Genomic DNA, 72,089 nt, shown 5'->3' with positions numbered 1-72,089 from the left:
TTGAGGCTCAAGACACAAGTTTTGGATTCATGATCATGTCATATAAATGATTACATTTTTAGATGCGCTTTGCTATTAACAATGAACCATCTGATGCAATGACTGTCTGGCCTATATGCTCTCTATTCACAATATATAGGCTCCGCTCACTGACATAAAGGCACAGCTGGTCTTTCGAATCTGCTAGTTTGCCCTAGTCACCTCATTTTTCCTTATCATGGAAATGCTATTTCAATCTTCTGCACAGAAATCATAGTTTAAAATGCTAAGCAATTAAACCCCTTCACACCTTTTCACTGCCTCTAGCTGATCTGGCGTGTAACTTTTGCCCGTTTCTCCACCAGCCTCTCCGTTTGCAGATGGGGTGGAATCGGCTGCGTTCTTCCTTAGGCGAGGGTTAGTGGTCTCTGTGCTGTCAGACTGGCTGTTCTCAGGCTGGCTTTTCTGCGATAGGGATTCGTAGAGCGCTAATGAAAAAAACAGAAATAAAGGGGAAAAAATAAGTCTTAATAATACAACATCTTAATGTTTTATACAACATCTCTATCTTCATCGTCACCATGCTTTTATAGTCAGCACCTAGGTTACACCAATTTGACAGACCACTACAGAAATTCTAATTAGTTAATAGGATTAGTAAACAATATATTCCCAACAATCCTTTTTCTCTTGTCCAGAGTGCCAGGCAGGCCCGGACTGGCAATCTGTAGATTCTGGCAAATGCCAGAGATAGGCTTGCCACCTGGCCGATAATAATGGTCTCCTCTGCCGGTGAGGGTCTGTTTAAACCTTTGTGTACTTGGAATGCCAGAGCCGATGGTGTAGAAAGGAAGTTCTGACCTGTGAACATTTGTTACATTTGTTATATTACCAGCCCTAAACCCATTGTAGAACCACCCTTTCAGCTGGCAGACATCTGGTCCCTCTTTACTAGCCTCATGAGCTTTTAGGGGGCACTAAGAACCTGCAGCAGAGCTTCACTATCAGACATAACGCAATGTCCGCAAGCAACATCCAGAAAGGAAAACATTTATTATTGCAGCCTTATGCCTTGCTATAGACAACATAAGCTAGGGGTTTCTTGATCTTGCCATTTTATCTTGGAAACATTAAGGCTAGTTTACAATTTAAAGTGACAATTTATTGCTGCGCTTTCTTTAATTACTATTCTGTAAATGTCCACTACAATTCATCTTCCCTTATCAAAAGCTGTGACCAGGTAGTCAAGGTCAGCAACCCTAGCAACAAGAAAGCTATATCAGACTGCTGGCCACACACATACCGACGCATCTGCTCAATCCAACAGCTGAACAAGCAGATCACTGGTTAATTTAGCACCAGACCTGATATAGTCTCTGCATGGGAGCCATGTGACTCATTCAGCCAATGACCATAATCAACAAGGGAACAATGCTTAGATACATTCAACTACAATAAGTCTATATCTGCAATAAATTTGCTTGTTTGGTCATATACCAGGGTAGACTTCAAAATGGTTTAGAATGTCATTATCTCTATAGCCATTCAGTATGGTATAAAAAAGTCGTGCTGGCCATATCGTTGTTGACGCCCAAAACAAACAAAGGTTTAAGAAGAAGACATGATATTGCCAGATGCAATTTTGTTCAGACAGACTCAGTACAAATAGGAACTCAGGATAGTCTCTCCCTTTTTGAAGTGCTCTACATATATACTGATGGTCAGGCAGAAAGATCAAAATCATCTTTAACTAAATCTGAACATGTTTGGCTACATGCAAAGTGAAGTTCCCAGCTGAGTGTAAATATATATATATTTAGTATGACTAAAGGTGGCCATACACGGGAAGATTTCAGCAGCAAATTCATGACCATTAGTCTGATTCTGCAGCTTATCTGCCCGTGTATGGGCACCCCCAACAGGCCTACCCGACCAATATCTGGCCTTAAATTGGGCAGATCTTGATCGGACGGGTTCGATTTTTCCCATCGAATCGGGGGCCGCATTGGTTCATTGATGCAGTTCCTGGTCCAACGGCCCTAGAGCCAAAGAATCTTATTAGCTTGATATCGCCATACCTTAGGTTAGTGCTGGGCGGTATACCGGTATATACCGAACACCGGTTTTTTTAAAAAAGATGATAAAAAATTTTAACTTACCGGCATACCGGTGTGGGCGCCTCCTGGTAATTTTTCTTACTATTTCCGGGTTGTGCGCGCTGACGTTACGTGCGCGCTGACGTCACGCGCACGCTGACGTCACGCGCGCAACCCGGAAATAGTAAGAAAAATTGCCAGGAGGCTCTGTGAGCTGTCGGGGGTGCCTGCGGCTGCCTGGTCCGTAAGGTTTATTTATGTGAAGGGGATGGGGGGGTGTTTGGGGTTGGATGGGGGGGTGTTTGGGGTTGGATGGGGGGGTGTTTGGGGTTGGATGGGGGGGTGTTTGGGGTTGGGGGGGGGGTGTTTGGGGTGGTCACGTAATCATGCATGGGGAAAAAAAAATACCGTCAAATACCGTGATACCGATATAATAAAAAAAATACCGTGATATAAATTTTTGGTCATACCGCCCAGCACTACCTTAGGTGAGCATATAAGGAGACAATCTGCTAAACAAGCGCATTGTACCGTGCATGGACACCTTAAGAGCAGTGGGCTAAATGGAGTATATTCTATTTGCAGACACATTTCAGACCTGATTTACCAAGAGAAGAATTGCTGTTACAGATCTTTCTCTGAGAATGTGATTCATGAGTTTAAAGTGACTTACAGAAGTTTTGCTCTAAACTGAATCTGACACTAATGAGCTCCTATTTTTCTGCTTGAGAAAAGATTTTCTTCCAATTACACATTTTCAGGGAGAAAATAATTGCCGTGTTCAATCTGATTTGAGAAAGCTAGTCAGCTGTCAACTTGCAAACCCTGTGTTTTACCCTAATTCAATCATATTGGCTAAAAATGTTCATCTATTGCCTGTTCAGCACTTTGATAATAAACTTTCATAAAGTAGAAAACTGCAATGAAAGTACAACCAGAAAGAAAAATGGTATTTCCACTAGGTACAAGCAAAGTTTTACAGCAGAACCCATACATGGCAAACATAATGGACTTTGCACCCATTTCCTGTAGATCACACAGGCAGGATCTTTATGACGACAAAGTTGCACTGATTAGAAATTTGCTCATGTAAAACAACTAAAGCACTTAGGTCATTAACCTCAAAAAAGTAGGCTCTTAAGGGCAACAGAACATAGGGTAATTAATTCCAAAATGGTCCCCAGTGCCAGCTATTGCAATTGCCTAAAAGTTCTTGTGCAAGCTTTTCTTGCCATGTTCCCAAGCTACACTTGTATCAAGGAGACAAGAGCCTTTAGGTGAGTGCCATAGATGTCAGTGGAGATGCTCCCAATACTGTATCCTATGCCATTATCACTTAGGGAAGATGCTCTTGTCCCTACAGATAACATTGGTGCTTTGCTTCATTTCAACCCAGGCAGCAATTACCTTTGGCTGTTGCTTCTGTGATTCTCATGATGGAACGTCAAACAGCTGCTAATGGGGACAATACGAGTCAGGTTTCTGATATTTGTACTGGCAATCAAAATGCCTTTAACTAAGTGCTGTCCAGCTTCTCTCCACAATAACAAATAAGTGGCAGGAGTGGAGTAATAAACATGAAAGTATAGCATAAGGGTGACTTGAGAATCTGCTCCGGGAACAACAGAAAACACCAGAAAATCCTTGGAGAAATGCATCACAGATCACAGAGAAAAGAAACATTCGCTGAGGCTCATTAGTTGGCTGCCTGTATCTAGCACTTGAGACGCCTGCGCAGGATGCACTGATGCCGAATTCCCAGGCCAAACACTAACACTGCAACAGCTGCACCCAGGAACTAGGGACACTCACAATGCAGTATTTGCATCAGGACTTTTTGCAGGATTCAGCTGAGCAGCAATTTTTTTTACCCCAGTAGCTAGTCTGGTTTCCGTGCCCATAGCTCACTAGTAGTGCAATGCCACCGTGGTACTGGGCTAAATCACAAAATTGTACTCCAATTTACTTGGATCATCTTTCTATCTTGAACTGTTCCCTTAGATTAACACAACACGGGCCGTTTGCTCCAATCTGCTGTCTTCTGTGTCTGTACCTGGAGCCACTGCTTCGGCCAGGGCACAGACAGATGGAGTGGATTTCAAATGAATGGGTGCCGGTGAATTGGCCAATTCTAGGCCTGGGTCTATACGCAGGCTGAGAAAGCGTAAAGGCCATATACGCATAGATTATTAAAATATCTTTTCCTTATTGTACAGCCAAGCTTATCCTGAAACAATCATTTAAAAGTATGATTTACCCATCAATGAAAACAATAATTTCAAGCAATATAATATAGTTGAAGCCAGGAAAACTATGGGTAGGCGCCTGCTTGGCCCTACAAACAATCGGACAATGGATAAATGTAATTGATAACGTCTAAAATTTTTAAACCTGCTTGACTAATTTTCTGACCGATGTCGAATGAGAAATCGCTAGATGTATGATCGTTTGGTGCCCACTAACCTTATAATAGTTTTACGAATTTGTCAGATCGCAGTGACTGACGCATTGATCGTTACTTGTATGGTCAGCTTTAGCTCTGTCTACAAAAAGATGACATCCATACAAATTTATTTCTAGCTAAAGGGGACGCTAGAAGAAATAAGAAAACTGCTGGTCTTTATGTCTTCAACAAAAAAATAACTTTGGTAGTGCAGGAGGCTTGTTTTGTACCCACAACAGACCCAAGATTGGGCAAAAAAAAAAACCACTTTAGTGCGGTCTTACAACAGTGTGATCCACCAAATTTGGCAGAGATCCACTCACTTGAAAAACACAGTCAAATGAGCAGATCTATGGGCAGTTTTATAGGTATATTACACTGGCCATAGTTGCCTCGGCTGGGGGGTACTGTAGTAAAGTCCCTGTGGCAGGGGGGGAGCAAATGGGAAATCACAAAGGGGCAGGGTTTGGGTGGCATTGAAATGAGTTTTGGCATTACTGGGCAGCGGCAAAGGTAGATCAGGAGTCAGGCCGTGGGTGGCGGGGGCCAGGTGACCAGTGGGCTAATGACAGGGAGCCCCTGTTATGGGGCTCTGTGATTATTGATGACAGCCCTGACCAAGGGCATTAACTAACACGTTGATATATTTGCTTGTGGCAAAACCACTTTATAGGCATACTTTTTAAGGTTCCCACAAACACACCATTTGAAAATCGATCATAGCATGTGGGCAGCATACAATAGCAAAGAAAAAAAAGTTGATTCTGATGTATGGAAATTAAACCAAATACTATTAATGCACTCTGTGTGTCCCTAATAAAAAAGATTTCCTGACAACCCCTATTGACATCATTGGTGCCATCTATAATCCTGAAAACGTTGGCCCCACACATCCATGCAACAATCTTGTCAACTGATGAGCATGCACCAAATCCTGCGTACTGACAGATACAAAAATAAAGATGAGCAGCATCTCCATTTCAATCCCTGCAGTCCTGATTATTTGAGCTGTAGGCCCAAACAAATAATAGCAAGATGAAAAGGAAAAGAAGGAAATCAAATCTGCTTGATCTACATCTGGGTGATTTTCTTCCAAGTATCGGGGCCCCCAAATAAGCTGCTGAATTGGTTTTTATCAGCAGCTTAAATATGCCCATGTAGGCCCACCTTTAGTGTAAAGCGACATGTTCAACTTGGCAGTGTATTTGTCCAATCTGAAGGCAGTGGTGGACTAAATGTCTCATGTGCCAGGGACCTGATATTAGATATTTTTTTACTGAGCTTTATTGTGCAGATGGCTTGTTCACCAACCAGATAATAAAACAATCAAAGCAGATTTACGTCTCATTTAGCTTTTTACTTATTAACTTTGTATAGCGAAAAACTGAAGACCTAAAACAAACTGTAAATTACATGTAGTCACATTATATAATAATCTTGTCTTATAGCTCCCACTGGAGTTTCTTTTGCAGCTTGCTTTAGGTTTCATCATAAACAAAAAATAATTGTATGTTTAAAACACACAAGTGTATATTGTCTCCTGGACTATTTAGATTGTCAAAAAGGTGATTTCTGAAATTTGTTCAATTGGTTCTACTCCCAATTGATTTAATAAGGACATTGATGTAGAGGTTCTTATACCAGGTCCCAATTGTTGTGACTAACTGAACAAGGTATGTTTTATCCTGGCTGCTATTAGGAGTCTAGTCTACACAGAGTAATAAACAGACATATACCCCCAGTTCTGTTATTATAGGTAACCAACATGCCAATATCCTATTTCACCCTGCTAGTAAGCTACAAGTTCTGATCTGCTTCTACAGTGTTTCTGTTCCAACTCAAGCTGAGTTAACACAGAATGAGCCCACAGAAGGGAACAGACTATAAATATGATCTGAGCCGGTTCAATTAGCTCTACTCATGCAGCTGCAAACAAGCAGGGACGAAGCAGCAGGGAATGAGAAGGCACCAATTCTATGAGACATCCATCATTGATATATAGGTCAAACTCCATTAATATGGCAAGCATTAGGTGTGTCTGTCCTCTTGCTAATTTAGGCAATATGTAAGAGCAGCAGTATAGCTTTCCTGGGCATTTCAAACACTCTACCAGGCCAGAGGTGTCAAGACAGATGTGGACTCATGGTCTATCACCTCAAGTATAATTATACTGCCTTAGAATCTGTAGCATCATTTGAAACTTATAGGGCATTTATATGTGTAACACTGATTTCTACTACTTACCCTGAGGGTGACCTTATGGAACAGTCTGACGTCAATGTTGAACTGCTGTATCTACAGTAAGTAGCGCCGAATCCACTGGCCACCTGTCTTAGCACAGAATCTACTGCCCACCTGTCTTAAGCTGGCCATACATTATAAGATCCAAGGTATGTTTACCATACATTATAAGATCCACTCATTTACAAGTGGATCTTTCCCAGCTATGCTAGGGCAAAATGATTGGATCAAGATGACGGGAATATAGGATGCTGCAGCAAGTTGATGTGGTCATCGATCCAAAGGGAAAACCAAAAACTGACTGATCAACATCTGGACGATTTTTAGACAGATATCAGTTGGGCATGCAAGTCACCATAGACAAGCCAATAAGCTGCGAAACTGGTTTGAAGGGACCAAACTGGCAGCTTAAATCTGCCCTAGTATGGCCACCTTTAGACATTTTCTCCACAATGTCTCCGAGTTCCTACAGAGTCAGTCCTCTTTACAGGGAAACTCAGCAATGTAAAATCTGAAAGTGCGTTACTTCAAATATTCAAATAGTGAGCAGCCTTTAAATGGGGCTCATTGACACCAGAAACCAAAAAACTATTGCTCTGTGAGGCTATATTTTATTACTTATATTTCTATTCACACTTTGCTGTTCATAATCTAGTCTCTCACTCACACCAATGCTAGGTTGCTAGCGTAGTTTGGACCCTAGCAACCAGATAGCTACTTAAACCAGATATAATAACAAATGAAGGAGGATTGTAAATTGTCTCAGAATATCACTCTCTACATCCGGGATTCCCAACCTTTTATACCTGCGAGTCACATTTAAATGAAAAAAGTGTTGGGGAGCAACACAGGCATAAATAAGGTTCCTGCGGGTGCCAATAAGAGCTTTAGTTGGCCACTTAATAGCCCCAATGTGGATTGGCAGCCTACATGAGGCCCTGTTTAGCATTATAATTGGTTTTATGCAACCAAAATTTGCCTCCTTACTAGAAATTAAAAAATGAGCACCTGCTTTGAGGCCACAGGGAGAAACATCCAAGGGGTTGGTGAGCAACATGTTGCTGATGAGCCACTGGTTGGGGATCACTGCTCTACATCATACTAAAAGTTAATTTAAAGGTGAACAATCCCTTTAACGGACAGATTGCTTGTTCAGATATCAATCAGGCCAGAGGGCACATGGCAGCACTGCAGAAGCACCAACGCAATCAGATTGTTGGCTTGAGGGCTAAGGGTGATGGTCCACAGGAAGATTTGTCCCCCGCAGTTAAATCTGCACTACGACGGGCATCAAACCTCCCCAGAATGGGGAAAATGAAGTGCTGCTTATGTTTGCCCACCAGCAATTCACTTTAGCAAGTGAATTTCACTTTCACTTGCTGGTGGAAAAGCATTATGGGAAGAATTGTCACCCATGGTAGCCCAGACTTAATCATGGGTGACAAATTTCCCTGTGTACCATCACCCTAAATGCCCATATCAGAGCTATTTAGCACACCACTAGATCCACTAGTTAGGGCAATGGCCCAGAGGCAGATTAGTTGCCCGCAGGTAATCTTAGTTACTGCAGACGTCTAATCTCAGCACAGACAGATTTTGCTGCGGGATGATGTAACATTTAGAAATATATATCTCACAACTATTTTAATAAAGCACCCTGCTCTAACCTAAAGAAACTGCCAATATTTCGCACTGCAATAGCATACATGCAGGTTAATTGGCTCCTGATAAATTAACTTCACAGTGTGTGGATGTGATAGGGACCTTAGATCGTAAACTCCACTGCAACAGGGACTGCATGACATATAATCTCTGTAAATTGCTGTGGAAATGTGTTAGCGCTAAATAAATACTAGAAAATTAAATAAGTAAATCTATATCTAGCTCAAATTATTAATAATATTAATAAAATATTTGGTGGTGCCTTGCAGGGCTTGTTCATCATTTACATCAGTTCCTGCACCAAAGGAAATGACAGTATAAGGTAACTATCATATTTACCAGGAGCCAATTATCCCTACCTGTGTGTTTTTATAGTGTGGGAGGAAACAGGAATAATGCTAACTACTGCATCAAGTTGTAAGATCCAAATAGCAGTCCTTTTGGACACAAACAGGGCCAATTAGCCAGCAACTTCGTTAAGAGGAGCTGAAAGAACAGACAATATTTCCCAACACTGGCTCATTTGATAAAAATGGATGTCAGCGGTTTGATTTGGTCAGATTTAAATAGTGTGCAATTCAATACAGGCTGACTACAAATGCAGCATATTGGTATAGAATCTGGTCACCACCATGATGCTTCATGTTGGAAATGCTACTATGCAGGGAAGTGCCAGTCTGTGAAAAATATGACCAGAGATTGTCAATTTTATTATTATAATTTTGCAACTAAAACACAGATTTTGTAAATATATGTACTTTAACACTAAATTAGTAGTAAAACAGGGGACCAGGGAGTGTGTATTGTCCAATCCCTCCTCCCAGGATGGACCCCCTGTTCTAAGCTAACCAATAAAACATTCGTTACCATCACACGAAATGACTATGTTACTAATTCAGCTATAATTACCCATGATACCCAGTACAGGCTTGGGCACTTAAACACTGCACTAAGATTTAGCAGGGCCAAAGTTCACTTTCAGTATATGTAAAGCCCTATACTGGGATAAGTAATTCTCTTTCTAACAGGCATGCACCATAGGTGTTCTGTTTCCAGGAGTAGATGTGGCTGTAGCTACGAAAGCACAAACGACATATTAAACCACCAACACTAAGAACCGCAATTTTGCTACCAGCAGCCCTGATCGACTATCACTGTATTTATTACCCCAGTAGCCGCGGTGCATTGTGGGGCACGTAGTTCACCCTACTAGAAACCATCCTAAATTCGCCTAACTACCTAATAAAATTCTGCGACTAGTGAAGCCTAAAGTGTAGTGTTGGCATCGACACCACTGGACTTCAATTATTTAACATTTATTAGCAGTGTACAGGCCAAACCCCACATATTCCGGACAAAGTTGGACACCGCTCCCATCAGGCACTCGGCGGCAGCCATTTTTACTGTGCAGGAAGACATGGTAGTTCTTAAGATTTCTTTCAAGCATTATTTCATTTAGCTGGTCACCTAAATACCTCAGTACTATTGCACACTGTCACACACAGTGCCTAACACGTATAGGAACGTTGCACAAGAGTAATCCATTACTTTACGACTAAAATAGCGCCACTATACTGTGTGCAGAAAACTACATATCCCGGTAGGCCAAGCACCAGCACTGCGAGTAACGCATGCGCGTAACACATTCGTGACGCACCTACTCCCCCACCAGCGCCAGTCTTCACCGACCGCTCCCCTATTAGGCACTTATTTCCGTGTCTTACCCTGGGCCCGCTCGGTGGGAAATAGTCTCTGGGCTTTCTCTAGGAATCGTAAGGCTTTTTCCGTGTTCTGGCTCTTAATGGCGCCCAAAGCGATGGCAATACAGCGCTCTGCCTCGTCCCGGTTGGATTCCATTGCGGAATCACTGCTAGCAGGGGCTTGTGGGCGGCGCTTTCCAAGCGCGTCAATTGGAAACCTGTCGCTGTTTGATGGCGTCACGGATTGTTGCATTTAGGCTTGTGTCTCTGTCCTGGTTGATTTGAAAACAGCGCACGTAAAAAGTTTTGAATATAGACATTTATAAGAATCTAGGTCTCTGTCAATAAATCTAATGTTCCAAAATAAAGTACATAAAACTTAAACTGTGCAACACTGTTCCAAATGTTTCTTTTTCCATATGACTTATAACCTTCCATGAAAAATTGAGGCAGGGAAATTTACTAAAGGTCAGCACTTCGGAAGCTGGAACTTCGTATACTGACTCTAGCAGCTACTTCTGGTTGCAGTCTCATATCTGGGCATGTGGGCTGAATAATAAAAGGAGGACACACTCCCAAATTGGTGTGCTTGCATAGTCTGAATTGGGTAAAACACTGGTCAGTTTTTTGGGGTTAGGGGTTTTAGCAGTTATTCTGATCTTTATAAGTGTATACAGATTGCACTACATGGTGGGTTTGCCTGGATCTGGCTCTTTCTGAGAGGGATGATTGCACATGCAAATGCCTTTTTAGGGCTATACAGATCTACTTTATGGTAAATGCTTATCTTATGACAGGTGTCATAGTGATGGACCACCATTGCACACCCCAGAAGCTTTCCTGCAGTAATAACTTTGCTGCTTCCATTAGCCTGTTTCTCCCTGGAGACTAGCATAAGGGTGATGGCACACAGGGAGATTCTTCCTCTGAATAATTTTGTTGCGTCACTCCTCAGCCACAGGGGGCCTTGTGTTGGTGCCATTGCGCCTCAATCCCTTTTGAACTCCAAGGGATTACTCACTTCTGCCCAAATATTTATTTGCCCTCCACTGCACCATCAAAGAAAACTTGTGGTAAATATCACGGCACAAACATTACAGGAATAATTAAACTGTAAATTATATATATATATATATATATATAAACTTCCAAGTAAATGCCAAAACTCACGTATAGATAAGTTGCTGTTGCCTGGGAGCAGGTCCAAATAATGTTTAAGGTGCTTGAGAGAGGGTCAGCACTCACAGAACTGATATAAACAAATTATTTTTATTAAAGAGGAGACGAATGTTTCGGCAATCAAAGTGGTGAATACAACAAACACAGTGTCTAAAAAAGCACAAAGTGGCGGGAAAAAGTGGAGATGACGTCATCATACATCGCCAGAGACGAGATAAACCAATACAAAAACTGAAAACATGCATTAAAAACAAAAAACACAAGAGAAATAATAGAAAGCACAAGCAAGTAATCAAAAGGTCTAAGCAGCAGCTTAAACAGAAACAAAAGTATCAAAATTAACAAGCTACTGTAGCTAGCTGTCAGGGGTGAGCAGAGAAAGTAACAAGTTTGTATCAACACAGTTCTGCTTCACATAAGCCCCGTGAGTTGAAATAGACCAGGGGTCTCAAACTCGTGGCCCGCGGGCCATTTGCGGCCCTCGGTACAATATTTGTGGCCCGCACCAACAAATGAACTTGGGACAGTAGGGGTAAAATATTAGTAATTAGAGGTTATTCACAATAAGTTCATTTGATTACAAATCCATGTATGTGGGGTGTGAATGTACATACAAGGGGCAGGTTGCTAGCTTGCCGGCATCATAGTAACAAATTACAAATTACTGGTTACCTGGCTCATATAATGTGTTACTATGATGCCGGAAACCTGCAAGAATGTTCTCCCAATGTCAACGTATCTTCCTTTAGGTACTCCAACACTCCAAGAGCATACAGGCAGGTGAATTGGCTTCTGGCTAAATTGACCATAGAGTGTGTGAATGTGAACCTTAGATTGTAAGCTCTTCTGGGGCAGGGACTGATGTAAATGATGAATAATCTTTGTAAAGTGCTGAGGAAATGTGTTGGTGCTATATAACAGGAAATAAATAATAGGAGACTAAAATATAAATAGAAGAGGGCATGAATCAAAAGTAATACAAAGCAACAAATGGTAAGTAATAAAAAGTAACAATAAAACTGTAGCCTTAGGGCTTTGGCACACGGGGAGATTAGTCGCCCGCGGCAAAACTCCCTGTTCGCGGGCGACTAATCTCCCTGAGTTGCCTACCCCTGCCATCCCACCGGCGAACATGTAAGTCACCGGCGGGATGGCAGACGCGGCGGGGCGATTTCAGGAAATCGCCGAAAAAGCCTCGCAAGTCTTTTTCGTCGATTTGCGCGAAATCGCGGGCGACTAATCTCCCCCGTGTGCCAGAGCCCTTATGAGCAATAGTTTTTTGGATGCCGGGTCAGTGACCCCCATTTGAAAGCTGGAAAGAGGCAGAAGAAGCAAACAATTACAGAACTAAAAAAAAAGGAAAAAGACCAATTGAAAAGTGGCTTAGAATTAGTTGTTCTATAACATACTAAAAGTTAACTTGTGGCTGAGCTATACAGTCAATATTTGTACTTAGTGATTCATGTACAGTATATCTGACGGGTATGTTTAGAAACAGGAAGGTGCCTGTCTTCCTATAAACAATTAAACTCATGAGGTAAGTGCGCTACCTGGCTGATTGAGCATACTAATTAAGGGGGTGGAGTAAATCTGGTAAATTCTCAGCAGACATTTGGCTGTTTGGTTTGAACCTCAATAAGTTTCTGACTGCACAGCGAGTGTGGGAGCTGCTAAGCGAGTGTTGCATGTAAATTAAGTGTTTAGTAAGCGTTAAAAACAAAAAGGCGTTTGAAACTAAAAAGGCACTATACAAGGGATTGCACTCAGGAGACTGTAAGTACCCAGTGGCAATATAAGTTGCAGTATGATTGCTGGTGTTACTCAGTGTGCATCTTGTCGCATGTATGTGGTCCTGGAGCAGCAGTTCCATGCAGCATTTACTTGTGAGAGATGCAGGTGGGTTTTCCTCTTGGAATCTGAGGTGCAGAATCTAAGGGGGGAACTGGCAGCACTGAGGGCAGCTGCAAACATGGGGGAGAACAGGAGGCTCACTGAGCAACCACTGGCAGGGGCCGGTGTAGTGGGGGGTGGAGAAGGGACAGTGGAGGTTATTCAGGGAGACAAATTTGTAACAGTTAAGAGGGGCAGTAGGGGACGCAGGGGTAGGGGGGCTGGTTCACAGCTTGTACAAACCAATAGATTTGCCGCTTTAGGTGAAGAGGCTGGGGAAGACGGCTCTGAGCTAGCATGTATGGAGCGGGCTGAATCTCAGAGCACCCTGGGAGCCGGCACCTCTAATACAGGTGGGGGGAATAGTGCTAGGAAGGGAAGGCAGGCTATAGTTGTAGGGGATTCAATTATTAGAAAGGTGGATAGGGTAATTTGTCGCAAAGACCCTACATGCCGAACTGTGTGTTGCTTGCCTGGTGCTAGGGTTCGGCATGTGGTGGAACGAGTGGACAGATTGTTGGGAGGGGCTGGGGAAGACCCGGCGGTCTTGGTACACATAGGTACCAATGACAAAGTTAGAGGAGGGGGGGAAGTCCTCAAAAATGATTTTAAAAAGCTAGGTGCAAAGTTGAGGGCGAGGACTTCCAAGGTAATTTTCTCAGAGATATTACCTGTGCCACGAGCAACATTAAGAAGGCAGCGGGAGCTTAGGGAGATTAATGCGTGGCTGAGAGATTGGTGCAGGGAGGAGGGCTTGGGGTTTCTCCAGAACTGGGCTGATTTCTCAATCGGCTACAAGCTCTTTGCCAGGGATGGGCTGCACCTCAATGATGATGGGGCAGCTGCTTTGGGGGAAAAGATGGCTAGAGGGCTGGAGGAGATTTTAAACTAGGAGTGGGGGGGGAGGGTGCAGCGGGAAATTCTGTGGTAGACAGGATAGATGAGGTAGCGGGCATAGTAAGGGAAAATGGGGGAGGAGACTTGCTTCGGGATACTGATAATGGCAGGGAGGCCCTTAAGTTGTTTACACGTCATTCTCACGCTGGTACCAGTATTAAATGTATGTTTACCAATGCAAGGAGTCTGACTGGTAAAATGGGAGAGCTGGAGGTACTGGCACTGGAGCGGAGATATGATGTGATTGGAGTTGCTGAAACTTGGTTGAATGAGTCTCATGACTGGGCTGTTAATATTGGGGGTTATACATTGTTTCGGAGGGACAGGGGCAATAGAAAAGGAGGAGGGGTGTGTTTGTTCGTTAAGCAGGAACTAAAAGGAAATATTAAAGAGGAAGTGATGGGGGTAACAGAGGGAGCTGAATCCTTATGGGTTGAGCTTCTCACAGATAGTAAAGAATCTACCAAACTAATTGTAGGCGTATGCTATAGACCCCCTAATGTAAGTGAGGAGGAGGAGGCCCAGCTCCTGTTGCAAATAGAAAAGGCTGCTAGTTTGGGGCAAGTGATAATAATGGGGGATTTTAATTACCCTGATATTGACTGGAGCCATAGTACTGCCAGGACAGTAACTGGGAACAAGTTTATAAACTTGCTGCATGACAACTTTATGTCACAGGTTGTTGAGGAGCCAACCAGGAACCATGCTATACTAGATCTAGTGATCTCTAATGACCCAGAACGTATAGCAAATGTGCAAGTGGTTGAACCCCTGGGTAATAGTGACCATAATGTTATTTCATTTGATATTTGGTGCAGGAAACAAATTTACACGGGGGCAACAAATGAATTTTAGGAAGGCAAATTTTAGCTCCTTAAGGGCAGCGCTTCAGGGCATAGATTGGGGCATTATGTTTTCTGATAAAAACACAGAGCAGAAATGGTTGTCATTTAAAATGATATTAAATCATTACTGTTCTCAATTTATTCCATTAATAAGAAAAAGTAGAAGTGTTAAGAATCACCCTATGTGGCTTAACTCTGAGGTAAAGAAGTTAATAGGGAGAAAAAGGAAAGCTTTTAAGAAATATAAGTCAGAGGGGACAGTAGCTGCGTTTAATGATTATAAACACTATAACAAGTGTTGTAAAACAGCAATCCGGAAGGCAAAGATAGAAAATGAGGAGCGCATCGCGGCCGAGGCCAAGACTAACCCCAAAAAGTTTTTTAAGTATATTAATAGTAAAAAGATGCAGGTTGAGGGTGTGGCCCCATTGAGTTATAGTAACAATATCGTTACAGCGGATACAGAAAAGGCAGATGTGCTTAACCAGTTCTTTTCTTCTGTGTATACAGTAGAGGAGCCAGAGGGCCAAGTCCCACCCAATAGGTTCACTGTTGCCTCAGCTCCAACTTCACAGTGGTTGGCACAGGATATGGTGCTTAAAGGGTTACACACGATAAATGTAAACAAGGCACCTGGGCCAGATGGAATACACCCTCGGGTACTGAGAGAGCTAGGGGCAGAATTGCAGTGGCCCTTGTTTCTGATATTCTCAGACTCTCTTTCATCAGGTATGGTACCTAGGGATTGGAAGAAGGCGAATGTCATTCCCATATTTAAAAAGGGAGTAAGATCTCAGCCTGGCAATTATAGACCTGTAAGTTTGACATCCGTGGTGGGCAAGTGATTTGAAGGCTTGTTAAGGGATCACATACAAAATTATGTAGTGGAGAATGGCATTATGAGCAGTAATCAGCATGGCTTTATGAAGGACAGGTCATGTCAGACCAATTTAATTGCTTTTTATGATGTGGTTAGTAAGAAGCTGGACAGTGGGGATGCAGTAGATATATTCTATTTAGATTTTGCCAAAGCATTTGATACCGTTCCTCACAAACGACTGCTTTCTAAACTAAGGTCTATTGGTCTTAGCGAAGTTGTTTGCACATGGATTGAAAACTGGCTACAGGATCGGGTACAGAGGGTGGTTGTTAATGGTACATTCTCTACTTGGAATAAGGTCCTCAGTGGGGTCCCTCAGGGTTCTGTACTGGGTCCACTTTTGTTTAATTTGTTCATAAATGACTTAGGGGAGGGTATTATGAGTAATGTATCAGTGTTTGCAGATGACACAAAACTCTGCAGACCAGTCAATTCTATCCAGGATGTGACATCCCTGCAGCAGGATCTTGACCAACTGGCAATCTGGGCAGCTAAGTGGCAGATGAGATTTAATGTGGATAAATGTAAGGTCATGCACCTGGGATGTAAAAATATGCTAGCCCCGTATACCCTTAATGGGACTGCACTAGGCAAATCCATAATGGAGAAGGACCTTGGAGTCCTTGTAGATAATAAACTTGGCTGTAGCAAGCAATGCCAGGCAGCAGCTGCAAGGGCAAACAAGGTTTTGAGCTGTATTAAAAGGGGTATAGATTCACGGGAGGAGGGGGTTATTCTTCCCCTTTACAGAGCGCTGGTAAGGCCCCATCTAGAATATGCTGTTCAGTTCTGGTCTCCAGTGCTCAAACGGGACATTATTGAGTTAGAGCGGGTCCAGAGAAGGGCAACTAAGCTGGTAAAGGGTATGGAAAGTCTCAGTTATGAAGAAAGACTGGCCAAGTTGGGTCTGTTTACACTGGAGAAGAGGCGCTTAAGAGGTGACATGATAACTATGTATAAATATATAAGGGGATCATATAATAACCTTTCTAATGTTTTATTTACCAGTAGGTCCTTCCAACGGACACGAGGGCACCCACTCCGTTTAGAAGAAGGGAGGCTCCATTTAAATATTCGGAAAGCATTTTTTACAGTGAGAGCTGTGAAGTTCTGGAATTCCCTCCCCGAATCAGTCGTGCTGGCTGATACATTATATAGCTTTAAGAAGGGGCTGGATGGCTTCTTAGCAAGTGAGGGAATACAGGGTTATGGGAGATAGCTCTTAGTACAAGTTGATCCAGGGACTAGTCCGATTGCCATCTTGGAGTCAGGAAGGAATTTTTTCCCCTCTGCAGCAAATTAGAGAGGCTTCAGATGGGGTTTTTTTGCCTTCCTCTGGATCAACTTGTAGTTAGGCAGGTTATATATAGGCATTAAGGTTGAACGTGATGGACGTACGTCTTTTTTCAACCCAACTTACTATGTTACTTTTTATTGCACGCTTTTTTTCCGTTAAAATAGATGCGAAAATTAACACGCGATTCACTACAGTATTACCGCGTGCATTAAATTTTACATCGCATGTGTTAATTTACGCGCAACCGCATGCGTTAATTTGTGCGCCAAAATAACACTAACGCATGATTCACAAACGCGCTAAATATCGCATTAGTCTATGCGAAAATTAACACCTACTTGAGGCAATTATAGAAAAGTACAGTTCATGAGCTTTTGGCAATACAATATGGACTTTGCAGTGGGATTTATTCAAGTCTGTGTTGGCCCCAGAGTGATGCAGCCTCCAGTTTGCAGGGAAATGGTCATTTTCAGTACAGTAATTTTCCGCAAGTATTGGCATGTATGGCTAACATGGCGTGCGTTTATTCGCACGACTATTTATATGCGGCGACTATTTATACACGTTGATTAGCGCACGTTCCGTCAACGACTAACATGGCGACTATTTATATGCGGTGCGTTGATTAGCGCACGTACCGTCAAATACCGCACGAAAATAGTCTTCGTGCCTAAAATAACGCATGCAGTATCGCGCGTAAATTATCGCAAGTATGCTTTTAGTGAATCGTGCGCTAAGTCGCAAAAATTTAAGATGCGATAAAAATTTTACCGCATGCTATAAATAGAGCATGTTTTAACGCACTTTAGTGAATTGGCCCTATGATGTTCTACTATAGCCCTTCAAGATGAGACAATTCTCAAAAAATGTATTTCTTAACTAGTAACTATACAGGAAGGGGTGAAAATATTTTGCCTGCATATCTACATTATAACTACAAGCCCCAAACAGTATATATTGTAGCTAAATGGGCTCTATCCCCTGTAACCTACAAACCTATGAACATACACTTATGATTATAAGAGGAATCTGCTGCTGCGTCTGTTGTTGATACAGGACATCCCTGGAGCTATGGCTAACTCCGAACCAGATGGTAGCTTTAGGGTTCCCTTCATGTCCTGCATCAATAGGTGCAGCAAAGTTAAAGTCTAAAGAATCAGGTGCAAACTTCACTTGCATGTTGAACACCAGAGATTACGCTAAGCTAATTTCATCACTATTGTGTAGAATTTTCAACAAAATGCGCATGCAATCGCGTTAATTTTGATGAATCACCCACATTTGCATTGTGGGAAAAAACATGGTGATTGCACTTGCAATTGCACTTTGCTCAATGAACTTGCAGACGTTAATGACCCCATTAGCTTAAATGAGAAGGAAAGGCTAATAAAGAGTTAATCTCAAGCTGCAGGCATACCTTCAGTTCTCTCAATAGTGCCCCTAAGTCTCTCCATATTTCACCTGTTCAGATGATCAGAAGCGAAACAGGAAGAAAAAACGCTGAGCTGTGTAAAGAAAGTTCCCATAATGCCTCACTCCTGCACAGACACCCAGACCAAGTGAACATGCTCAGTTAGTTAGACTAAGTCAGCTTCCTGCTGATTGGCTCAGATCCACATTCCTAAGAAGGGGAGTGAGTTCTTAGCATTCTTGAGGGAGGGGAGAGTGGTAGAGAGGAGAGAGCTGCGTGTCTGTGGCACAGGAATTACAGACACAAGAAATCTTTTGACAGAGAAGTCAGTGCAGCATTTCTGTGAGTGCTTATGGCTGTATTTACATAGACCTTTCTGATAAAGCTTACTTTTTACCTTTCTTTCTCCTTTAAAACAGGTATTTCCCTTGCTTTGAGGAGATCCTGCAATGTCAGGCATTAATGGTGCAATTTATTTAAACCAAGGCAAATGAAATTATAGGTTAATGGCACAAATCATCAGCTTTTGTTCAGAGATTAGATAATACATGCGCCTTAAGGTGGCCATACACGAGCAGATCCACTCGCTTGGCGACATCGGATCTTCCCCCGATCGCGTTAATTTTGATGAATCACCCACATTTGCATTGTGGGAAAAAACATGGTGATTGCACTTGCAATTGCACTTTGCTCAAGGGACCGATATCGGCAGCTATAGTCGGCCCGTGTATGGGGACCTTTAAGCTGGCCATACACGCACCAATAAAATCAGTTTCGTACATTTTTCAGACCGTGTGTGGGCTCAGAATTATTGTCCCAATAATTTTCATACCATGGCGATCGGTCATTTAGTCAATTGGACAGGTTAGAAAATATCTGACCAAATATATTAATAATACATTATGTTATCGTCGGATAATAATGTATTGTGTATCTGACGATATCCTTGGGGGACCTACAATGCATTTTCAGGAAGTCACTTTCCTTCTGTTGGTGTCTGCCAACTATTTTCACGTTCAGAACATTCTCCGATTTGAATGGTAGTTTTAGATTGTTGCATTTAACATACAATCGATATCCAAACGGAAAAAGACTAAAATCTGAACGTGTATGACCACTTTTAAGCCCCATGTAGATATACATTTCCATTACATGTTTGTATTTAATTTCACCTGCATTATAATAATATTACTTCGTTTTACATTTCTGACTCCATAAGGAAGCAGGAAGGCTGATGCATATATTAATATTATACTGTAAATACAACCCATTATAATAATATACTACAGATATCAGCCCTTTGATGCTCCATATTATCTGCCATTACATTAAATTCACCATAGTAAAACCGCCCTCATCACAATAATTTTGGAATGCAGTCCTGTCGTTCATAAATCTGAAGCAATCAAGATTTATACAGTATAAACCACAGTATAGGTAGATATAACAGAAACATAGACATTTGGCATTGTTTGATTTAATCATTGCTCGAAAAAATAAAGTTGAGCAGAGAAATCACAATCATGTGGGCAATCAGTTGCACTTTTATGGTACGTAACCACAGGCTGTTTCCCCTTTTGCAGCATTCCCAGTCTGGATTTTAACAAGACTTTAATGTCCGACACAGCGATTGAGTTGCCCGCAATAGATCTCTGCTACCACAGGTGACTAAAAAATTGTTTTTCATCGGCAACAATATGAGTCGCCGGTGGAGAGGCCTACACATCGCTTAGGCGTTCAAAAGTAAAGCAAAGTTTCCTCTTGCAGGCAACTTTGTGCGACTTCGAAAAGCCGAAGTGATGCGTAGTTTCCACCGGCGACTCATTGTTGCTGGTAAAAGGGCATTTCAGAGCTGTTAGTTGCCTGTGATAGAAGAGATTTATTGTGGGCAACTAAATTGCTCTGTTGGACATTAGCCTAAATCATTTCGGGTCAGCGCACTCCCAGTGTGGTCCCGCAAGTCACATGGCTCAGCATGAAGGAAATCCAAAGAATAAAGTGAAAAGGATGCACATCTCCGGGAGAGTGGCAGGTCAGAGAGCATTTAATGTGATACGATTGGGGGTTTACATTGTGTGCTATACCAGTGATAAAGAGGACGTGAAGCCCTTGAGGTGCTTTGGTTATCTGCATGTCACAATAAACACTTGGAGGTACTTTGGTTACACAGCAGCAGTTGTATGTGTGCATCATTTTTGCTTTATTCTTTGTATTTATGAGGGGAAAACAGTGAGGAGCATACAGGCATCCCAAACTTGAGCTTCATTCAGATGCATAAGTCGTGGAGCAGCAGATAAAGGAAGCCATGATGGTTATAGGGCAGATGGTAAGGACAGAGCTGGCCCGCTCTCCCTGATGCAGTATGCACACTTTCTAGTCTGCACAGGGGAACATTAAATGACCAAAGTCTGGCAAGTACAAACACCCCTATTAGAACTGTTTTCTTTATTTATATAGAGCTGTAGCTGTATACTTTGTAACGTACCCTTTTTTACTTAAATGAGAACTAAACCCTCAAAATAATTATTATTAAATAATTATAATTAAAGGTTCAGCATTTCTGAATGCTAATGATTCAGGCCTTTAAAGTTGTCACAGGGGAAATCTGTAATTAAACAAAAAATGAAGTTTGTCTGTCATAGAGGGTGATACTACAGGGCTTAATAATTTCTGATGCTAATTGCACTGGTTTCACAGCTGCCATGCACTTATAATCTGTATTATTTACTAATCAGCCTTATATTGTGACATTTATATTCTGTGTATACAGTATATTGTGCATTTATCCCTAAGCTCAGTAACTGACAGAAGCACAGAGTATGTGCAGGGCATCAACAGAAGAAGATGGAGTGCTAATGGAGCATTTTTATTGTAAAGGGTCACGTACAGAAGCCCAATACATAGGGGCACATTTACTAATCCACGAACGTCCGAATGCATTTTTTTCGTAATGATCGGTATTTTGCGTTTTCTTCGTAAATTGTCGCAACTTTTTCGTAGCCGTTAGGATTTTTTGTAAATTGTCGCTACTTTTTCGTAGCCATTACGACTTGCGCAAATTGTCACGACTTTTTCGTAGCCGTTGCGCCGAGTACGAAAGTTTCGGATTCATTCAAGCTTCAGTATCGTGACTTTCCTTGGGCCAGGTTGGAGCTGCAGAGTGCCATTGAGCCCTATGGGAGACTTTCCTTGGGCCAGGTTGGAGCTGCAGAGTGCCATTGAGCCCTATGGGAGACTTTCCTTGGGCCAGGTTGGAGCTGCAGAGTGCCATTGAGTCCTATGGGAGGCTTCCAAAATCATGCAAAGTCTGAAAGGTTTGCCCGTCGTTTACGAGCGCTCAATACGAAAAAGTCGCGACAATATACGAGCAAATCGTAACGGCTACGAAAAAGTCACGACAATTCGCGCAAGTTGTAACGGCTACGAAAAAATCACAAAAATACGAAAAAGTCGCAAAATGTTCGTTTCCAATCCAAATTTTTCCCATTCGGATTCGTGGATTAGTAAATGTGCCCCATAATGTACCATATTTCTGCCCTATTTCTTTAGTTAACCTTTAAAGTGTTCAGTTAATACATAACTATACATAAATGGCCAATAAGGTGGAAAAAGCTGGAACACTGGTTCGGCGCTGACACTGTGTTTAAGCTGGTATGCTTTTTACTGGATTAGCTTCCCCAGCAGCATTATTTATTATACAGTGAAACACAAACAGTTCTAGAAAAACAGCACCACATCAAATTATCATTGTTACTGTAGCATGTTGCAAATGGCTATAGTTGATCTTTGCTGTAACAGTAACTATTGCAAGCCTCTGTTATAGCATTTGTATTAATTCAGAATAGGGGTGGGATGGGGGAGGGGAGGGGATCAAAGTGGCACTCAGATGGCAGACAATTTCACCCAGTCAGTTGATGGAGTAAGGGCTTAAAGCTGGTCCCTTGGACAGAGGGGTTCTCTCCAAACGCTTGAGTGGTTTACCTTGCACTCAAATATGTAGGTTTTTGTCTGGTCCACAAGAGGAATCTGATGTTTTTTTGTGATGTAGTGAACTTTGACTTGGAGAAGTTCCGTTCTTGGGTGTGAGCACCAGTGCTTCATGATATATGTTAGAGAAAGTATTAAATTGCTCTTCCTGTGTTTTAGGCACTATCAAATGTGCAAAGCTGCTGTAAGAATCTAACAGGTGATGAGGTATAAAGAGAGAGAGGTAGAAAAACATACCTTGAGCATTGCCTGGGCCTCACATAGCCTCAGACCTTGAGCTCAACTGCCTTTTATGTGTAATAGCAGTCTGCTTGTATATAGACCAGCCACTTGCACTAAAATCAGTTACATCCAATTGTAGATGATTTTCAATCACATATAAATTGGAGATGTGTAAAATTCCTTAATCACAATCACTATCTGTGCTTTAATTGTGCTCTCTGCTCCTGGACCCACTCCTGGATGAGATGATGGGCAATGGCAATCTTTGGTGGTACCCAGATAGGTACAGTACCATCCTCTTGTTTGGGAGGCACCTTCTGCCATTTTAGAGCTTCTTCCACCTCTTCCAAACTGAACCACTTTGCTGATTCTATTTCCGCTGCATTGATGCAGAGCTGCAAATTATGCAACACATATTAAAAAAAACTATAATTACAGAATTCCTTATGTTAACATTTTCCCACATTCCAAATTTCTTTGTAATATTCATGTAAAACAATGGATTTGAGAAACCAGATGCATTAAGGCAGTGATCCCCAACCAGTGGCTCGTGAGCAACATGTTACTCTCCAACCCCTTGGACATTACTCCCAGTGGCCTCAAAGCAGGTGCTCATTTTTGAATTCTTGGCTTGAAAGCAAGTTTTGGTTGCATAAAAACCAGGTGTACTGCCAAACAGAGCTTCCTGTAGGCTGCCAGTCCATATAGGGGCTACCAAATAGCCAATAACAGTACTTATTTGGCACCCCCAGGAACATGTTTTATGCTTGTGTTGCACCCCAAGTCTTTTTATATTTCAGTGTGGCTCATGGGTAAAAAAGGTTGGGGTTCCCTGTATTAAGGGGTAGATCTGTGTACATCCAATAAGTTATACTGAGCGGGGTATTGCACTGTGTAATGCCTGCTGCCCATACAAGAAATCCATTCTCAAATATTAATAAGCGAATCAGTTGCTTCCCCAATACTCAAAGTTCACACAAAAAACAATCCCACCCAAAGGAATACATGGAGTATGTAAATGTATTGTGTTATTAAATAAGCAGTCACAGTCTCCTACAGGGTTAATTCTCCAATTCTCCATTTCCTTAACCCTTTGTTTCCCACAGCTCCGCTACAACTCTAAGTAGCATCAGTTGTTCTGGAGAGCAACAATAAGGCCAGCAAATTTCCCTACTTTATTTATTGGATATCCCTCTGCGTAATCTTAATATACAAAAGTATTTTTTTGGTTTGCATCATGATTATGAAATACGCTGCTGGTCAACAGTAAACAGTACCCCTATAGCCTAGATATTTCCTTATGAAAATCATCCTAAAAGATTTGCAGATAAAATGCACTACCTCATCCTGTCGTACAGTGGCGTGGCACGCCACCATTAGCGAGCTGTTAGGGAAAGGCCAGTGCTGAGATGCAGAATATCTTATAGACTCAACTTCCAGCCCCACTTCCTCTGCCACTTCTCTCCGTACAGTCTCCTCCAGAGTTTCTCCTGAAACACACTTATTATTTTAAAAAAGCATGGCTAAGACATATAAGTAGTCTTATACAAGTATTAAATATAGTATACAGAGATTGGGGTCATGATCCCAGCGCTTGTGTATAAACATCACTAGAAGCTGCCTATGCCCGATTGGGAATTCTGTAGAGAACTGTGCACTGCTGCTGGGTTTATCCATAACTCACACTTTGCCTTTTGTACACAGAACTCTTATTGTACCACCTCATCCAATAAAGACTGAGGCACTGGCTCCTATAGCTGGAAGATTTTAGGATAAAACTACAGTGACTTGCCTAGAAACTTACTGTATATAAATTACATAGAAGCTCACATATGGAGCAGTGACAGTGCAGAGAAGCATGGCAGGGGCAAACTCCACTGACCCCCAATGGATTAAAAAACTTAATTCCACTGTCCCCAATGAACTGACTGACTTATCTGCACATGAATTTATCATTTGAACTATTTGTATGAACTGCTTATAGAGAAACACAAGTTATTGATAGTGGTCTATATTGATGTATATATTGATCTAGTCACTTATATATACAATTATATACAGGTGAGCTAATATTGTTTAGTAGTTTTCTACCTAAATAAGAACTAATAATTTAGCGATAGTTCCCCTTTAAGGTAACATTCTGGTTATATTCAGTAACTTGGAAATATTGTTTCCCTTGAATAAAACATTATATAACTGTGGTGCCTCCAATAGATAAATATAGAAATCACATGTGTGCAGAGGGGAGAAAATGTGAGCATTTTACTGTCAGTGTTCCTGGGGAAAGAATCAGGCTAATTGACTAGCAACTAAGCACCCCTTTCAGAGGCTACAGTATTACTTTGTGATGAGCTTAGCCCTGGTATTTTTTACCCAAAGACCATTTTCTTACAACATTCCAGGTTATTACCTTTATACACTGGGCAGTCTTAAGCAAAGGCTTTGTGCATATGGGCATTATTGGGCTGAAACTGCTGTCACAAACTAGGTAGCATAGAATTGTCACAAATGTTATTGTAAGCTCTAGCCTTAAGTTTATAACCTAAAATGGAACTAGAAGCTCTACCCCAAAGAATGAAAAAGCAGCCCCAAGCAATTATTCTTTTTCCACAAAACTTTATAGTCATTATTATGTATGCTGGCAAGTAGTGTTCTCTAGGTAGAGGGAGACAGAATGGGAATTATCACTCAAGTGGTCAGGGCTGTAAGTATGGGTAGGCAGCAGCAGCCCCTGCCTATGGTGAACCATTTTGGTAATGGGGGACTTATAGATGCAGAGACTGTTTCTTGAGGTTTATTTCAGTTTTCCCCCTTTCTCTGTATGTTAGTCTGTGTCTGCCACTAACTCTGCCAGACAGCAAGTAATGGTACCATGTTGTACCATGGGGCAGGGCACATATTGCCACCCATGTCTTAGGTGCCAAAGCTCCTTAGCCCAGATCTTACCAAACTCTAGCTATCCTGCAGTTGCAAAGTTATTGCAGATGAAATATTGATGGTGCCGCCCTGTAGTTATGTCCATTTATAAAAGAAACCCTGCTGCTAAAGCCAGTAAAATAATAGTAGGCTTTGAGATCCTACATAAATATGGTAGAAAGGCTGGTGTACATGTAGGTGCAGCAACACTGCCTATATACATACATATATATATATATATATACATACATATATATATATATATATATATATATATATATATATATATATATATATATATATATATATATATATATATATAAATTATCTATCTATCTATATAGGGCTTGAATTAATATTATTGATGATGAAAAATTAGCCTAAAAGTGTCAGTTGTGCCAATATGCCATATACCTTAAACATTACTTGAGGCTTTTGTTTTCATAACATATGCACAGATATTTATCCTTTACCTATGTCACAGAAACCTGAGAGAGCAGTGTACATTCCAGCAGGATAGGAGTCCTGCCGAGCAAGCAGGCAGCGCTTCCTGTGTGATACCAGAGTGATAATCACTGGGGACATCTAGACCAGAAGTAAAACTAGGTTACTTACAGTTGCATTATTTTCAGGCGTCAGCAAATATCCATTTTATTTTTACCAATCTTTCTATATATAGTTATAAGGAGGTAAGGGAAAAATAATATGTATATACAGAAACTTTAAAGCCTGATTGCAAAATACAATACCCCTTTCTGACAGACTGGTAAGGAAATGGATCACTGGATGCTGCTAACTGCAGCTAGGGGTCAGCCTTTTGTAAGAATTCAGTTCTATCTACTCCCCTCCCTAGTGTCTGTACAGTTAATTTGTTATATAATCTGTATCCCCTCCCTTCTGTATAGCTCAGGTCAAAAATGTCTCATTGGTTTTGCCAGAATTACTTTTCCATCACACAGAAGTAAAATCAATCAGCCTAGCCTGAGGGTTGTTATTTTAAAGGGAATTTAACTTCCTTTTGCAACTAAATGACAGTGCTGCATCTAAGGAGGCTCTTAAGGCCAAAAAGCTAATGTGAGGGTGAGTTACACAGTAAAACTGGAGAGTAAAGAGCTTTTTTTTGAGCTTACAACCTAAAGATATAAGGAACAACTAATGGATAGAATTAGTTAGCATGTTCACCTCTGATAATCAATATTAATGAAATAGGCTTCTTTAAACAGGTGAGGGGTTTTTTTTTGGGGGGGGGGGGGGGCATGTGCTAGCAGATGGTATCACTAAAATGTCCCCTCTCTACTGACACTGAAGCTAAGCTGCACTGAGGCAACTGCAGCTCTACAGATGATCTCTATGGAAGGCTAAAGCACATATCCATTTATAATTCCATCATCTTGGCTACCTTCTCTATCTTAAGTGCTTACAAATGGTTCCATGCTCATCTAAGCCAGATTTTGCCATCTACATATATCTGGAGATCCTGATTCCTTTAAGTTAACCATCAGTCAAACATGGTTATTAAATGACTGTTTTTACCTGAGGGTAATAGATCAATCCGTTTGCATGGCAGACACGCTTGCTCCCGGATATGTTTTTTTGGGTTGGTTTCCCTGTTTTACTACAGTACTGGTGACTTTCATGCCAGCGAAGTAGGGCCTGTGCCTGCAAAGAGAAGGGAGGCATTCAATCATTTTATCAGCAATGTTGATTCCAGGTGCTATCAGATCCATAATAAAATCTTCCCCAGCTTTATTTTAGGTAGAGGCTTCTCTATGGACAGAATCACATCACAATTCCCTGCTAACAACAAATGGAGTGAAGGCAGACTGTGAATGCTATGTAGTTAGCATCAAAGTGCCAACCTGGTGACTAACACAGCATGTAAATAGGCTCAGGCTAGTTCAGCTTATATTTCTCTACTAAACCCAGATGGTATCCACTGAGTGAGTACAGAGTGAAACAAATCTCATTTATAGCAATGTGTCAATGATTCAATCCCCTTTTATTTACATTCTATTTTTTTTCTTGCCCTCTGGCAATGTTTCTAACATTTTAAAGAATGATTATTGTCATACCCCTTCGTGGACATATTAGTAAAAAAAGGCTGCTGACACAAGCCTGGGCAAGAAGAAAATCAGAAGAACATCATGTACACCCTAACAAAAAATGCCTTCTCTCAGCTATGAATGCTGATTTGTGTTAGAACAAGCTACCAGCCCCCAGGGCAAGAAAGGAATATGAAAGGTATTGATATAGCTCCCTTCCAGGCCCACTAGGTAACCACATTTCCCTTTGTTAAAGCTTTGCATGACATTGATTATATACTCAAATCCCTATGAATCAGATGTTCTCAGAAGTTTTAATTAATGTACAACTAGCACCATGCACAGATCTGAAAACTTTCATTTGTCTCTGATACCAAATGGCAAAGTGTTATTTAGATACTAAACAGACATTTACGTACATAATCTTGCAGACAAAGAAAAATACAGATAGAAGAAGGTTTAGCCTCCCCAAAAAGTGACAAACTGCAGTATTTTCATAAGTAGTTCTCCAGTGGAAAGGCTTCTTAAGTAGCCTTTCCATTTGAGCTATGTGGACCTGTTAGGGAACTGAAACCTGTCATTGCTTGTGTGACTGCAGGGCTGTGATTGGCTATCCCCTCCTACTGTGCTTCCAGAAGGGACCATTAGAACTCGCCCACCCCTCATTTGAAACACAGACAGGGATAGTATAATTTTTATGGGGTGCTCCGAAAGTAAAAGCTGACACATATATCATTCATTATTGCCTACAAGATTAGGGGGTGTTCTCTTATGTTATATGTCTCTTTTATAAGCACTAGAGGTCCACTGGTTAAAATGTGTGCTTCAGGCACAGTGCTTCCCATTGATTTCTATGGGAATATGGGACAGCAGCAGTCAAAGCACCCAGTCTAATATTAGCCAAAAGCCACAAATAACCTTTTTCAACCTTCTCTCTTGTGCCTTTTTATAGTGTGAGCTAGTAACTGGTGAACTGTATGAAAGGGGATATATGGTTAAGTATTGTAAAGCTAAGTATACTGTTTACCATTTGACCACTGGGTGGCCCAGTTACACTGATCGTGGCAGTTTGCTTTCATTTTTATAAATGTGCAGTCAATGGCAGGCAGCACAAGCAGTCACAGGCAGGAATATGTGTATAGAGCAAACATGTGCCATTGCCAGATTTATTGATACTACATTGTGGCAGTGGCCATATTGCTAACTTTGATTCAACATTCCAGAGTATATTTAACTTTGATCCAACATTTCAGATCACAAACAATCACACTGAGAAAAACTTATGTTTTAAAGAAATCCATGAATGTGGGCTTAAGCTTCCAGTTCCCATGTAAGAGTTTGTACCACTGCAATCTATGGAAAACACCAATGCACGTGAGCTTTATTTTTTAATCTAACAAAATCCATAGCAGAACTACCCATGAAGAAAGAGATGATACAGACAGTCACAGACAACACCCTGTCCAGGGCCGCTCCTGCCATGAAGCAAGGTAAGAACCTTGCCTCAGGTGGCAGGGAGTGGCCAGTTACCAGGGGAGGCAAAAAGCTGTCTCTGGTAACTTTAAGAGACAATTTTTCATTTTTTAAACAACAATTTGACTCTGCTAGTGCATAAAGGGCAATAGTGCTCTCTCCACTAGCAATGCAGCCCCCTCTGGACCCACTCAGATGCTAACATTGTAAGCACAGAGTGGGAGAGAGGTGGTGGCAATGGGGCAACTGCCACCTGAGGCAGGATCGCCACTGTCCATGTCAGCTGATAATGCTAGGACCTGAGAAATCTACATGTACCATATTTTACCAGTAATCAGTACCAAATGACTTCCATTGGGTTTTGCTTATTCATCATTTTCCTCCATGACAGAAGCATTTTCATTACATTTACCTGCACATCAGGTCTGTGGCCAGTGATAAGCATAGCTCTCTGTTTATATTCTGCACAGCTGCAACAACAGACAGCATCTGTCTATCTGACAAAAGTGGGTTGGGATTGGATGGTGGTTGACTGTTGATTTCTATAACTAACATTAGTTGTATGGGTCAGTTAATCACTGCTTGATATGTAGAAGTTACCTGTGACATCAGAGGAGTATCCTTTAATCTAAGCTGTAGAGCGGCTTTGCGTAGGTCTGTGAATTTCCCACACAATTCTCTCTCTAATCTTGATCTTTCCAGTGATCCTAAAACGCATAGAGAACGAAACAAATGTTCAATCCCAGTCAGAGCACAGAAATGGTAAGCGTGTGGCATGAGGTAGTTTGGACACAGAAATCACTATTCTTACCAAGATCGATGGCAAACTCTGCAGCGCAAGAATCCGAGCAACCAATAAGAACAGATTTCTCCATCATCCGCTCATTCATCTTGTGTTCAATAAGAATTCTGAGTAATTCTAATTCAAACAGAAAGGCAAGGAACATGTTTAGCAGAGTTAATATAGGTAGGTGGGAAGTACACTTTGCTCTGAGTGTATCCTAAGGGCTACAGAATATTTGCTTCTATTACAAGTATGAGATCACGTATCCTGAAACCCCCGTATTCAGAACAGCTCAGAATTATACAAAGGCCATCTCTCATAGACTCCATTTTAATCAAATAATTCATTTTTTCCCTTTTTCTCTGTAATAACAAAACAGTACCTTGTATTGATCCCAACTAAGATATCATTAATCCTTATTGGAGGCAAAACAATAATAATTAATGCTTAAATGATTTTTTAGTAGACAAAGTATGGAGATCCAATTAACAGAAAGATCCCGGGAAAACGCCCAGGTTTCAAGCATTCTGGAAAACAGGTCCTTGATAACCAGAAACCATCACAAGTTAAGAATTACAGTGCAGTAAGTGATGCATAACAATCAAATTTTAACTGTGAGGATGCTACGGCATACTAATCACTGATTGGTTGCTGTGGGTTACTGTACGCAAAATTTGCCCAATGCTGTTAAATGAGTCCCACTGACAGTCTAAACAACCAATTTCAGGTATAAATGCAACTTAATTCTCTCTTTTCTATAGTTTCTATTTTTGTTTATGAGGCAATAAGTAATACAAAGAAATCTGTATTAGCATACAGCTAATTCTGTTAATTGCCCATAACAGTGACATTTCCACGCACTTTAAGTGTCCAGGTGGCTGCATCTGAAACAAACAGTTGCATGCTGCATCACTGGGTGGCATATCACACTCCTATAATTTAATTTTACACATAATTTGAAGCTGAGAAAATGTAAAAAGTGATATTTTCTCTATGACCCTACTATTGTGGAGTGGGGTTAAAAAGCTGATTCTTCTTTAATGATAGCGAACATATTTGAAAATGATGTATCAATTAGGATGGGGAGAGCTGTGTTTGTTTCAATGCTTTAGCAAAAGCTTTTCTGTTTTTTTACTTTTATTCCAGTTATTCACTGTCATCTTTTTTCCAGTTATTCACTGTAATTTATATTAGGCTCTCAGGAGGAATATAAGAGAGTTGCTTGCTTGTCTTGAAAGTAGCTGCTGAAATACTGGTAATGAGACTAGCAAATACCCAGTAAAGCAGCATTTCCTGAGGGGGTATGTGCTTATGGACATTATGGGTTAAAAGGCAGATGTGCAGAGAGGCACACGCTCAGTTGTTAGGTGCTGGGAGAAAGACTGAATGTTACAAGGCAAGGAGGATGTAAAGGGGTTGACATTTGTGATTCAGATGTTGGAAGATGCCAGCCCTTGATAAAAATACTCCCTGTTTATATACACTTCCAGTGCAGACTGTATTGTGCAGTCTGGTCAACCATAATTCGGCTGAATACTACAGGCTATACAAAAGATATGGCTGAATACAGAACCAAATACAGACTCTAATTGGCAGGTTCAGTTGTCCAGACTGCTAAAATCACATTTAAATTTTCAAGATTTATTAAGCACAAAAAACGTAAAAACTTGAATATAAAATTTGGCATCTAAAAGCTGGCAAGTTGATGTGAAGTCAATGGCACTTGTACGCATAAGCTTAGGCTGGTGCTCCTGAAAACCGCACCAGCCAGGGCAAGCAATCCTCTTCCTTCTTCTGTCTCCGCGCCACTTGCACATGTGCAGTGAAAAGCTGAACAAAAAAATCCATCTTTTTTTACTCTACTGTGCATGCACAGGCCCCGGGATTCTGAAGACAGATGAGAGAAGAAACAGCAGGTTTCTCCTAACAGAAGCACCAACAGGGGATAAGGTAAGCGATTGCAATCACTGGGGGGGGGGGGGGGGTTCTTAACATTCTGCATCCCACAGTGATTTTACCTTTCTTTCTTCTTTAAGATAATAAACATTGTGCTGGGTAAGGGTATTGTTACAGGGGCATAGAATGGATGCAATTTTTTTCCCTTATTTCCTTTAAAGGAACAGTAACACCAAAAAATGAAAGAGCTTTAAAGTAATAAAAATATAACGTACTGTTGCCCTGCACTGGTAAAACTGGTGTGTTTGCTACAGTAACACTACTATAATTTATATAATAAGCTGCTGTGTAGCCACGGGGGCAGCCATTCAAGCTTGAAAAAAGGCACAGGTTATATAGCAGATAACAGATAAGTTTTGTAGAATACAATAGTGTTTTATCTGTTATCTGCTATGTGCCTGTGCCTTTTCTCCATTAAATGGCTGCCTCCATGGCTACATAGCAGCTTATTTATATAAATTATAGTAGACTTTTTGAAGTAAACACACAACTTTTACCAGTGCAGGGCAGCAGCACATTATATTTTAGTTACTTTTATACACTTTCATTTTTTGGTGTTACTGTTCCTTTAATATCACCATTTTGTAATTTTTCTGCTCCCAGAGCTGTTAGTCCAGGGCGGCACTCCTAGCAATCATGTCTACTTCAGTAAGCACAGACCACTTCTTCACTGCCTTCCTTTATATATTGAACTTCATGTGCTTGAAGGTTATACTATCACAAATTTCTTTGGCAGTGGGGGCCCACCAGTGAAATTTTGCCCAGGGCCCACTGGCACCTTTAAGCTCCCCGATGCTATATAAAGATGATATCACTACTACTGCTAATAATAATAATAAAGTATGCAAATACATATAGCTTCCTGCTTAGGCCGACATGTTGTACTAAGCATGAACACTGTACAGTAAAGGGATAAAGCAAGGCCACTATGGTGTTCTCAGAGAGCTGTGCTGAATTTCCCTATATATAATGGCCAATCAACTTTCCACTTCCGCAGAAATAAAAATGTGAAAACAATTTGCTGACCATGGCGCTGAAAGGATGGTCAATGCCATAGTCCTGTTACTGGTTATGAAGCAGAAATACAGCAACACTCCAGGTGTTCCAATCCAAACTGTCTGTATACGTGGTACACAGGGGCTGTTTTGCAGTACCCAGTATACCCAGATCTTGAAGATGATAATTTACCTGAAGCACTGACTGCTGGAAAAGAATAGCTGTTGCCTGTGTTTCGCAGGAATGGAGAGAGATTGTGAAAAACATAAAATGATCCAGATTTCAGAGCTTGTCTACAAATGTCATCATTTTCTTTTAAGTCAAACAGATACCTGTGAAGAGTGAGAACACAAAAAATAAACATATTGGTAGTATTTGGATTTAGGAGCGTGTACTGTTAAAAAATCTGAAAATGTAACATAAGCTTTAACTCATAGAAGTAAGAAACTAAGAATGCCAAAATCAATGGGGGATGCTAATTCTTTAGACACCCCCAGAGACTCTAGTTGATCTTCCCCCTGGCCATGCCCCTCTTCTACAAAAAAGGCACTTGGCCTGGGCTACTGTGTGCAGTTTATCTCATGTCTCCCATACACTTGCCGAAGCCGCAAAGGGATGTCCAGAAGACCAGAAAACAATGTCAGTGCCACACTCACTAAGCAGGACCCGAAGCGGATGCAGTATATACATCCTTCAACTCTGATACATGTGATGCTGTACATAAATCCTTCAACTCTGACTCCTCAGTTTATGGTACTTCAGACTCCGACTTCTCTGTTTGTTATATACTAATGTATTTTCCATGTTGATTGAAAGAACACAACATACAGTATAAGGCAATTTATCCCTGCTAAAGCTTAGCACTGTTAAAGCTATATGAAGATGGTGTCTGCTTTTGGGAACAAACCAAAGAACAACTGGCTAGGGAATCTGATGCACTACCCTATTGGCCATTCAAGCCTGTCAGTTTTCAAGTTTGGGTCTAAATCTATAACTAAGCCAATGTCATTGTGGCTTTTTATTTTATTTATTAAAGAAACTACAACCATTCCTAAAACCTAAAGCTTAAACAAAAGACAAAAAATAAAAATAATATTATAATAACTCAGCTGGACTTCCCACTAGTGAAACAACTACTCACTGGACTTTACTCTTACAGCAGATAAGTACTTTATTATGATTATTTTCTATGAAATAGTAACATTGTAACATACTGTATTTTTTTCCATTACAATATAAATTTATTAGGAGTCAGAGTCAGTACATTTTTGCTGACTCTTATTTTGTGACAAGTACCTAAAACTGTTTCCAACTATAGGGTTGATTCACTATAGGTCGATATTTTGAGCGCTATTTATAGCTTGTGTTAAAAATGTTATCGCGTCTAATTTTTCGCGTCTTAATGCACAATTCACTAAAAGTATATTTGCGTTAATTTAGGAGCGATGCTGTTTGCGTTATTTAAGTCGTGAAGACTATTTTCGTGGGGTAATCGACGCAACGCGCGCTTATTAACGCAGCACGCTACTTGTCGCACGCGCTTATTAACGCACATGCACTACTTATCACGCGCACGCCATATTAGCCATACACACCATTACGTTCATAAAACTACTTTTTTTTAAAATGACCATTTCCCTGCAAACTGGAGGATGCATCACTCTAGGGCCAACACAGACTTGAATAAATCACACTGCAAAGTCCATATTGTGTTGCCAAAAGCTCATGAACTGTACTTTTCTATAATTACCGCCTGCTCCAAGTAGGTGTTAATTTTCGCATAGAGTAATGCGATATTTAGCGCATCCAAGTGTTTGTGAATCATGCGTTAGTATTACTTCTGCGCGCTAATTAACGCAATGTGGTAAAATTAACGCATGCGGTTGCACGCTAATTAACGCATGTGATATGCGACTTAACACATACGATAATACTTTAGCAAATCACGCTTTTTTGTCGCGTCAATTTTAAAGCAAAAAAAGCATGCAATATGCGTTATCGCACTTTAGTGAATCAACCCTTATGTGACTCTGATTCCATAGCTCTGCAACCTGTGATTTTAGCTTTCCCTTTCTTTAAAACAATGTTCTGTATTGTCTTAAGGCCCCCATACACGGGCCGATAGATGCTGCCGATATCGGTCCCTTGGACCGACTCGGCAGCTTATCTGCCCGTGTAGGGGCAGAAACGAGCGGGCTGGCCGACCGATATCTGGCCTGAAATTGGTCAGATATCGATTGGCCAGGTTAAAAGATTCAGCCGGATCGGGGACCGCATCGGCTCGTTGATGCAGTCCCCGAACCGACTGCCCCATTGCCGCCTACATAATCCGGTCGTTTGGCCCCAGGGCCAAACGATCGGATTATTTTTTTTTTAACTTCAAGCTCCCCGATATCGCCCACCCGTAGGTGGGGATATCGGGGGAAGATCCGCTCACTTGGCGATCTCGCCAAGCGAGCGGATCTTACCGTGTATGGGGACCTTTAGGCTGCAATCTGTTCCTAACACATCCTGACACATCCCTATCAGCTGCAATAGTTTACTGGACCAAATCAAACTTTGCCTACATCATTTATAAATGTTTTTATGTTTCTAGGGCACATTAACACCAACTTTTACTTGGTAATTTCAATTTATTAAACATTATACTTGTTTTTTTGTTAGTTTTAGGTATAACAAATTATGAGCACCAGTAATTGCAGACAAAAACATGGAGCATATTATTATGGCTATACTGTCAATTAAAGTGACATAGTAGAATTGGAAAAAGTTCCACAATTTGCAACCTAACGACACTCACCACAATTACTCCAATGAAGGTTGAAATTCTGTACATTGTGCATATTTATAGTTTGCCTTGCTTTAGCCAGGGTCTTCCACGATCATAGCTAAATCAGACACAGACCTAATTTAAAGCGGACCTGTCACCTTAAGAAATAATTTCAAATTGTTTTCTATTGTGTTTGGCAAGCAAAATAAACTTCACTTACACTATATAAATTATTTTAATCTTATTTTCTTCAGCCTTGGAATTCACAATTGCAGCAAGCAGGCAGGGGCCATTTTGTGGACACTGTTATCAAAGCAGGCATTGTATCCTGCCAAAATCTTGTTTCTGTGCCAGTATGGGGGGACCTGATACCCATATCCATGCACTGGTTACACAATTACATGGTGCGGAGGGAGGGGGAATGTGAGGAGGGCAGCAACATCTAAGAAGTTCTGAATTGAAAGTGAAAGTAACTGTCTGCCCCACCTCTATGCCTAAGGCATAGAGGCGGGGCAGGCGTTATATGATTGACAGCTGGGATTTTAAAATGCTTTTATAATGGGTATGGATGTGGTAATAAAAAAATTATTTTGGGTTTCATGTTTAATTTGAAAAGGGCTTTTATTATACAGCTTTTTATGTCTGGGTGACAGGTCCACTTTAAAGACCGAAGGCAAATTTATGCAACTGACATATGTAAAGTGTTTCGCATTTTAATGGCTCGGGATAAAAAGGTATTTTCAGGTACATTGCTACCTGTGAAAGAAGAGATTTCTCTGGGGACAAGGTACCCCCTCAATCTTTATCCTTACAAGGCAGAAGAGGTTTATTTATCAAATGGTGTACTCTAAAGGTGGCCATACACTGAGACACTCTTCTCCCAATATCCCCACCTACGGGTGGGCGATATCAAGCGAATTAGAATGACTGGTATAGGCGAAATTGTTCTGGGACCTCATTTTTAAACCTGCGCAATCTATATCTGCCCGATTTCAGGCCAAATATTGGTCAGGCAGGCCTGTCGTTTGTGCCCATTCAGTATGGCCATCTTAACTTTCACCCATTGACCCAATATGCCCCAATCCCATAGGAATGAATAGAGAGTAGTGAAATGTTATTGCCGTAAGCTCTAACTTTACACTTTGATAAATCTGCCCCTAAGATTTCATGTTATATTATAAAGATGTGCTTTCCCCAATATTCAGTTTACAGAAGAGGAACATGTGCATTCATATATTTTATTTTCCACTACTGCCAGACAGACTATAATTTCTAAAGTACCATGTAAGGCTGCAGAAAAAATAGGCCATCCGCCTTCCCACAATATTCCTGTGCTAGAATACAGTAAAACATTTTAGCAAATGGCATGTTAGGCATTAAATGTGTGTTCCGTTTAAGGATAAAATTACACACTGAAAAAGGCACATAGGAAAAGTTTAGATGATCCTTTTCTAATTTTAGAATAAAAGTTTCTATATTGTCTATATAAAGAGAATTATGGTAAAGATGGCATTTACTGAGAGTTTTGTCTTTTGTAAAGACATATAATTGCACTTTCAATGTGCATTTATTAGGGCATCTTAGGGAAAAGACATATTTTTGCAAATTTAAGTAAACTTTAGTTCCTCAATTATACTTTGGCTCTGGACACTTTCTTTCTTCCCAATTTATGTGTATTTACACATTTCCCTGCCTACTCTCCCCACACAAACAGCCAATCACAACACATTTAAACAAACCCACACGCACAAAAGCACCTCAACCCCATACACACAACCTAGCTCAGATCTCCCAGGTTGCAATTCGTACACACATAAAATGCTGCTGCCCGGGACAACCCACTGCTGTCTGCTATGGTTCCTAGACCTTCTCTGGCCTAGCAGCCTGCATTATAACTTTGTCTACCATGTACCACCCTCTTAGTGTATCCAACGTCAGATTAGCTTGTATTCCCCTGTGTGCAGAACTGAGCCACAATTTACTTATTAATTTACTTAGAAAATGCAAACACCTTTACAACCACCAGTGCCAAATTGCACAAGTACAGTTGCCAAAAGAAATAATCTGGTATCTTTCATAACAAACCCTGATATAACACTGTGAAACCTAATGAAGGAATTTGATCTCTTCGGTGAAACAAGCCATCTGAAATTCAACTACCAGAAATCAAGCATGCTCACTATGCCATTATCAGAAGCTTAACAAGACCAAATTAAACAATTTAAGACCGAAAAGCAGGCATTTTACATATCGGGGCATCAGGGTTTCAGCTTATGTAAATAACTGAAAATCTAACCCCCCCTCTTGACAGAGGTCCAAAAAGAAATTAAAAACTGGAACAAGCCAGAATTTTCGTGGCTAGGCTGCATCAATATTAATAATTATTAAAATAATTATCCTTCCACATTTCCTGTACCTATTCCAGACATTACCCTACAATGTACCCAAAACGCCAAAACGATCTCCGCAACTTCCAGGCGATCCTTTCCCCCTCTATACCTATCTGGCATAAAAAAACAGGTGCAACAAAAGTACTATCTTAACCCAACCTAAATACAGAGGAGGTCTTGGCTTACTGGACTTGTACACCTACTATGACATGTCTGTACTGCAAAAAATGTTATCTCAGAATTCAAACTATGGGCCCACATCGAACAACAGCACTCAAATATTCCCTTACAGGTGCTCTTCTGGTTACAAGCAGGCAAGTGCCCATGCAACTACGACATGGGCTCAATCACTTCAGGAATCCTTCAAATCTGACACAAACTCAAAAAAAACAATGCACAGTCTAGACTCCTACCTATATTACATAACCTGGCATTTCCACCCAACCTATGACCAATAAACTTCAAAACCTGGACTACCCCAAAAGTGTTAAAGCCTACCAACTTCTGGAGGACAGAAAACAGAAACAATTACATGAACATATTCCACCTGACTTGGCAACACCCCTAGGGAACAAGAACTCAACATGACCTTTACAAAACAAGAATGGGATTGCATGACAGAATGCACTCTTCAAACAAGCCCATGCTGTAGACTTCAGGAAAGCAATTATAAAACCATCTCCCAATGGTACAGAGTTCCCAGCTTCTTCTCTTCTATCTCTCTTTCTACTTTACTTTTTTCCCCTTTCTATTTTCACTTTTAAACCAGTTTTTTTTTCATAAACCAGCATAAATGTATCTATATCTTCCCAATGCTATACTATGAACGCTTGTGCCGAATGTTGTTCTTTTTTACTGCTGTTTGTGACTTGATGCAAATAAAGAATTAAAAAAAACAACTAATAGCTAATTGGCAACTGTGCTTGTGCAATTTAATGCCTATTTTGGTAAATCACCCACACTAACTGCAGCACAAGGACAGTTGCCAGTAGTAACTGCTTAGGAAACTGCAGCAAAAAAATTAAATATAATTGCTAATATATATGGTTTCTATATGATATAATGCTATAAATATAACAGCCCCTTACCCAAAGCTTAACACCTTTATGTTAAATAAACATGGTCAATGAAGATAGTAGAAAGAGCCCATGTGCAACTGGTGATGGACGAGAAGTGTAATGGAATAATGGCCAACTTTATCATAGTAGGCCAAACATCCAACATATCTGTAATGGCTGAATCTGTATAGGCAGAGGCAGAGTTTACTCACTGATTCATACACCCTCTTCAGTGGTCAGTGCAGTTTTAAGTTGCCCATGAAGGATTCCATGAAGAGGTTTCAAGCTACCCCTTCATTCCTCCTTTATTGGTGTTATATCTCAAGAGCGGATATTATCAGTTACTATGTGCCAGTATGAGATCCGTTATCTGGAAACCCGTTATGCAGAAAGTTTGAATTACAGGAAGACCATCTCCCATAGGAGCATCTCCATTATAAGCAGATAATTCTATTTTTTACAACTGATTTCCTTTATGTCTATAATAATAAAACAGTAGCTTGTACTCGACACCAAATAAGATATCATTAATCCTTATTGGAGGCAAAACAATCCTAAGTGGTTTAATTACATTTTAAATCTTTTTTTAGTAGACTAAAGGTATTGAAAGACCCCTTATCTGGAAAACCCCAGGTCCCGAGTATTCTGGATAACAGGTCCCATACCTGTACTGTTTTATTGCTGTGGAAGTGCTTCCCCCAGGTAACACCTGTTCCTTCTCAAGGCCTTGCTTATACCCCTACAGTTAACTCCCTCCACTCCCTTTCACTGAGTATAATGTACCTAGGAATGCACCGAACATAGGATTTGGTTCAGGATTCGGCCGAGATACTGCCTTTGTCAGCAGGATTCGGATTTGGCCAAATCCACGCTCCTGGCTGAACCAAATCTGAATGTGGCTTTTTGTCACATAAATGCGGTGCTCTTTAACCCTTCTGTATACTAATTTTCATATGCAAATTAGGATTCAGATTTAGTTCGGGGTTGGGCCAAATCCAAAAATAGTAGTTTTGTTGCATCCCTAAATGTACCTTTGTACCTTTGTAGGAGGGTATAAAAAACCCTCCTTGTCTTTTGTTATTCCCATTCTGGCCATTTGCTCAGAATCACACTTAGCTATGTGTCAAATAAACTTGATTTTTTTCTACCCCAACTGATTTCCTTTTTTCTGAAGCATAGAGAAGAAAAGCAAGAGAGAAAAAGGAAGAGAATCCGTTTTTGGGTGGAGGATCCCTCCTAGCATGATATGGCCGATTATTTTTTTTTAAAAATGTCAACTTTTTTTTTTGTCCTCATATCCTTCCTATTGATTCACTATACAGAGGGATTTCTGTCATCATGTGTCCCAACATTTACCTCCAGTTAATAAGATGCTGTATTTGTATTGGCGCCAACTATGCTAACATTAAGATTTATTGGCTTTGTCATGTTACCACCTTTATTTGCTTAATAAGTAAATAAAGCTACAGATGAAGTTTACCTTTAAATTGAGTTTTTTGTATAATTTTATAATTACATTTTATAATTAAAGTGTATTAGCTTTCCTATTCAGCTTCTTCCAGCCTGCAACTAGATATTCTGTCTGATTGTTGGGTTCACTGACTTCAGTTTTATCTTCCATTTTGACTTGTATGATACTGCCTGGTTCTTAGGATAATTGAGTCCTACCAACCAGATAGCAGGCAAAATTCCCTGCATGAGACCAGTGAAACAAAAAGTGTGAAGGTGGCCATACACGAGGTCGCCAAGGGAGTGGATCTTCTCCCGATATCACCCACCCTGGGGCCAAATGAATAAGGAAATGTAACACAAATTAGCAAGTAAATGGTCACTGATGAAACAGAAAAATCAAAAGTCACTGATCATAAAGAGAATGTGTAACTACATACCTTGCATGCTTAACATATGAAGAGCTCAGTCGGGCACACGTGGATGTGACTGGTCTGATCATAGCAACACCAACACAGAACATCTTGAGGGCCTATTTAAAAAAATCCGAAAATCTACCTAAAAAGATAAAATACAGTGAAAATCTGCTTCATAGCAACCATGACATTTTCACATTTCTTCTAATAACCATTATCCTTCTTGGTTTCCTTTTTGGCATCTGAGCTCAGCAGCATTGTGTCCTAACCCATAATATACTTTTTAAATATTACATGACTATGCATTATTAAACATGGTTGTGAAAAGTCACATTTCATGCAACAATACGGACACAAATCAGCATATGTTTGCCAAATCATATGCAAGTTGCCATGTATATTTCCTATGTATATGACTGAGAATGGAGTCACTTCCAATGCATGGGCTTAAAAAGACAGTATACACCTAGAACCACCTTTGCTACAAATTAACACAATAAAAAGGAATTGTGTTAAAATTACATTCTGCCTTTTGTTTGAACCTTTTAAAAAAAAATCCATAATTTTCCATTTTTGCCATTATAAAGCACTAATTAAAAAGTTGGTCTATTTTCAATGACCATACTCTCCCCCCCGCCTCTTCTTTATAAGCAGGGAAATGTGTTTAGAGCTCCCTATCTGCCTTTCAACAAACAAACACTTTCTTTCTAAGCAGAATCCTTTGAGCATCTCGTTATCATGGACTTCTCAGTGGACTGATAATTTAAAGTTTGTCAGGATCAGGAAGTGACAGGAAGCACTAAAGTGAAACTGGCTTCAATCTTCTTTAGTGCCAGAAATAACAGAAACCATAGATATTTCTTAATTAAAACAGCAGGCAAAAAATATGTTCAGCACATGCCTTATTCACTGAGCTGATGTTGAAAAAGGGGTTTATACTGTCCCTTTAATAACAGCATTGGCTTGCCAGAAGTCCGTGATTGTCAGTCAGTATTGTCTGAGTTTACTCCCCTCTGGACCTACCACCACAAGCTGAGGGCAAGTTCAGAGTTCTCTTGCATCAATACATGCAACTACTTGTAAATCATCAGAACAGGCTGAACAACTGCCGCAAGTTGTTAGGAGCACCTATGGGTGCAAGTACCTTTGTGAATGGTGTCAATGTTCATTCAGTTTTGCATCCATTATAAATCTATGATTGGCATTAGGGCACCCCTTAAGGGCTCTGGCACACGGGGAGCTTTGTCGCCCGCGATTTTTTTACCGGCGCTTTGGCGACAAGACGAACGACAAAACGGCAGTAGACCCAAATGGCAATCGCCTGCGCCAAAACATACGAGGCTATTTCAAGTCGCCTGTTGCTCGAAATCGCACACAGACCCTTTTCTGAGCGACTTGAGCAAAATAGCCTCGCCATCCACAAGCACTGAAATCAAGTACAGCGTAGTACACGAGGAGATTAGTAGCTACGATTCGGTGCCTACGTCATGTCGTGCGTAATGACGCACACAGTTTGGGCGGGGAGTTTGAACAGGTTTTGTATTCGCGCCAAAGTACAATGAGCCATTCCGTGCGAAAACACGCCGACGACAACACACGCCGACGACAACACACTGAGGAAAGCACTCCCATTTCCACAATGCCGTTTGTTAAACTTCATTTTGATACTGAGCGCCTCATCGATCTCGTGCAGGAACGTCCGGCATTATATCTAACTGACTTGCCCATATATCACAACAAACAAAATAGAAAGAATCTTTGGGATGAGGTGGCAGTATACCTTGTTGAAGGTTGGGAATCTCTTTCAGAGGAGGAGAAGAATACCAAAGGTAACTGATTTCTTTATACCAAGTCATCGTGTATTGTGCATAATGGAAAAAATCTGAGTACATATTGCAACAATATTTATCTCCTCCCTCTTTTTATTACAGTCAAAGAAATTCAGGTGCGGTGGAAACACATTAGGGATTGCTATCGCAGGGAAGTAGCTGCCCAGAAAAATGATTTCCGCAGTGGTGCTTCACCACCCACAAGGAAACGGTACTCTTATGCTGACCGGTTGACTTTCCTTCTTCCTGCTTTTTCAAAACGACAGTAAGTGGTAAATTTATTGGAATTTATTGGAATAGTGCTATAGTATAGTAACTGCTTTTTTTTTTACCATGTAGAATGTTGATTCCACATTGCTAATAGGAAAGTATTCCCTTGGTCTTTCCATTAGAAATTCTATGGAACTACTGTCTGGATGTCTAGAATGTTGATTCCATATTGTATTGTACCCCCCCCCCCCCCCCCCACTGTAGGCCTTTGAATGCACACTGCCCTTTGTCTTTCCATTAGAAATTCTATGGAACTACTGTCTGGATGTCTAGAATGTTGATTCCATATTGTATTGTACCTCCCCCCCCCCCCCCCCACTGTAGGCCTTTGAATGCACACTGCCCTTTGTCTTTCCATTAGAAATTCTATGGAACTACTGTCTAGATTGTTTTTTATACCATGTAGAATGTTGGTTCCACATTGCACTCCATATTGCATTCAGTAATAGTAATACCTTTGTCTTTTCATTAGAACTTCTGGCAATCTGGAAAATACAGAGGAGGGGAACCTTCGGGATTTAGCTGGAGAAAATGATCAAGGTGAAACATCACCAACGGAGCATTCCCCCACAGTTCCACTTCAACCCCCCACTACCACTTCCCCTTGTACACCCTCTCAGCCTGAGGGCAGTAATGGGGCAAAAAGGAAGAGGAAAAGCACTGATATTTCATCGGGTGAAGTAAAAGAAATGATTGCCATGCTGTGCAGTTCAATGTCTGCCAGAAAGCCAACAAATACGTATGAGGACACACCAGAGTATTTATTTGTAATAGGGTTACTGCCTACTATTATGTTGGTACCACAGGCACAAAGACCGGCAATGCAAGTGGAATTGCTGAAGAATATTGTCAGATTTATACCACAAGCAAATCAAGGCATGTCTGTGTCTCACCCACCACACCCTTACACCATGGTTCCACCGACACCAGCAAATCCATGGTACCCCTACCAGTACCCTTCAACTTCCCACCCTTCAACTTCCCAAGCATGGGATAATGCACAAAACTCCACTTTCACGGACCTTTAAATGCCTTTCTGCTGAAGTTTGCACTTTTACGTTGTTGGGGAATGTTTGCACTGTTAAATTATTGGGGGATGGTTTACTGATATTTGCACTTTTTTACTTTTTGGGGAATGTTTGTACTGTTAAAGAATTTTTGGGGGATTTTTGCTGATATTTGCACTTTTTTACTATTTGGGGAAGTGTTTGCACTGTTTAAAGAATTTTCGGGGTGGGGGAGTGGGTTGCCGATGTTTGCACTAACGTTTTTTCATAATAAATCACATTTTTTGTGAAGCAGTGTTTCTGTATAACTTTCAATGTACCTTATGTGTCTAAATTTTGTATAATAGGAATGACACAGATATTAAAGGGTTGCAACTTTTTTTTTCTTAAATAAAGTAAAAAAATAAAACTATATACACAATATACAAAATTTTTTTTTACACTAATTGCTGCCTCTCCAGGGCCAGCACCCTTCGTTTTAGGGCCTTCACTTCGGCCACCAGCCGAGCATAGTCCCAGTTTTCCTCAGACTGCACATGGTCACCTACAGGGAATAAATTGCATTATCAAAAACAGGTATCACAAACAGGAGTGAGTGGACAATATACAATATATGCAATTTCATTTACCTTCCACACTGGGAGTGCCCAGTGATGAGTCAGCCTTCTCTGCTGCTGCCTCTTCAATAGGCTCTACAGCCTCCTCCCCCCCTTCAGCCTCCTCCTCAATAGGAGGCTCTGCCTCTTGCTCCTGCCAACCTATATGTAATAAATTGCATTATCAAAACCGGGTATTACAAACAGGAGTGGACAATATACAATATATACAATTTAATTTACCTTCCTCACTGGCCACTCCCAGTGAAGAATCTGCCTCCTCCGGAGCAGGCTCTTCAAGAGGCTCCTCCTCGCTTTCCGGCTCCTCCTCCCTTTCCTCCTCCCCTTCAGCCTCCTCCCGCTCCTCCTCTGCATGTTGTAAACGGGCCCCTGGTATAATATTTAATGTGAAGTTTAGTCACTGTAGGGTAGTTATCTACATTTTTGTTTTTTAACTTATGCATGGATCACTTACTATTCTCGTGCAGCTGCACCTGCATGATAAATTCAGGATCCCTCCGCTTCAGGTCAGACCACAGACGCTGCAATATGCGCCGGTTATAGTGTGACCCAAACTTTGCTTGCATCCTGCGGCGCAGGCGCCGCAGAATTGCCTGCTTGTGTGCCCTTTTATTGGGCTGCCATATAGGCACGCTATCATAGGATTTGCGCAGGAGATAGTCAACTATCTCCCATGCCTCCTGGTCACTGATAGCAGTGATGCCCACCATGATCCAAAGTATGGCTGCTAGTAGTCATGTGACTGCTGCTGGCCGCACGCACGCAAACGCGTGACGTCAAGGCGTACGACGTCGTGCGAAAATACGCCACGACAACACGACCAGGCGTCAATTCTTTTGTTAATTACGTTGACGTAATGACGCCTGCGTGTCACAAATATATGTGTGTATAGATACTCTATACACAAGTTTGTGACACCTATGTTAATATGTATGTATGTGTCATAATATCAAAATAGATATATAGACCTATAATTATATATATTTCCATAACCTGTGTTCATATGCAAGATTGCCTTTATCACTCTCCTGGGCCTTTCTTGTCCTATGTTCTGTTCTGATTACTTTTCTATTTGTGGCAGTGTGTATTGTACCCCCTCCCACTGTAGGCCTTTGAATGCAATGTGGAATCAACATTCTAGACATCCAGACAGTAGTTCCAAAGAATTTCTAATGGAAAAACAAAGGGCAGTGTGTATTGTACCCCCCCCCCCACTGTAGGCCTTTGAATGCAATATGGAATCAACATTCTACAAATGACAGACAATCAGACAACAGTTTTAATTCGTTAATTAGACTTTATTAAACATTTTAACAAGATGAAATGACCTTCAATGGTACTAAATTCTGGTCAACTGCCATGGTACTGCTCCATCAGGAGACATAAAATAATTGGCAAATTGCTCCCTAACTCGCATCCCTCCTGTAGGACCTCTAACAGGAGCCCAATGAACATCTGGAATGTCATTACTTAGTGTGTCTTGAAAAAAGTACCCATCCCGTAGCCGAACAAAATTATGCAGGACACAGCAAGCTTTTATAATTTTATCCACAAACTCTGGTTCCAGTTGCAGTGCCGTATGGAATACACGCCATTTGTTGGCAAGAATGCCAAATGCACACTCTACCATACGCCGTGCTCTTGACAATCTGTAATTGAATAGCCTTTTCTGAACACTCCGTTGTGAGCCTGGGTACGGCCGCATAATATTTTCAGTAAGGCCAAAGGCCTCATCTCCCACAAAAACGTAAGGCATTGGAGGTGCTGCAGTTCCAGGCAAAGGTTTTGGCAATGGTAGGCGAAGGGTCCCTTCTGTTAACTGGCGTCCCAGTGCTGAATTACGGAAAGCACTAGCATCGCCAGTGCTTCCATAAGCTCCCACATCAATGATGGTAAAGCAATAGTTTGCATCCACAACAGCCAGAAGAACAACGGAAAAGTATTTTTTGTAATTAAAGTACTTTGAGCCACTGTTAAAAGGCATTGTGACTCTAATATGCTTTCCGTCCAGGGCACCCAAACAATTAGGAAAGTTGGTTTTCTTGTGAAAATCCTCAGCTATCTCAACCCATGTATTTTCATCAGGCGATGGCATCACAATCCTTTGCAGCTCAGACCAAATCAGCAGGCAAGTTTCACGCACAATTCTCCCAATAGTGGTTCGCCCAATCAGGAATTGAAAATACAGGGAAGAAAACGACTGTCCAGTTGCTAAAAACCTGAAAGAACAACAAAACAAAAGGATTGATAAATTTTAAATACTGTCATGCCCTGTACTATTGTAAAATACTCATAGGCATACATTTAAATACCATGTATACACCAAACACATACATACATTCATACATTTATATACCCATGTATATACCAAACACATACATACATATATTCATACATTTATATACCCATGTATATACCAAACACATACATACATTTATATACCCATGAATATACCAAACACATACATACAAAAAAAAAAAAAAAACACATACATACCAAAATGTGCATGGATATGAAAATACAACATACTAACCTTAGTGTAAGGCACAATCTTTCCTCCGGTGAAATAGGATCCCTCATCAAGGAGCGGGCACGAGACAGGCCTGGCTTTAAAATGGTCAGAAGCTCATCAAAACTTGTTATTGACATTCTAAAAAATGTCACAAATTTTTCTGGATACCTGCGTAGTTCACAATAGAGTACATGAAACTGTCCTTTGCTTGGACGCTGATTTGTAATGGGATGTACCCAATATTTTCTAGCAGCTGCCCTCTGTTGTTTTTCCTTTTGTAGTAAATAGAAATACAATACTATGAGAGCCATCAATATGATCATATTATTATCATATTCCATTGTACCACCGTTGGAAGACGCCGAGTGAAGACGAGTAACAAAGACACCAAATGAAGACGAGTAACAAAGACGCTGAGTGAAGACGCGGGGAACACGCGGTTTATACCGTTGCGCGAAGACGTGGCGTTATGACGCAAGATTACTCCTCCCCCTGGGAGGGCTTATTCCTTCGTGGTAGCAGATCGCCTGGAACTCAACGCATGTGAAAATCTCTTTGTGTGTATTGTCGTTCGTCTTGTCGCCAAAGCGCCGGTAAAAAAATCGCGGGCGACAAAGCTCCCCGTGTGCCAGAGCCCTAAAGGGAGAAATTTGATGGCATTCCATTGTCTCCAGAATCTCCTAGGCAAAACTGTTAAATGATATGTGTCCTACTTGTCCTGGGCGCCAAACAGGTAACTGATGCCACCCAGCCTAACTTAATTAGCTAAAAAGTAAGCACTAGATACAAAATAAACAGAAAACCCTTTTGCTTGCCAATACAAAACAATTATAAAACTTTCATTTAAAAAAAGTTTCCATTTAAGAGCTGTCAGGGTCATGAAGCAGCTGGGAAACATAGGGCCTGATTCACTAAAGGGTGATAAAACGTGCGCTATTTTTATTGTGCGCTAAAATTTTTACCGTGATTTTTCGCACGATTCACTATAAGCATACTCGCGCTTTTTTATGCGCGATATTGCATGCGTTATTTAACTCGCAAAAAGACTATTTCAATGCGGTATTTGCCGGTACATGCGCTAAATTACGCGAATAGTCGCCGCATATGAATGGTAGCATAGAAATAGTGTATAAAAATTGTTGCCGCATATAAATGATGTATATAAATATTAGCCACATATAAATGGTATCATATAAATAATAGATGCTTATAAATAGTAGCCACTAGTGATGAGCAAATGTGTTCTGGTTATCTTTAGTGAAAAATTAGCAAATCTTTTGAAAGATCCACGAATGTTGTGCGGGCAAAAAAATTGTTGCTGTGACTATTATTTTTTGACGCTTGTATAAATTTTTGGATGTGCGGTGAATTTTTGCGTGGCAAATTTTTTCATGCGTTTTGCCATTGGCGGAATGTTTTGAGAAACGCATGAAAAAATCCGCCGCAAAAAAATTCAACGCACATCCAAAAATTCGCTGCGAATCCATGCCTGGCGAAACATTTCATCACTTGTAGCCAAATAGAAATAGTCGCGCAAATGAACGCACGCCATGTTAGCCATACACGCCAATACTTGCGGAAAATTACTGTATTAAAAATGAACATTTCGCTGCAAACTGGCGGCTGCGTCACTCTAGGGGAAACACATACTTGAATAAATAACACTGTAAGTCCATATTTTATTGCAAAAAATCATTTACTGTACTTTTGTATAATTTTTCGCCTGCCTGTAGTAGGTGTTAATTTTCGCATAGCCGAATGCGATATTTAGCGCGCAAAAGTTATAGTGAATCATGCGATCGTATTCTTTTCAGAGCGGAAATTAACTGAAAACGGTAAAACTAGTGCGAGAAATAACCCATGCGAAAATGGCGATTTTTCGCACGCGATAATACTATGGTGAATCGCGCGCAAATTATTTTGCGTTTTTTAACGCAAAAAAGCATGCGATAATTTTTATCTCCCTTTAGTGAATCAGGCCCATAATCTCTACAGTCTTTTGCTTTCTCTGCTCACAGCAATGACATTGACTACTATTGTACAAAGGAAAGTGTGCTTATGGAAAAACCCAAATACCGTATATACTCGAGTATAAGTCGAGTTTTTCAGCACCAAAAATGTGCTGAAAAATTCACCCTCAGCTTATACTCGAGTCAGATTAAATAAAAGCAGGTTTTCTGAGAGATCTCACTTGTAAAAGCCCCTGCCAGCAATCGTGATTAACATTCCAGGGGGGCACAGTTGTCCCGGGCCCCAACGATCGTGGATTTAAAGAGTTACAGGCCCTTGGCTCATTGGTGGTCAGCGGGTAATTTTATTAGTTGCGCCCCGTGCATACCCGTGACGTCAGCACGCATAAGGCGCAACCTAATAAAAGATCTGCAGCTGCGAAAAGTGAAACGGGGGACGCAGGCGGAAGCAGCAGCCGGACGCAGCAGGCAGGGAGGCAGACAGGCAGGTGAGCGGGAGGGGTGGGGGAGGATGTTGCGGGGAGCTGGGTGATGTTGTGGAGAATGCTGGAGGATGTTGGGGGGAGCTGGAGGATGTTGGGGAGAACGCTGGGGGGGAGCTGGAACCCCTTTAAAGTTACATTTTCTTTTTAAAGTTGGGAGACTCATTGAAAACCATGAGTAGAATGCGACTTCTCTGTTCCGAGTTATTAATTCATTATGGTTTTGAGATTCCTCTTTTTAAGTAAAAAGGTGCACAGTTTAGCGAGTTGAAAATTCACAAATTCAAATTTTGAAAAATATGCCTCTAAGGCCGACGACACATGAGGAGATTAGATTAATCTCCACTAGCGGTGTCAACTACTCTTCGCAAAAGCGTTCCTACTGGCGAGAATGTAAATCACCAGTAGGTAAACAGATGTGTTGCTTTGCCTTTTAGGGCTCTGGCACACGGGGAAAACTCCCTGTTCGCGGGTGACTTATCTCCCCGAGTTGCCTACCCCTGCCATCCCACCGGCGAACATGTAAGTCGCCGGCGGGATGGCAGACGCGGCAGGGCGATTTCAGGAAATCAGCGAAAAAGACTCGCGAGCCCTTAAAGTTGCTCGAAATTTCTTTGTGAGGCAATTTTGGGAAACTTCAGGAAGCTGAAGCAAGACATATGTTTTCCTACTGGTAATTTATATTGTCGCCAGTTGTAAAGCAATCAAGAAGATTAGTTGCCACTGCTAGGGGAGATTTATTGCGGAGCGACTAATCTCCTCATGTATCATTGACCTAAGTGCTGTACTTTTAAATAGTCTAAAAATATGAAACAGCCCTGACAGACTTACCCCGTATGTAATAAAGGCACAAAGTTTGCCCACATGCAGTAACCCGAAAAGATGTTTGCTTTTACACGTGACCAGAAAATGCTACTTGCTGATTGGCTGCTATAGGTGACAAGAACTGTAGCAAACTTTGCGCTTTATGTTACATAAAAGCACTGTTACTAGTATTTGTCAGGCAACTGCAATGTTAGTCTGTGGGGGGCTGTATCAGGATCTTTAACACTACATTACAAACAAGGCCAGCATACATATAAGTAAATGTCTCAGGAGCTAATCAAAAGCAAATATATCTGAAATAATGCTTTAAGGGTGAAGACACATGGAGCTACTAGTAGCAGCTACTTTTTCACAGCTATTAAATGCCAGAAAATACCATGCCATAGACATAGACAATACTGAGAACTGCCTCTGCTAAAACACACATAGAGGCAATTATCAGTAAATGATCAACACTGTCTATTTTAGTAGCCACGACAAATAACTGCTACTAATAGCTCCGTGTGTGTTCACCCTTAGGGTGAGGGCACACTGCATACGATCTGCTTCTATTCGCCTGTGTTTTGTAGGAAAGTGGAAAGAAGCAGTTCCGCTCCTATATGCTCCTGTGTCTAGCTACACTGACAGGCACAGTGTTGGCCTGTGTGCCACTACACAGAGCGGAGGTTGGCCCGAAAATGCATTCTTTTGGGTGTTTTCAGCTCCTGTAGTATCACTCCCATGAACTGTTACAGGGAGCTTCCCAATAGCAATAGCAAAAGGTAGACCCAGACCTGCAAATTAATTGGTGATGAGCACAGATCCTGAGCTGATCTGATTGTTGGCCCATCATGTTTTATGAAAACAGCATTAACATGTCAGTCCTAATCAGACTCTGTCTAGAGGGGCTGCAGTTTCTGGCCTCTAAGCCACCTGAGGTGGCTCCTTCGATGGCGCATCACTAGTGTAGAGATTGTTATTGCGCTCTCTGCCCTAGCAGAGCAAAACTGCCATTTTAAAAACTGGAAATTTGGCTCTTAAAGTTACCAGGAGCAGCTTATTGACACCCCGGTAACCTTGGCACTACTGCCAGAAGCGACTTTCTTAACTCAACTTATGGCAGCAGCTTTTATCGGTCTATATATGGCCAGATTTAGCCATGCCCGTCATGGATTAAAAATATAGCATAAAGTGTCCAATTTCTCATTCAGGAACTGAGGGTGGTATAAAAGTGACCCTTTAGGCATTTAACTAAATCACCTTTTATAAATATTGTTACTGCTCTAGTAAACAGCAATATCTCCATACCTTAAATCTGCTAAAAATCACTTAAACATCAAATAACCCCAACATAATTGTTGTGCCACCAGTTACCATAAAGTACAAAGTAATGTTTTATTATTACAGAGAAAAAGTAAATCATTTTTAAACATTTGAATCTTTGCTTAAAATGGAATCTATGGAAAATGCCATTTCTGGTGTTTGATGATTTTTGGATAAAAGGTTTTCAGTAGATAAGTAAAAAATGATTTAACATTTTATGAAGAAAGCAGCTGCAGTCCCTTTGGCCTAATAACAGCACACGATGGAATGGAAGCCAAATAAAGCATATTTTGTCGTTGTTTTTGCAGACGAACATGCCAAGCATTAATTATATAGACAGGAAGCCAAATGTAAAACATTACTTCTTTCAAATGAAAAGTAGTCGTTGAAAACTAGAAAAAGTGAAATCACCAGCAAAGCATTTAAACTGAAAACATACAATATGCAAAGTTGTTACCATTAAATTAATTCCTGTGTGGCACTTTGCTGCATCAGCAGAAATATATTTAGTGTATTGTCTCCTTTTACTAAGTCTGATGTTTATCTATTAACTGGAAGTGCATTATCCAGAAAATATATCCTACAAAATATGCAAATGAAATTTCCCATACAGTCAATTGGAGGCTATACTAAAAGGTTTTTTTGCTGAGGGTCTGCTTCAATAATGGTGTATGATGGTGTAAAGAGTCTCTGGAAAAAGTTTAAACAGAGCATCCATCCTGTAATAACACTTAAAACTGAAAACAAATGGGGCAAAAACAGAAATAAATAAATAATTCCTATATTTCTTAGTATGTTACAGAAAGCCCTATTCCTAGCAACTTCTCAATTGGTCGTGTTTATTTGTTCTTTTATTATTTCCCTTCATCTTCTACATCTTTCCAGCTTTTAAATAGGGGTTACTGACACCAGCAGCAAAAAAAAACTATTGCTCTGTGAGCTTCCAATTTTTATTATTCTTACTTTTAATTCCTTATCTTTCAATTCAGGCCCTCTCGTATTCATATTACAGTCTCTCATTCAAACCACTGAGTAACCTGAAATTCCAAACTAAATAGCTTCTGAACAAAAAGTTAAATAACTGTAAACCACAAAAAAATTGAAAACAATAGCAAATTGTCTTAGAATATCAATATGTCATACTAAAAATTAGTTTAAAGGTATACAACCCCTTTAATAAGTCTTTGTGTGCATACTGATTTCCTACAAAACAAGTCGAAATAACATGGACCTCTTTGTTGTGTTTAGTAGTTAGTTCATCAATTTAATTCTTAGGCTTGTTTAATTTGTAATGGAGATAAGTAGTAGTGCTCAGATCAGGACGACCTTTCTTTTAACCATCTTTCTCTTTTTGTCAGCCAAATGCCAGACGCACAAAAATAATATGATTTGGGATGCTGCAGCCAAGCTAAGTTTAGGATACATTACAAAACATCAAAAATGGGCAGAAGTGAAGATACAACTTTTTAAAATCTGTCTATTCAAAAAGTAGTGAGAAAATGTTTTGCTCTTTCAAAACCCTATTTAAATGTCAAAAGTATATTGATTTTATTGTATACACGTTACAATTAACATACGTGTACTTTGCCATGTCAATCTATGCACTGCAGCACTTGCAATACAGTATGTATATTTTGTAGGAGTTAGGTTATAAAAGTGACTAAAATACAAGGTCAAGCTAACATCTTTAAAATACACATTCTTCAGGGGTAATTGGTCACTAATTCTAGTTTATACAGAACTGTTGTCCAGAAAACATTAAATTAATCTGAACTAGTTAGTATATAGCTATTCAGCATGATTATATCATGGTAAGTGGAATTTGCCCAAAATCTAAATGGGCAAAACTACTGTTTATTATCTAACACCAAATTCAGAAACATCTTTACTCCACTTATCTTTACACCAACCTATACCATGTTTTGGCAAAAGGTTGGAGAAACAGTTTCCTCTAATAGCAGTTTATGAATTTTGCCACCAGCCCCTAGTCTATAGTGTGTATGTGTGTACAGAAAAGAATCAATACAAATATTTTTAGATGAAAATCATTTAGACAACAAAATGTAACTAGGCTGTCAAACTGTATCTGAATGAGTCTTCTCCAGCCATTATTGATTTAATGAAATGAATAACCATAATGTATTCAAAAGCATATATACAATTTTGTTTTTTAATTGTATGTTCTACAGCTGGGTGATGTAAGGATTGACTTGGTGGGATATACAAACAGTGTCCAAGCTACTGTCTTCTTTGTACACCTACACAAACACCAAGTAATTGTCTTATTTGCCCATGTGCAATGCAAAAACGGCTTCAGCAGCACTCGGAACAGCCATGGTATTTAAAAGAAACCTTTATTTATTCCATTTAAAAGCAAATAGAGGCCTAACGCGTTTCGTGCACTAGGCACTTAATCATAGGCATATATTGAACAAACGAAACAAGATTTAAATAGTCTATGCATTAATGACATCACACAATTAAAACCAATAGAAAATCAAAGGAGGAACAAAAAAAGGCGGGGTTACAAACAAAGCAAACAGTTAACCATAGCCACTTATTTAGGAGGTACATAACAGTTAATGTCAAAAGCAGAGTTTAAGCCATGTGGATGGCGAGTGCCTAAAAGAAAAATCCATTTAACTTCTGCTCTTAAAAGTCTAGTCCATAGATCACTATCTCTCTCATCTGGAAGGATTCTATCTATTACTTGAATTCGCAACAAAGAATCATCCCCATTGCAACAATTTATAAAATGTCTTGAAACTGGACTATTTCCATTCTTTGCCACTATGTGTCCAATGTGCTCCCGCATTCTACACTTCAGTGAACGGATTGTGCATCCCACATACTGAATAGAACAACGGGCACAAGTTAATAAATATACTACATGATGGGTATTGCAATTAGCGTAAAATCGCATTTTAAAAGATCTATGGGTAACCGAACTCACAAACTCTACAGAGCGATCAACGTGTGTACAAGTGATGCACCTCCGTGCGCCACATGAATATGTTCCACAAGTCGTGAGCCACGTGGGTTTAGCTGACTGTGATTTCAAAACTGCCGGGGATAAAACATTTCCCAAGGTTGGAGCTCTACGTGTAACGAACTTACATCCATTTTTTAAAATGGAAGTAAGTTGAGAATCATTATATAAAACCGGTAAAAATCTCTGTATAACATTTCTTATTTCGTAAAACTGTCTACTATATGTCGTTATAAAAGTAGGAGTATTATAATTACTTACAGATTGTTTTTTTATTTTCTTGTTTTTTTGTTTTTTGTTTTTTTGTGTTATTATCCAATCCATTGGTTTGTTTGATTTTCTCATTAGTAAATCTGAACGATTCTTACATAAGGAATTTGCAAATGCTGGAATGAGGAGATTCATGGTATAGCCCCGTTCCAAAAAGCGATCCCTTAAGAGGCACGCTTGCTTTACAAAGGCCTCATCCGTACAAAAAACAATCTGTAAGTAATTATAATACTCCTACTTTTATAACGACATATAGTAGACAGTTTTACGAAATAAGAAATGTTATACAGAGATTTTTACCGGTTTTATATAATGATTCTCAACTTACTTCCATTTTAAAAAATGGATGTAAGTTCGTTACACGTAGAGCTCCAACCTTGGGAAATGTTTTATCCCCGGCAGTTTTGAAATCACAGTCAGCTAAACCCACGTGGCTCACGACTTGTGGAACATATTCATGTGGCGCACGGAGGTGCATCACTTGTACACACGTTGATCGCTCTGTAGAGTTTGTGAGTTCGGTTACCCATAGATCTTTTAAAATGCGATTTTACGCTAATTGCAATACCCATCATGTAGTATATTTATTAACTTGTGCCCGTTGTTCTATTCAGTATGTGGGATGCACAATCCGTTCACTGAAGTGTAGAATGCGGGAGCACATTGGACACATAGTGGCAAAGAATGGAAATAGTCCAGTTTCAAGACATTTTATAAATTGTTGCAATGGGGATGATTCTTTGTTGCGAATTCAAGTAATAGATAGAATCCTTCCAGATGAGAGAGATAGTGATCTATGGACTAGACTTTTAAGAGCAGAAGTTAAATGGATTTTTCTTTTAGGCACTCGCCATCCACATGGCTTAAACTTTGCTTTTGACATTAACTGTTATGTACCTCCTAAATAAGTGGCTATGGTTAACTGTTTGCTTTGTTTGTAACCCCGCCTTTTTTTGTTCCTCCTTTGATTTTCTATTGGTTTTAATTGTGTGATGTCATTAATGCATAGACTATTTAAATCTTGTTTCGTTTGTTCAATATATGCCTATGATTAAGTGCCTAGTGCACGAAACGCATTAGGCCTCTATTTGCTTTTAAATGGAATAAATAAAGGTTTCTTTTAACCCTTTAAGTGCCAGCCGAATTCGTCATTTCGGTTCCCCCCAGTGCCAGACGTTTTTTAAGCATTTTGTACTCATTCACTTTAACAATGTTTTTTGGTAGGAAAACCTCCATGAAACTAGGGAAATTATATATCGTTTTTTTCGTCACTAATTGGGCTTCGACATACATACCAAATTTTATAACTTTTCTGGAGATATGATGTGTATTTTGGGTGAATTATGTAAAAAAAAAATAAAATTATGAAAAATTTCTGTATATTTTGAGTTTTTTTTCCATAGAAAAGTTAATTTTACAAACTTTTTTTTGTTGTTTGTAAAAGCCCTGATACTCCCAAGTCCAACGATACCAAATATGTGGTGGTACCCCACAGTTCCTGTCCAGAAGTAACCCCCAAACTAAAGCAATACTTAGTACAATATCACACCAGAACAAAGCGGAAAAGCGCTTGTAACAGTTGATGCAGCATAACTTATATGTAAATCTAAAATATCCCCTCATGTTTGGTATCTTTAGAAACTACAGACCTTCAGGTTTCTAGGTGCAATGTAGTTTTCACTAAAAAGCCAAATACCTTTTGTCAGTGCATTGTGAAATTTGGAAGTTTTTTTGACATTTTTTTTTTTTTCTAAAACGTAAACTTGGACGCATGATCAAATGTGGATTTGACAAAAAAAAATCTCATAAAAATTTTCTAACAAAGGCAAATTTGAAAGACAAATTTCTACTGAATAAAATGATGCCCCATATGTATGGGTGCACATAAAGACATGGGCACCAAACACTCCAAAGCAGGGGCAATGCACAAGGGCAATTACAGCTAAAAATGTGGGTGCTGTGCTCTATGTGCACTACCTGCAGTTTTTCAGTGTTAACCCCCCCTACTTGTGAAATAACCCCCACAAACTATATATTTCTGAAAAGTGCACACCTTCAGCTATTCAGAGACACCACTCTTCTCTTTCTACATAGAAAATTGTGGCCGCAGTCCCTTGCAGAAGTCAGCGCTTTGGTCAGAAATCGAGGAAAAAACTGATAAAAAACCTAGATTTCTCCCCAAAATCTCCATGGCAACTACCAAAAACTTACTAAACATCAATCTGCAAGTTCCCCTGAATAAAACAATACCCCATATGTATGGGTGCACATAAAGACGTGGCCACCAAATGCCCCAAAACAGGGGCAACGCATAAGGGCAATTTCAGTTGATATTTTGGGGGCTGCGCTCTATGTGCACTTCCTGCAGTTTTTCAGTGTTAACCCCCCCTACCTGTAAAATAACCCCCACAAACTATATATTTCTGAAAAGTGTACACCTTCAGCTATTCAGAGACACCACTCTCCTCTTTCTACATGGAAAATTGTGGCCGCAGTCCCTTGCAGAAGGCAGCGCATTGGTCAGAAATCAAGGAAAAACCAGATACAAACCTAGATTTCTCCCCAAAATCTCCATGGCAACTACCAAAAATTTACTAAACATCAATCTGCAAGTTCCCCTGAATAAAACGATACCCCATATGTATGGGTACACATAAAGACGTGGCCACCAAATGCCCCAAAACAGGGGCAATGCATAAGGGCAATTTCAGTTGAAATTTTGGGGGCTGCGCTCTATGTGCACTTCCTGCAGTTTTTCAGTGTTAACCCCCCCTACCTGTAAAATAACCCCCACAAACTATATATTTCTGAAAAGTGCACACCTTCAGCTATTCAGAGACACCACTCTCCTCTTTCTACATGGAAAATTGTGGCCGCAGTCCCTTGCAGAAGTCAGCGCATTGGTCAGAAATCAAGGAAAAAACAGACACAAACCTAGATTTCTCCCCAAAATCTCCATGGCAACTACCAAAAACTTACTAAACATCAATCTGCAAGTTCCCCTGAATAAAACGATACCCCATATGTATGGGTACACATAAAGACGTGGCCACCAAATGCCCCAAAACAGGGGCAATGCATAAGGGCAATTTCAGTTGAAATTTTGGGGGCTGCGCTCTATGTGCACTTCCTGCAGTTTTTCAGTGTTAACCCCCCCTACCTGTAAAATAACCCCCGCAAACTATATATTTCCAAAAAGTGCACACCTTCAGCTATTCAGAGACACCACTCTTCTCTTTCTACATGGAAAATTGTGGCCACAGTCCCTTGCAGAAGTCAGCGCATTGGTCAGAAATCAAGGAAAAACCAGATACAAACCTAGATTTCTCCCCAAAATCTCCATGGCAACTACCAAAAACTTACTAAACATCAATCTGCAAGTTCCCCTGAATAAAACGATACCCCATATGTATGGGTACACATAAAGACGTGGCCACCAAATGCCCCAAAACAGGGGCAATGCATAAGGGCAATTTCAGTTGAAATTTTGGGGGCTGTGCTCTATGTGCACTTCCTGCAGTTTTTCAGTGTTAACCCCCCCTACCTGTAAAATAACCCCCACAAACTATATATTTCTGAAAAGTGCATACCTTCAGCTATTCAGAGACACCACTCTCCTCTTTCTACATGGAAAATTGTGGCCGCAGTCCCTTGCAGAAGTAAGCGCATCGTTCAGAAATCAAGGAAAAACCAGATACAAACCTAGATTTCTCCCCAAAATCTCCATGGCAACTACCAAAAACTTACTAAACATCAATCTGCAAGTTCCCCTGAATAAAACGATACCCCATATGTATGGGTACACATAAAGACGTGTCCACCAAATGCCCCCAAACAGGGGCAATGCATAAGGGGGGGGCTGTGCTCTACCTGCAGTTATTTAGTCTAAACACCCCCATACCTGTGAAATAACCCCCACAAACTATATATTTCCAAAAAGTGCACACCTTCAGCTATTCAGAGACACCACTCTTCTCTTTCTACATGGAAAATTGTGGCCACAGTCCCTTGCAGAAGTCAGCGCTTTGGTCAGAAATCAAGGAAAAACCAGATACAAACCTAGATTTCTCCCCAAAATCTCCATGGCAACTACCAAAAACTTACTAACCATTAATCTGCAAGTTCCCCTGAATAAAACGATACCCCATATGTATGGGTGCACATAAAGACGTGGCCACCAAATGCCCCAAAACAGGGGCAATGCATAAGGGCAATTTCAGTTGAAATTTTGGGGGTTGCGCTCTATGTGCACTACCTGCAGTTTTTCAGTGTTAACCCCCCCTACCTGTGAAATAACCCCCACAATCTATATATTTACGAAAAGTGCACACCTTCAGCTATTCAGAGACACCACTCTTCTCTTTCTACATGGAAAATTGTGGCCGCAGTCCCTTGCAGAAGTCAGCGCTTTGGTCAGAAATCAAGGAAAAACCAGATACAAACCTAGATTTTGGTCAGAAATCAAGGAAAAACCAGATAAAAAAACCTAGATTTCTCCCCAAAATCTCCATGGCAACTACCAAAAACTTACTAAACCTCAATTTGCAAGTTCCCCTGAATAAAACGATACCCCATATGTATGGGTGCACATAAAGACGTGGCCACCAAATGCCCCCTAACAGGGGCAATGCATAACGGGGGGCTTTGCTCTACCTGCAGTTATTTAGTCTAAACACCCCCATACCTGTGAAATAACCCCCGCAAACTATATATTTCCAAAAAGTGCACACCTTCAGCTATTCAGAGACACCACTCTTCTCTTTCTACATGGAAAATTGTGGCCGCAGTCCCTTGCAGAAGTCAGCGCTTTGGTCAGAAATCAAGGAAAAACCAGATACAAACCTAGATTTTGGTCAGAAATCAAGGAAAAACCAGATAAAAAAACCTAGATTTCTCCCCAAAATCTCCATGGCAACTACCAAAAACTTACTAAACCTCAATTTGCAAGTTCCCCTGAATAAAACGATACCCCATATGTATGGTTGCACATAAAGACGTGGCCACCAAATGCCCCCAAACAGGGGCAATGCATAAGGGGGGGCTTTGCTCTACCTGCAGTTTTTCAGTGTTAACCCCCCCTACCTGTGAAATAACCCCCACAATCATATATTTACGAAAAGTGCACACCTTCAGCTATTCAGAGACACCACTCTTCTCTTTCTACATGGAAAATTGTGGCCGCAGTCCCTTGCAGAAGTCAGCGCATTGGTCAGAAATCAAGGAAAAACCAGATAAAAAACCTAGATTTCTCCCCAAAATCTCCATGGCAACTACCAAAAACTTACTAAACCTCAATTTGCAAGTTCCCCTGAATAAAACGATACCCCATATGTATGGGTGCACATAAAGACGTGGCCACCAAATGCCCCAAAACAGGGGCAATGCATAAGGGCAATTTCAGTTGAAATTTTGGGGGCTGCGCTCTATGTGCACTACCTGCAGTTTTTCAGTGTTAACCCCCCCTACCTGTGAAATAACCCCCACAATCTATATATTTACGAAAAGTGCACACCTTCAGCTATTCAGAGACACCACTCTTCTCTTTCTACATGGAAAATTGTGGCCGCAGTCCCTTGCAGAAGTCAGCGCTTTGGTCAGAAATCAAGGAAAAACCAGATACAAACCTAGATTTTGGTCAGAAATCAAGGAAAAACCAAATAAAAAACCTAGATTTCTCCCCAAAATCTCCATGGCAACTACCAAAAACTTACTAAACCTCAATTTGCAAGTTCCCCTGAATAAAACGATACCCCATATGTATGGGTGCACATAAAGACGTGGCCACCAAATGCCCCAAAACAGGGGCAATGCATAACGGGGGGCTTTGCTCTACCTGCAGTTATTTAGTCTAAACACCCCCATACCTGTGAAATAACCCCCGCAAACTATATATTTCCAAAAAGTGCACACCTTCAGCTATTCAGAGACACCACTCTTCTCTTTCTACATGGAAAATTGTGGCCGCAGTCCCTTGCAGAAGTCACGCTTTGGTCAGAAATCAAGGAAAAACCAGATACAAACCTAGATTTCTCCCCAAAATCTCCATGGCAACTACCAAAAACTTACTAACCATAAATCTGCAAGTTCCCCTGAATAAAACGATACCCCATATGCACATAAGTACATGGCCGCCAAACCTGAAAATGCATAATATTGGGGCTGCACTCTATGCACCCCTTTTTTTTTTGCCTGCACCCGAATGAATGGAATACGCTCGGGTGCAGGCACATGTAGCCGATATACGCATGAAAACGCGTGAGAATGCAAAGTCTCGCGTTTTCATGCGTATATCGGCTACATGTGCCTGCACCCGAGCGTATTCCATTGATTCGGGTGCAGGCACAAGTAGCAGGCGTAGGGCTGAATTTTCGGCAAGCGTTTTTCCACTTGCTGAAAAAATCAGCCCTACGCCATGTGTGGCATCAGCCTAACCCTTGGCAATAGAAACTACCAGAACAATCTTAGCACCTCTGGACCTTTCTAGAACAACTGAAATCAAATGAAGTTAAAATGGAATAAAACCACTAAAAGCAATCAAAGAACAATAATTGCAATGAAATCGGTGATCAGAGCCCTGGATCCACCAATGTCACTGCAAAAGCAACCTTTTTAGGGCACTAAATACACAATAAAGAACAATGCAAAGATAAAACACCATAAAATCAGTAAATTCAAATAAAAACCGCTCAAACCAACAGAAGAACAATTATTGCAATGAAATCGGTGGTCAGAGCCCTGGATCCACCAACGTCACTGCAAATTCAGCACCCAATAGCAATACAAAAGTTATAGTGCAATAGAATAATTCAAAAACAGAAATCAATTATGAAAATGCAAAAAAAACACTAAAATGCAACCAAATAAATCAGATAATTATAGAGCAAGATCAGAAATAAAGTTTTAGTAAAAAAAAAAGACTGCCAGAGAAAGCAAAGAAAGAAAGAAAAGAAAAGTAAGAAAGAAAAAAAAAAAAAAAAAAAAAAAAAAGTGTAAGTGTAAGTGTGTGTGTAAGTGTCTGTGTGTGCTTGGGAAAGTTGTAAATAAGTGTGTATGTGTACAAAAGTGTAATAATGACAAAGATAGAAGAAGAAATAGAAAAAAAAAAAAAAAAAAAATTTTAGACAGTTGAGATAGAAATAAGCAAAATAAACAGTGGTTAGAGAGTTGTAGTTCAGCTTACACAATGCAGGCAGGCGATCAGGGCGACCAATCTGGCAGGAAGGCAGCAGGAAGGCAGCAGGGGGGCTCCAGCAGTCTCACGTGGCAGCAGAGTGAAGAGGCGACGGCGGGGGCGGCGACAATTAAAGGGACAGTAGTGGACACGTCATCAATGTGTGTCCACTGCTGTCATTGGCTGAGGACCCGGATCGGCGGCGCTGGGGGACCCGGATCGGTAAGTATGACCTCTTGTGCTCGTTGCCTAGGGGGTTGTGCAGGCTTTACAAGCGCTGCGCTGCTTTAAAAGCGAGCGCAGCGCTTGTAAACCCGTTAGTGCTGTAGGACGTAGATTCTACGTTCTATGGCACTTTGGTCCCTTGGTACCTAGGACGTAGAATCTACGTCCTATGGCACTAAAAAGGTTAAATACCATGGCTGTTCCGAGTGCTGATGAAGCCGTTTTTGCATTGGACTGAAAATTTGCTCCCCAGGCTACGGGTTCGGGGCTGGCAGCACCCGGACCATACTTCAACTTTGGTGAGATGTATTTTGTTTACCTCCATTGAGAGTATACACAACAGTGGCGGGCCTGGGGTTTATACAGCCGGGCTTATGAACGTTTTAGGTATAATTTTCTTGGTCTTGACCTTTGTAACTCTCTATTTGTCTTACCGCCACTGATTATTAAGAAGTTTATTTTACTTATTTGTTTTGGGTTCAATAATAACCCCCTTCTTTTTCCTTTTGGTTGTATATTTGCCCATGTGAACACATTCAGCTGCCATGGTTTAAATCTCATTAGCAAATGTATCTTTACAGTCCTGTAAATCAGGTCAGCAAATGCAACTGGAACATCACTTCTGCAAGCTATTTAGTGCTATACAATGTATTCTGTTGGAAAACATTTCAGTGTGACATTCTGCCAAATGACATTTACAGAACATTATATAAAGGTAATATTCTGCATAAATTATTAACATAAATAAATCAGTTAAATGAATACTGACAATATTTTAACATTTCTGTTATGCCATACCAAAGAAACAAGCCAAAATCTATGTCTACACGACCAAATAATTGTACTGATCTGAACCTGTAAACAGGTCTGGACTGGCATTTAAAATATATCCTGGCATTTCATGTTCACAGAGGCCCAAACAGCCCCCACCAGCCCACTAAATAGTGATTGTCTATGGCATCTTATAGCAGCCCCTCTGTCAGTTGCCAGAATCCACAGATTGCCAGTCTGGGCATTCCTGTAAACCACTCTATAATAAAACTATGAAAATGTGGTTTCATCCCATTCTAAGTAGGCCATTAAGCTAATGCCACACGTAGTATATGGAGCGTATTTTCAGCAAGCTGAAAAACACTCAAAAATGCTGTGCCTGCACCCGAATGAATGGAATACGCTCGGGTGCAGGCACATGTCGCGTTTTTTTGGCGGATATCGGCTACATGTGCCTGCACAAGAGCTTATTCCATTCATTCGGGTGCAGGCACAAGGTAGGCTGAATTGACAGTAGTGGCGCGTGCATTCTCGGAAAGCTTTTTTCGGCTTGCCGAGAATACGCCGTGTGGCATTAGCCTTAGCCACATACATGTGCTAATTGGAGGTCTGGTTTTCCTGCTCTGGAAGGCCAACCTAGATGAGATGACATAACAAACATTTTTCTGTGCCTTACAAATCAGTGGCCTTCCCTTGAATGTCAAAACACATACATTTATAGCCTTCTGAAACAAAAGCAAGTGCATTTTTTTCCCTTTTATTAAGTGTATAATAATAATGATATAAATTATATATATATCACTACATAATTATTTCTGTTTCAAACACATAAAAATGTGGCATGTTAGAAATATACAGATAGCAACGGCACTCAAGAGCTTCATACGGGACTTTGCCCTTAAAATTCTTTATTGCGGAAAATGCAACGTTTCGAGGCAAAGACCGCCCCTTTGTTGCATTTTCCGCAATAAAGAATTTTAAGGGCAAAGTCCCGTATGAAGCTCTTGAGTGCCATTGCTATCTGTTTGTTTGGAGTCTGTGGAGAGGGTACCGATCCCTCTGAGCATTGTGCACCGAGCGGTGAGTGACTATTGGAGAGCTGAGGGAGTGCGGGTGAAGGTTCAATTTGTACTCGTTATTAGAAAATATGCAATTAAATGCAACTGTGCTGGAACAAAGGTCTGGGTTTAATCAGGCAAAACGAAATTGAATCATTTAAATAATCAAATTTAAAAAATGGATATGTATAAAAGGGATACATAAATGGTACAACAAAGTTAATATAATTGAATACATTGTAGCTATTCTCTGTACTAGTCTTTGGTACACCTGCATCACAATTTACTAAAAAACACTGTACACAGCTTGAAAAACTTGGAAAAAAACTACAGTAAAAATGGGCCTTCAATACCCACTGAATGTACCTTGCAAAAATGTTTAATAAAAAAAACGCATTGAGCAAAAAAAAAAAAAATGGGCCTTCAAGCCATACACTCACTCTCTTTCATAAACAATCCTGAATTACAAAATGGAGCAACTTACTCAATCTTGGGACCAAAACAGAATCCATTGAGTAGGTCAATTGATCTCGATAGTAGCAGAGGCAACCCTGGAGTTAGAGCCACTTTGAAGGTGGTAGTGCAGCTAGTGTCATACTAGTCTCTAAGGAATCACATACAGACATCATTTTGACACTGAGCACAAGAAATGATGCAATCCTAGCTTGATAAAAAAAAAATGTTGTAACTTAGGTCCAATATTGCACTTTGCACACAGCACTTGAGGTTGTAAATGACCATTATAGTCTTTATAGTATTTTGTCTTGGTCCCTTCCACCTATAAACACATCATGAGTGGCAGCACATCAGGTTCACCTACTGTTAGAAAGCTTGAATAAGCTTGATAAGTTATGATCTGATCTTATGCTGTGGTTTACATTTTTTAATACAGGGGATGCCTATATGGAAAAAAACAATTCCACCCTGCCTGCTGCCTGACACTTGCCTCTGTATCCAGAGCTGAGGGTTATGGGTTTTGTACATGCAAAGGTCAGGAAAAAATGGCAGCAGGCAGCCACCAATACCTAGGGCAGCTCCTAGGACTTTTAATGCGCAGTTGAGACCATGGGCCTTCCTAAGGCTTTCCTAAGGGTTCTGCCCCCCTCACAACCCCACACTTACTTTTACAAGTAGGGGGGTGTATCACTAATGCAGAGATTGCAATAGTGTTCTCTGTATTAGAAGTGAAGAATTCTGATTTCAAAATCCACCCCTGGATGAGGTCCCTGCACTGAAGAGCTAGCAACCTATTAGGAAGAGAAGCCAAAAACAAAGCGGGAGGGGAACAAATGCAAAAAGCTCCCTCTAGAAAGTTATTTTAAGTAACTTTGAGATATGTGCATTTTGGCCAACAACTGGTCCAGTTTGTCCCTGATTAAACCAATGCATGGTCAACTTTAGCTTTCTGTGTACATTTATACCTTGTTTAGCTAAAATTAGAAATGTCTGGTAATTCTTAGCTCGAGATGGGGTAATGGAGAAAAACAGGTAAAATTATTTTTCTATACCTTGCCCATTTCGTTAAGAATTTAGAATGTGCTTAAGGTCTCTTACACACAGGAGAGTTTTGTGTGTTTGATGCATATTTGAGCACGCCTAAAAAATGTATAAACTTTTATATTCTGCCTGTCTGTGGATATTTTTACATTTTATTGCAGCAACGTTTCATTGTGTTAATTAAAATGCAACATGCTGTATTTTTCCGTCTTCATAATACAATAAAACAGACTGATGTGTGTGTTGAACACACACTTAGTTGATTACACCCATAGCTTGTACTTGTAACACCAATCATAAGGTCAGTTCTAGTGTTGTCCAACACAGTAGGTGGACTGTAGGCAGATGGGAGCAAACAGGAAAGCAGGAAATCACTGCCAGATCTTTACAATCAACACTTGCAAAATGTGAGGCAAGTAAAGCTGGCCATATACGCATGAAAAAAGTGCTTAGGGGGTGACCAATAAGGGCCATGATTGGTTATTTGGTAGCCCTATGTGTACTGGCTGACTACAGGAAGCTCTGTTTGGCAGTACACATGGTCATTATACCTCCCAAACTTGCCACCTAGTCAGAAATACAAAAAATAAGCACCTGCTTTGAGTTCACCGGGAGCAACATCCAAGGGGTTGGTGAGCAACATGTCGCTCGCGAGTTACAGGCTGGGGATCACTGCTGTAGGGTGTGCTGCAATCAATATTTGAACTAAGAATTAACTCATTGTAAGCCAAAACAGCTAATGAGCTTATTATTTTTACCTGCTATGGAAGCATTTCTGAGACGACGCCTTACAATTTTCCCCTTTCCCACCATTCAAAGATATTGTTGAACCAGGACCTGTAAACAGAAGGCATCTTTGACTCTCCTTCAAAATTGGTTTTAAAGGAGACACTTTATATAAAGTTCATTTTCATTTATAATGTTCATACTCCCTCAAAATGTGAAATGATGCAAATATTTTTGGTTTGCAAAGCTTCTTCAAAGAGAGTACAAATTTGGTGGTTCTGACCATACACAAGCGAATAAAAGTTGCCAACTTGGTTGCTTTATTGTCTTGCTTAAAGTTCCCATTTTTTATATTATTTGACCAGTTTGAAAAATGTGTTGAATGAGGGCCACATTGACCTATTGATGCAGTTCTTGCCTGACTAGACCATGTGGCGGGTCAAATCAACATGCCTCATGTCAACTAACAACTTTTTCCTCTGCAACTTTTACCTAGTGTCTGTCATATACTCAGGGCATAACTACTTATAAAACATACTCAGTGACGGAGTGGTTGAGTGGGATGCTGACCAATATGACCCATGAACCAAAAGACTTCAGGAGGCCACTAATGGACCCTTATATGTGATGTTCATTATACTGAATATTGTACAATGTAGCAACCACTTGATCTGGCCTGCAAGTCTAAGCCTGGTTGGCCAATGCCATTATGTGCAATTTTTAAAGGAACAGTAACACCAAAAAATGAAAGAGCTTTAAAGTAATAAAAATATAATGCACTGTTGCCCTGCACTGGTAAAACTGGTGTGTTTGCTACAGTAACCCTACTATAATTTATATGATAAGCTGCTGTGTAGACATGGGGGCAGCCATTCAAGCTGGAAAAAAGGAGAAAAGGCACAGGTTACATAGCAGATAACAGATAAGCTCTGTAGAATACAATAGTGTTTTATCTGTTATCTGCTATGTGCCTGTGCCTTTTCTCCTTTGAATGGCTGCCTCCATGGCTACATAGCAGCTTATTTAAATAAATTATAGTAGACTTTCTGAAGTGAACACACAACTTTTACCAGAGCAGGGCAGCAGCACAAATACCTCCCAACATTTGAAAAATGAAAAGAGGGACAAAAAGATTAGGTGCGCGCAAATTTTTTTGACCACGCCCACGTTTGTGGCCACGCCCCCAATTACCACACCCCATTTTTTAAAAAAAATACTCCTTTTATATAGATGAAATGGTGGGATCAGACACAAATGTGCTATACCCTCCTGTATACTGTACTACCTAAGGAAAGCAATACAGCAACTCCTACATATAAAATACAAATATAGAGAGAAGGCAGTCAGTTATAAGTGAGTTATAACTATGTACCAGTTTTCCAAATATAGAGGAGAGCACCATAAAGCAGAATTCTGCTAAAATGCTATTTATTTCAGACCAAAATACATGTACCAGTTTTGCCCCCCCCATACACAGGTGCCCGCCCATACACAGGTGCTCCCCCCATACACAGGTGCTCCCCCATACACAGGTGCTCAACCATACACAGGTGCCCCCCCATACACAGTAGCCCCTCCATACACAGTAGCCCCCCCATACACAGTAGCCCCCCATACACAGGTGCCCCCCATATACATGTGCCCCAACATACACAGGTGCCCCCCATACAGAGTAGCCCCCCATACAGTATCCCCCATTCACATTAGCCCCCCCATACAGTTTCCCCCCCAATACACAGAGCCTCCATACATGATGATGCTGCGGGATGCGCTGGCTGTAGTCAGGCGTTACTCCTCTTCTTAGCGTCTCCTCTCTATATGCGGCTCCTTGTTCGCCGGAGCCAGGCCCTTTTATAAGGTTGCGCCTGTGAGTGCGTGTGACGTCAATACGCACGGGCGCAACCTTATAAAAGGGCCTGGCTCCGCCGAACAAGGAGCCGCATATAGAGAGGAGACGCTGAAGTAGAGGAGTAACGCCTGATTACAGCCAGCGCATCCCGCTGTTAGGGATAGTTCCATGAATGTCCCGCATTACGGAAATGCGGGACATTCATGGAACTATCCGGGACAGCGGGATGCGCTACCAAAACCGGGACTGTCCCGCGGAAAGCGGGACAGTTGGGCAGTATGAGCACATTATATTTTAGTTACTTTTATACACTTTCATTTTTTGGTGTTACTGTTCCTTTAATATGGAACATCTGACCACATAAAAATATACTTTGTTTATTTGTTTGCTTATTTCACTAAAGGAAAATATAATATGTTTATATAAAATGCACAGATAAAATAAGTGCCTGTCCCATTCTATGCAGTAATATTTATTATGAATAAAATACTTTCTTGTTATTTTCTCTGCAAATTTAACAACGAAAACTAGTATACAGGACAGAAAGACTTTTATTTCAATATTCAAATTATGTGGTTATACAGCTTAAAAAATAATGAAAATGAAATTCACATTAAATGTACCAGTTTCGAATTCTAGCGCAAACAAAAAAGAAACAATAATACAAAAATATACATATAGAATTGAATATGCATACACTGCTCTGTTCTAAGTGACTATCCTGGCATTATATAGCAAATGGTCGATATTCGTTTAAAGCAAAAGCGTTTATATATGAATGGATCCTGTCATACTACGTGCACTTACTTTAGTTTTTCAAGATGAACTTCAAGTAAAAAACAAGTACATTACGACAGTGTGATACAACGGAACGCAGCTGTTCGCGGGAAATGTAGTGCTTTGTCTAACAATCATAATGTAAGTGCTTGCAAAGCTAGCGTTTTGAACTACATTTCCCATTACGCTCTTCGCCAGACACCGGAAAAATTCCGGCTGGCAATTATGACGACTATTGCATTATGGGATGTGTAGTTGAGAAAGATATGCCTTTCTAACCTCTGGTTTACTGTGCTCTGCCCCTTCATTGATCCAATCCCGTTTCGCTTTTACCCTTACATTGCCCGTAGAATTTAATCCCGTTTATACAAACAAATTGCGAGTTATGATGTGGTTTGTCCTAGAAGTATGTTCTACAATACCTTAGAGCGACGTAGTATAGGTGGAACAGCTCCTAACATAGTAGTAGTTACAGGAGGCAACATGTATATGGCCCTCAGGTAATGTTGGAGATACCCTTTGGAACAGTGGATGAGGCTGCTTTTTCTTTTGCCAGACAAAATACAATTATTCCACGCGTAATTGTTCAGCAACTCTGTAACTGTTACACAAAGGAGCCTATTTATTATTTTGTGTTAGATAACATTTTCTGGGAAAATGGTGTAAAAAGCTGTGTAAAATAAAAGGAGAAGTTTGCATATTGTTTTTAGGCCCCTTATTTCAGCTTTTGCTTTTACATAAGGAAAACTCATCCATGCTCAGGTACAGATGTCTGTTGGTTTGCTTACTAAGTTTCTGATTTAAATGGAATACAGTTCCAACACCTGCCCGTGATGTTATGATTAGAAATTGCGGAGGATAAATTCAAAGGTAAATTATAATTCTGGGGATCATGATCTGAGAAGAGCACACAACCCAAGGAGCTTTCAATTTACCCATAGATTGTTCATTACTTGGGGGTAGATTTATTAAGACACGAACGCTCATTCATTCATTCGAACGCTCCGAGCATATTTTTGCTAATTTTTTCGTGCTTGCACGAGTTTTTCGTACGCTTGCACGAAAAATTTGGAAAGGTTCTGCTGCTGTTTACAATAGTTCGGTACGAAAATTTAGTGACTTATCGTGACTAATACGATTTTTTCATAAGCATTTTCGTGATATTTGAGATCTTCAGAAATTATCGTATCCAATCCGAATTTTTCTCATTCAGGATTCAAACTGTGTTTTAAAGAAGAAGGAAAGGCTAAGTCACTTGGGGGTGCCAAAATGTTAGGCACCCCCAAGTGACTTAGATTGCTTACCTTTTACCCCGGGCTGGTGCCCCTGTACGGAGAGAACAGCACCAGCCCGGGGTAGCAGCCAGCGCTTCCTCCTTCCTTTTCGCTTGCACGCGCATGCGCATTAGAATGAAAAGCCGAAAAGAAGAGAAAGGAAGGAGGAAGCGCTTCCTACAGGTACCCTGGGCTGGTGCTTTTTTCTCCTAACAGGGGCACCAGCCCGGGGTAGAAGGTAAGCGATTTAAGTCACTTGGGGGTGCCTAACATTTTGGCACCCCCAAGTGACTTAGCCTTTCCTTCCCCTTTAATGAATCAGCCCCTAGGTGTGAATAGTTTCTGCACCTTTTTGTTTGAGTACCAGTGAGCCTACACAAATGCTATGTGCACACCACAACTTGTTGAGTGCACTCGCTTCAAAATGTATTTTTACGTATGCGCAAGGGCACAGCATAGAGGGAATGCTGAGTGTAAACCTTCTAGACAGTAGATTGTATTACTTTGTGATAAGAGGAAGATCAGTGTTTATATACTCTACAAATTCCATGAATATCCTGCTGAGGTGGCGTTTTGTCCCCCACTAGTTTTGCTAAATGTTATCTCTGTATTAAAAAATACATTGAAAAATTCAACCAAACTCAACCAAAAAACCTATATAGAAAAGAATGTTGTTCCATCAAGTTCAACCCTTCCAAGTAAACCCTGCACACACAACCTATACTTACCAATCTATACACTCACATACATAAACTAGAAAGGGAAGTTTGAGAACAAACTTCATGTTGGGTTGAAAAACATGAAGTCACTGAATGGGCTCTGCCCACTTTCTCTAACCTTGGATCACAGTAATACAGTAAAAACCACTGTGCAAAGCTTGGGGACCCTGGTTTTAATAGTGTCTGCATGGCAGCAACTTAAATTTCCCCACTGAAAGTCAACGACATCTGATTGGCAGTTGGTGGCTCCACCCCCTTTTTCTAACCTGGAACTGCAGTTACCCAGTGACTAACTCTGCGAAGTTTAGGGACCTTAGGATTAATAGTTAAAGAACAGCAGCAATTAAAATTTAAACCAATAAAAGTCAATAGGTGAATTGTGATTGGTGGTTCCGCCCACTTTTTCTAACCTTGAGTCAAAGTCACCCAGTGACAAACAGTGGGCACCCTGGCATAAATAGTTTGAGAATGACAGCATTTTAAATTTAAACCAATAAAATTCAATGGATGAAATCTGATTGGCTGTTAGTGGCCCAACCTACTTTTCCTATTTTTGAACTGCAGTCCCCCAGTGACCAACTTTGCAAATTTTGGGACAGCACTGACAGCATTTTACACTTCACCATTGAAAGTAAATAGGTGAAATGTTGTTGGCTGTTGGTGGCTCCGCCCACTTTTTTCTAACTTTGAATGGCAAATACCCAGTGACTAACTCTGGAAACTTTAACAACCCTGGAATTAATATTTAAATAATGGCATCAGTTTAAATATAAACCAATGAAATCTAATGGGTGGAAATGGATAGGTGAAATCTGATTGGCTGTTGGTGGCCCCGCCGATTTTTACAAAACTAAAACTGTAGTCCTCTAGTGACCAATTGTGAAAAGTTTGGGGACCCTGGTGTTAATACTGTGAGAATGGCAGCAGGTTGAATTTCCCCATTTAGAGTCAATAGGTAAAATCTGATTGG

The 72,089-nt window shown here is 40.6% G+C and overlaps 2 protein-coding genes across 3 annotated transcripts in view; both read right to left on the bottom strand.

Annotated features, from left to right (window-relative positions):
* dnajb12 (DnaJ heat shock protein family (Hsp40) member B12) overlaps positions 1-10,290 on the bottom strand; it is a 24,458-nt gene extending 14,168 nt beyond the window's left edge. The window contains exons 1-2 of the mRNA NM_001015991.2: positions 10,146-10,290; positions 290-467 (exon numbers count right to left, since the gene is read on the bottom strand). Of these exons, the coding sequence (NP_001015991.1) occupies positions 290-467; positions 10,146-10,278 (311 nt within the window). The 5' untranslated portion in view covers positions 10,279-10,290. The remainder of the gene's footprint in view (positions 1-289; positions 468-10,145) is intronic.
* An 11,872-nt stretch (positions 10,291-22,162) lies between these two features.
* On the bottom strand, positions 22,163-69,246 carry nudt13 (nudix hydrolase 13). Of its 2 annotated transcripts, XM_002935966.5 has the most exons (10): positions 69,157-69,246; positions 66,533-66,611; positions 41,004-41,121; positions 33,089-33,228; positions 29,972-30,079; positions 29,761-29,867; positions 27,179-27,304; positions 26,119-26,230; positions 24,071-24,219; positions 22,163-23,124 (listed from the first exon to the last, which is right to left on the bottom strand). In XM_002935966.5, the coding sequence occupies exons 3-10, from the start codon at positions 41,084-41,086 to the stop codon at positions 22,924-22,926; spliced, it is 1,026 nt and encodes a 341-aa protein (XP_002936012.1). In that variant the 5' UTR covers positions 41,087-41,121; positions 66,533-66,611; positions 69,157-69,246; the 3' UTR covers positions 22,163-22,923. The 2 variants fall into 2 exon arrangements, with proteins under 2 accessions (XP_002936012.1, XP_012823106.1); XM_012967652.3 differs by lacking the exon at positions 66,533-66,611 and having other exon boundaries at positions 69,157-69,234.
* Positions 69,247-72,089: the final 2,843 nt, after the last annotated feature.

Source organism: Xenopus tropicalis, chromosome 7 (assembly GCF_000004195.4).
Source record: "Xenopus tropicalis strain Nigerian chromosome 7, UCB_Xtro_10.0, whole genome shotgun sequence".
NCBI lineage: Eukaryota > Metazoa > Chordata > Amphibia > Anura > Pipidae > Xenopus > Xenopus tropicalis.
Note: the sequence above shows the minus strand (reverse complement) of the source record. Positions and strands in the feature narration are given on the sequence as shown.

What these genes read in the sequence shown, in the direction of transcription:
- nudt13 (XM_002935966.5), bottom strand. Translation starts at nt 41,086, where the DNA reads ATGTTCTGTGTTGGTGTTGCTATGATCAGACCAGTCACATCCACGTGT. An exon ending in TCCAGCAGTCAGTGCTTCAG is followed by an intron (nt 30,080 to 33,088) that starts GTAAATTATCAT and finishes TGTTTGAATTAG; the next exon opens with AATTACTCAGAATTCTTATT. An exon ending in CTCAGGTTTCTGTGACATAG is followed by an intron (nt 24,220 to 26,118) that starts GTAAAGGATAAA and finishes AGTGTGTTTCAG; the next exon opens with GAGAAACTCTGGAGGAGACT.